Below are 72089 nucleotides of genomic sequence, written 5' to 3'. Positions count from 1 at the left end.
CAGAGTTGTAATTGAGCTATGACGATATAATAAATAACTCGTTTTTTTTTGTCGAAGATATAATAAACAACTCGTTATTCCTTCTGTATTGTTCTTTCTGTTGATTAGATTTGAGTGTGACATCGCAATCCTCTCTTTTCCGGAATTTCTCTCTGTTCTTCTTCTTCTTGCTTCCTTTGTCAATTAGCATCGTCTCTTTTTGAAAAGCTCCTTAATTATTGTGAGATTTTGGAGTAGCTATATTAACCATAACAGTGGTTTCATGCGGATAATATCGGCGGCCAAATCAGACGAAAGATTAAAGATAAAAGAAAAAACATGTGAGCTGCCTCGCAAGCTTCTGGGCATACAGAGATGAATAAGACGACGACGAAGAGAAGGGAACGAAGTCGCGAAGATGAATTGTGCGGACGTGCAGCAGGAGCCGAGTTGCTACTAAAAAATTTATTATTTATTTATTTCTTTTAAAATGTCACACCTTGAGATAAGAATAACAACAAACCCAGAAATGGATCCTTTCAAGCATTACTGGCAATGACGAGTAAGAGTCTAAGAAAGAAGGGAATTACAGAGATAAAGTCATAAAACTCAGAAAGAAAGGCCAGAGGGGGAAGGAGTCACAGAAAGAGAGAGAGAGAGTCCAATCGCAATAACCATGATCTCTCAGTCATTGCATGCAGGCGTCTTCTATTCCTTTAGATCACGTTTACTTGCTAAAATAGAATAGAATAGAATGGATTAAAAAAATAAAAATAAAAATAAGATAATTAAAGAGAATATGTGAGCACATTCATAAAGAAAAAAGGAGATTTAGTTCACAAGATTGTAAATCAAGATTCATGAAATTTTAAAAAATGTAATAATTTTTATTTTTATAATATATGTTAATGAGTTTTATCATGCTTATTGTGAGAGAAAAATAATTTAGTTTATTTTAATTTTATTTTTTTAATTAATTTTATTCTACTACATCCTAATATGCAAAAGTGACTTTATCGCAGCCCCATCAATGACGGATTTAGAAAAATTAATTTATGAGGGCAAAAATTATATATAAAATAAATATTAATATTATCACTAAATTAATTATAATTTTATTAAATCATATTAAATATAAAATTTATTAAAATTAATTTCTATTAAAGAACTATCCATAAAATATAAAATTATAATAACATAAAATTATATCTATTAAAATTTTGCTTTTCATTTTAATTAAAAAACTTAAATCTCTAGAATTTTGATCAATAAAAGTGAGTTCAATGAATAAAGATTTAGTTCATGATCTTTCAAAATCTGTTTCATACATCTAAACTTTTATATGCTAACAAAATTTAATTCTTTTGTGTAGTATACTTTTTTTGTGACAAAATTTTCAATTTAAACATACAATCAGAGAAATTATTTTTAAAATATTGCTCCCTTCTTTTTAAAACTCTTTCTATTTAAGTTTAAAACACATAAATAGGACCTTAATCAAATAAACTTTTTAGGAAATTAGTGAAATTTTTTTATAGGATCACATGAATTTTCTTTTCTTTTTTGAGGGGCAGGGGGCAGCTGAAATTTTTGAATGGGGGCAAATAAAATATTTAGGGTCATCATGTGTTTTTTTTTTTTTTTTTGGGCTTGTGGGGACAATTACCCCCTCTATAATACAAGTAGATCCGTCCCCGCATAAAACTATATATTTTATATTTTGCTGAGTGAATATTGTCTAAAATCCACTTGTTCTGAACTCAGCAGATCGACCAGGAAGTCAGGAACGATGGATGCTGAAAAGAAAAACGATGAGCTCCAACGATCCAAGGTAGAATGAGAATAACCATGGCTTCACCGTATGACTCTTCTCCTTGTCGTCCTTTTGCGTGGCCCATCACTGCTATCATTGACTCTGTTTGATTCCTATTCAAATGAAAGAAATTGGAACTGGAATTGAAAAATTGCAGGCAAGGTGAGAGAGGATGAGGATAATGGGAGGAGAGTGAGGTTGGTAGAGAAGATTTGAATTTGGAATAATGCTATAATGGCAATCCGTGGGAATTTGGAATATACAATCAAGCCTTTTTTTTAAAAAAAAAAAAAAAAGTTGCATGTCTTTTAATAAAATCATATTCTCTATATTTGCAACTGCACCTACTGAATTCTGTAGTTTAAGTATTTTTCTTGTGTAAAAGTACAAGGCTCCTTTGTTGATTCGGTGTGATATTCGAGCTATGGATGATGCAGCTTATGAAATTCTAAGCAACAAGGAAGTTGTTGCAGTAAACCAAGGCATGTACAGAACAAAAACTCTGCAAGATAGCCTTCTATGTAGATGGAAGCATTGCTTATATCTTCCATTAAAAAAAAAAAAATCTAATCCTTGTAATCTTCTGGTAATGCAGATAAACTAGGGGTTCGATCAGGGAAAAAAGGTGAAAAGTAAAAACGATTTGGAGGTAATTTCTTTATTTTCATTGGGAATAAGATTCTCAACATCATCACTTACGTCATACAATGCTATACATATTTCATTGCAAAGCTATCAAACTGATTCCAAAGTCCAACTAAAAATAGAATGATCTTTATTTTTTCTCATGCAGATTATTTGGGATTATAATCATTCTCTTGGATTGATATAGCTCATCAAAGGATAACTATATCTTTATGATGGAGATGGAGTGGTTAGGGACATGCATATTTTTCATGCTTTAAGGCAAACAAGCCTTAATTCATGTGATAAGGTGTATTAGGATAAGAAAACCATTGGTGAACATCCATTCATGTTTTGTGCTTTTGGCTTGAAGTGACCATTATAAAAAATAATGGCATATAAAGAGCATCTCAAGTTAAAACCACTTTTATTTATGCATATATACCAATTTTCCCAGATGGAAACTCCTTAGAAGAAACTGAAAAGTGACAGGTTTGGGCTGGTCCCCTGAGTAATCACAAGGTGGCTGTGATCTTATGGAATAGAAGTTCATCATATGCGACAATCACTGCGTCTTTGTCTGACATAGGCCGAAAACCTGAGACTCTAGTTGATGCGTGAGACTTATGGACTGTGAGTCGCATGCCAATAATGTTCTTCACAATTCATTTCACATAAGGTGGCCATCATTTTGATTACATGTAATGAATTGTGCAGCACTCAACTGTATCATCAGTTTCTGGAGAAATATCTGCTGAATTGGAATCACATGCTTGCAAGATGTATGTTTTGACTCCACACTCCACCACAAGATCCTAGTTCCCAGATGCAGAGAAGAGTAAGCAAGTGGACGCTGCTCCTCAATGTTCCCAAAAGTAATAGAGAAACAAACATGAATTTATTTCAAAAATGATATGTACAACTAGAAGCACAAGCTAGACGTTCAATTTTCTTGCTTAATCCAATATGCTATTTTGTTAAATTTGATCTAGTTGCCAAAGCAGGCATAAACATGGACAGCATACTTAGTCATTGGTGAATCTATTGAAATGGAACAGGCCAAGCACAAATTGATTGGTGAATCAAAGAGACACTAGGTAAATGTTATGAAAGGAACAGAGAATCACTGGAAACAGAGAAAGGGTTAGGGAAAGTGGGGATACAAATTCCTCTTTAGTAAAAGTATCATCACAAAAAAAGCCATTCCTTGCAATTAATATAAGGGGCTTATCTCTATCCTCCAATGGAGGGAATCAACATGTCAAAACCAGCAGAAAGGGACTCTACTAATGAGTCCCAAATTGAGGAAAAATGGACCATATGTAATCATAATTAGATGAACTTAAACATATCTCAACATTCTAGTGACCTGTACAATCAAATCGTCCAAGACTGAGAGGAATGAATAAGGACAGCTTAAGATTTTTCTGGTGTTTGAGATTTGAATGCCTGCTAGGCTGCTGTCATTTCAAATGTTATCATCCAAAATTATGGTACTTTTATGATAAAGTGAACAAATCTTATTTTTGTTTAGGTATCACTGGATGAAGTAAAGACTAGCTCAACTACAGTGAAGCCTGTAGACATAGTCAAGTTGTATTTCTCATCAAAAGTATATAATAAATAACATTGCAAGCTCATCACTTTGCAGAAATTGACATGAATATAGAAATCCAACTTCACCACTTTGCAGCAAAGTCCTAAACTCATTAAGCTACAATAATGAACTCTTCGGATCTATCAGCAAAAGCTGATATTACTTTCTGCTTATCCTTCATCCTACAGTTGAAGAAATTGATCAAAAATGGTTTTTTTTTTTTTTTTGTAATTTTAAAAGGGACAAAAGCGTCTTTTCCACAATTTTGGCTTTTCCCTTCTCATCCGAATTCAATCATACCAAATGCCCACACTTTTCATTCCCTTTTCCTTTTCATTCCCTTTTATGTAAGTGCCTTAACAATGATAATTATATTAATTTTTTTTTTTAAAAAAAGTAATAACTAAAGTAGGGATATAATTATAAAAATTACATAATGTCCTATATCCTTGATTAAAAATAACTTCTAAAAGACTGTCTATATTATAGTTTGAAAAGAGTGCTTTTAATTATATTACATTATATATATATATATATATATATATCCACGCACACTCTCTCCAACTTATTTTATAAGGTATTTTTTGAAATGTTTTGATGTTCTATTATATATTTTGAAAAAAATAATGACAGATATTTCTCCGTGTCTTTTTTGTTCTGTTTTTTAACTGATGGAAGATATTTTTAAAAATTTATATTTTTTTAAAAAAATGAAATTTCAAATTTTATTTAATTGATTTTATTGATATTTGAAGCTTAAAAAACTTTTATTAAATGAGGCGGGGAGAGCATATATCTTTATAGTATTTAACACTATTCTTGTAAGTATAATCATTGTAAAGAAATTTTTTATTTGTTTATCTTTTTGAATTGAAACAAGAAAGAAAGTTCTCGTTTGAACCACTTATTTTTCTGTTGCTGAAAAAACACCTCTTTTTCTCTTCGCCGTCTTCTTCATGAGAACACATGGTCGTGTCAAACGTGCGTAAGCGACCCCAATTGCACAAATTTCAAGCCGCGATAATTGCATGCTTGGAAGACACAACACAAGAAGGATCTTGAATAAATAAGACTACTTTTGTTCAATTCTGAAGATAAAGAAAAGATTAATTTTAGTTTTATAATGAAAAACATTGCAGTATTTTTTATGTTCATCTTTACCTTTATTAAATACAAAAAAAATTATTAAAAATAATTGAAAAAATAATAAATAAAGACCCTCTAAAACATTAATCCCAATTAAGAATCATGAAATATAAAAATCACAAATAAGAACCATTGGGATTTAAAAAAATGTAGATGGTCTTAAATGTCCCTGAGAAAAAAATAATAAAATACTCGTGCGGGCAGCCGCATTTCTTGCTCTGTTTCAGCATTTCCTTCCTTCTTCTTTCATTCTCCTTCATTCTCGTTTTTTGTCGTTCATCGACATGTCCATATTAGCTCCAGTGTTGTGAACACATCATGCTAGATTTGGGATTTGTTGTCGTTCATCTCTGTTAGAGCTTTGTATTCTTTCCTTTCACTTAGCTTCACCCTTCTCAAATGGTAGTGACATTGCTATTGTAGGAGAGAAAATTGATTAACAAAGTTGAAGAAATTGTTGATAATGAGCACACCATCTAGTGAAAGAGTACATTGCTATGAAGAAACTGCTTAAAACAAAAACTTGCAACCCATAAATGGAGAATATAGGATTGGCTATTCCAACAAATAAGGAAGAGAAACTCTCCCTAAAAATTAAAAATGGCGTCTACATATATTGAAATCAATATATTATAATGCTAATATATATTTCAGGTTTAAATATGTGCAAATGTAAATGCTGTCATCACGTAAGATTGCTTAAGTAACTAATGTAGCATAGGAATATTGCTACTGTAACTAGTGAAACATAAAACCTCACTTAGGAATAAATTTTTTCGAAGTATTTTAGACTTTGAAGTGTAAATGTTGTTATAACATAAAAATCACTTTTAAAATGTTCCAAGAATGCTTATGAAAATACAAATATCACTTAAAAAGTCACTAACTTTAGTGAAGAATATGAACACTAACTTGACTTGTTAAATTTCACTAACCTGACTGAATTGGGATCTACTAATGTTATTTAGGAATTCACTAATTTAACTCAGGAAAATGGCTAACGTATATTGTGAAAACACAAAACCCTATTCAGGAATAGATTGTTTAAGAAAAAGTGACTTGTCCAAATTGGGATCCAATAACGTCATTTAGGAATTCACTAACCCAACTTAAAAAAATGCCTCATGTATATTGTGGAAACACGAAACCCCACTTGAGAATAGATTGTTTAACATGGACGTGTATTTTGGTTTACTTAATCTTGAGTTTAATTATACTTTGTTCCTTACTAATTGGATCAAAGTCTAAAAAACTTAGAAATTTTCATGTTCCTTACTAACTATACTCTGTCACTTTTTCTTAAACAATCTATTCTTAAGTGGGGTTTCGTGTTTCTATAATATATGTTTGGTATTTTTTCAAGTTAGGTTAGTGGATTTTCAAATGACGTTACTGGATCCCAATTTGATCAAGTCACTTTTTCTTAAACAATCTATTCCCAAGCTTTGTGTTTTCACAATATATGTTAGCCATTTTCCTGAATTGAGTTAATGAATTTTCAAGTGACATTAGTGGATCCCAATTCAGTCGGGTTAGTGAAATTTAACAAGTCACATTAGTATTCATATTCTTCATTGAAATTAGTGACTTTTTAAGTGATGTTTGTATTTTCATAAGCAGCCTTGGAACATTTTAAAAGTGAGTTTTATGTTGTGACAGTATTTACACTTCAAAGTCCAAAATACTGCGGGAAAAGTTATTCCCAAGTAAGGTTCTATATTTTTACTAGTTACAGTAGCAATATTTCTATGTTATGTTAGTGACTTCAGCAATTTTACGTGATAACAACATTTACACTTACACATATTTAAACTTAAAATAAATATCAGCATTATATTACACTAATTTCAATGCATGTAGACGTCATTTTTATTTTTTAGGGAGAGTTTCTCTTCCTCATTTGTTAGAATAGCTAATCCTACATTCTCCATTTCTGGGTTGCAAGTTTTTGTTCTAAGCAGTTTCTTCACAGTAGTGTATTCTTTCACTCAATGACGTGCTGATCGTAAAAAATTTCTTCAGCTTTGTTAATCAATCTTTTCTCCGACAGTGACAATGTCACTACCATTTGAGAAAGGTGAAGCCAAGCGGGAGGAAAGAGTATGAAGTTTTGACAGAGATGAACGACAACAAATCCCAAATTTAGCATGATGTGTTCACAACACTGGAGCTAATAGGATAATCCAAGGAACGACAAAGAACGAGAACGAAGGAGAATGAAACAATAAAGAAGGAGACGCTGAAACAGAGCAAGAAATGAGGTTGCATGCAAGGGTATTTTGCTATTTTTTTTCAGAGGTATTTAAGACTATCTACATTTTTTTAAATCCCAATGGTCCTTAATTAGAATTTTCACATTTCATGATCCTCAATTGGGATTAATATCCTTAGGAGGTTCTTAATTGTCATTTTTTACTATATTTAAGCCACTTAAAACATTTCCAAACAGGAAAAATGCTGTGACTTCTATTAATTAGTCAACCAATCTACCATTTTTTTCATTCCAATGTTCAGTTTGCTTGGAAACTTGAGGCATTACCTTCATTTAGCCAAACTAATTTAGATCTTTGTTGTATGGGATCCTTCTTACTAATGACAGTCTTTGACATTTTTATTTAACTTAGCTGTATATCTTAGAATTCAAACTTAAAATCATAGGTTAGGTTGATTCTGCTCTTTATTAATTACAATAATTAATAAAAACAGCATATCCATTGACAAATACACACATACATAGATATATACTATAAATCATTACCCTTTACGTTATGTCAACTGCATATTCTTTTAAGGATTAATAACTATAGACATTGATGAGAACTAGAAATATTTAAATTTCACATGTTTAACAAATAATTGCTTAAACTAAAAGGGACTTTGTCTGATTTTGTTGCCTCTTTTCGTAGAACATAGAATAGAAGTTAGGAAAGAAATTGAATCAAGCAACTAGGTATCTTCTGGATCCAATCGATCTTCTATATGTATCTTACAATCTGAGAAAATTATGTTTTTTAAGTAGTTGTTTTCCTTGTTTTCTAAGAAATTGCTAATATGAGATTGAATGTTGCACATCTCGTCTTTAGCTCAAAATATATAAATATTTTTAGGAAAAACATAATTTTTTTTGGTCCTTATAGTTTCAAAGCGCTTTGTTTTTAATTCTTATAATTTTTTTCAGTATTTTTAGTTCCTATAATTTTAAAAAAATTTAGTGATTTTTATTTTTTAGGTTTCTATAATTTTTATTTTTAATGATTTTAGTCCCTATAATGCAGAAAAAAAATATAGAAACTAAAAGTAAAATTTAATGAAACTATATGGATTAAAGGTTATGTTTTTTCATATTTTTATAAGTGCTATAGTTTTAACTGTGAGACCTGCTTTAATCGTAATAAGTCAGGATTCAACTTATGTACACTCTTTCTTCAATTTGTTAAAAAAAAAAATGAATTTGGTTAGTAAAAACAAAAATAATTTTAAATGACAAAAAAAGAGTTTGTTCCCATCATAATGGAAATAACATAAGTATATCACGTTCCATGAGAAGCAAGTATGAGGGCAGTACCTTACATAAAAGGGAAAATGACATATTATAGTATTCTTAAAAATTTCATATGCCCTTCTAAAAAATTATTTGACCCAAAATCTTATCTATGTGTTATAACCTTATAACAATATATAGTTTTAAAATGAAAGAAGTAATAATTAAGAAAATATTTTTAAATTGTTTAAATTAAAAAAATTACCACCAAAAATTTCCCCTACATAAATTGAAAGAGATATATAATTTTATTTAATAAAAAATAAAAATTATGATTCTTATAGATATTCCTTCTGTTTAAAAATGTAAGGCATTTTTAACCAAATTTCACCCCCAATAAAGTAGTTACCTATTTTTAAACTAACTTTATCTTTTCATATTTACCCCTATTAAACACCTAATAATAAATATAAAGTCATTATCAATAGGGACAATTTTGAAAAAAGGTAATGATTATATTTAGAAAGACTAAAAATACCTTAAATTTTTAAATATTTTACTCTTTAAAAAATATCTTATATTTTTGAATAGAAGGAGTAATATTTATATGTTGTATATTACTTTCAATAAAACATCGTACATATTAAGACAGTTTTTTATTTTTATGCTCATATAATTTTTATGTTTTATGTAATGTTTATTTCAATTTAAACTTATTAAATTTTACCTTTAATGTAATTTGATAAAATAAAGTTATATTTTTTAAAAAAGCATTAATAATCATACTCAATACAAATTTCAACTCGCCAGCTAATTGTTTTGGCTCCTCACTCAACAAGACACATTAAAAATTAAACAATACTCACCTAGATTTTTATTTGAAAAATTGTCAATAGCATATCGTCATTATATCCATCTATCATAAATTATCTATAAATAACAATATTTCAATCTAAATTTAAAATTTATAGTAAATGTTGTAAATATAACAAAAATTCTTGTTAAGAGATGTTTACATTGATATAAATCCAAACTAGATTCATCTAAATTGAAGCCAAATATATAACTTCTGAATATTAGTTGGCGAGTTAAAAAAATTTGTAATAATTAATGCTATTTTTAAGCCATCGCCGTCGATACATATGCTGGCGTAGATTGCAATCACCGGCAAAATTAGTACGAAAAAATATTTGTTTTCATCACGCTGACAGGGAAGCATATCTTTTTTCTTTTTTTTTTGTTGGCTGTGGATAGAAGATATTAGATTATTATATATAAGTCGATATTCTTAAATAAGGTTTTAAAACCGAACTAGCCACTGATTCATGATTCATTAATTCAACTATAGTTGAATCGCGGTTGAACCAGTTAACATTAAATTAATATATTTTTAATTTATATATCATATAAATAAAAAATATATGCAAATTTTTATATTTTTCAAAAAATATATTAATAAATGCTTGATAAAATGATATATTATTGGTGAATATATGGTTAATATTAATTATTCTTGGCTATTCTTTGTTTTAATTAATTTTTAAATTAATTTTTTAAATAATTCAAACTGATTTTTAAGGGAATTGATTTTTTTAATTTTTGACCAATTTTTCCTATCGTTGACTTATTCTCTTGTGACCAATTTTAAAAGGTCAATCGAATAGAACCAAGAGCGAGTTCTCAATTCAACAGGTTGAACCAGTCAGTTTTTAAAACACTGTTCTTAAATTTATATAAAAATTTTTAAATATTTTTTATTGTATATAAAATATAAAATCTTCTCTCTCGTTTATGAAAAAAAAAAAAACTTTATAAAATTTACAGATTCTCAATTTCAATTCCCGGTAAACACATAGTATATATGATTAGTCCCTACCCATTTAAGTATTTGATTCTTTGGAAAAACTAGAATCGTTCACTTTTCGTGCTTGGATGGATCATTTTTTAAAGAATGAAATAAATATTTCAAGTGAATTTTCCATAAAATACAAAAAATTGATTATAAAGAACTCCCCACAGTATTAATATTGTTCAATTTTAATTTCTCTACCAACAGTTAATTTTAAATTAATGAGTATCATCCTAAAATAAAATTACGATTAAAACTTTAAGAAATTTTGAAGCGTAATGAATGAATCGCATTGCTTACATTTTGCCAGCAATATTCTTACCGATTTTATAAATACACATAAATATAGATGCAGAGATTTAGAAAATAGTAACTGAGTAGGTTACATACACTTGCACAAAAAGTATGAAATAAATTTCATTATTAATAAATAATAAATAATATAATTTAATGCATTTTTATCATATTGATATGGATATGAATATTTTATAAAAATAAAATAAAAGTAAGAGTAAAGTGGGTAGAAAGTTGTGGAAGGAATGTGATGGCCATTATAACTTGGATGGTCATTTAATTATTTGTCACAACCAAACTTGCCTTTCACTCCACTACCAAATTTTCAAATATACTGTTTTGATCCTCTATAAATTATTTTTATTAATTAAGGCTAAAAAAAGAGGAAAGAACATAAAAGTATATAAAATTTTAAATATGTTTTTATATAACAAAATTAAAAAAAATGATGCATGTTATTCTCTCTCTTATAATTTTAAAATACTTTTTAATATTACTTAAAAAGCCACTTCATAATTTATAAATAGAATTAAATGAATTTTTAAAATGTTTTTATAAATAGAAAAAATGTTCATTCATTCATCATAGCCCTCTTTTCTCATTATTCTATAAACTTCAGATCAATAATTCAATATGACATATTGACATTTACAAACACACATATAAATAAATTTAATTAAAAAATTTAATTAAAAAATCAATTCTATTTTTTTTTTTGGGGTGGTTTTAGATCTACACATATGTGCGATCGTGTCTCAAAAGAATGATTACTTATTGACTATTTAACTATAGAAGACAAAAAAAAAAAACAATTGAATATAAAATATTTTGTCCTGCCATTCTTCAAAGTATGTCTTACTATTTTAAAATATTAATATCAACATGAGATTGTTTTCCTTGTTTTTCAAGAAATTGCTAATATGAGATTGAATGTTACATATCTCATCTTTAGTTCAAAATATATAAACACTTTTAATGAAAACATAATCTTTAATCCTTATAGTTTTAAAGAGTTTTGTTTTTAATTTTTATAATTTTTTTCAACATATTCAGTCCTTATAGTTTTTAAAAAAGATTAGATAATATTTATTTTTTATATTTCTATAATTTTTATTTTTCAATAATTTTAGTCCTTACAACGCTGAAAAAAACTATAAGAACTAAATTTAAAACACTGTTTTTAAAACACTGTTTTTAAGAAATTTTGAAGTGTAATGAATGAATCGCATTGCTTACATTTTGTCAGCAATATTCTTACCGATTTTATAAATAACATAAATATAGATGCAGGGATTTATAAAATAGAGTAACTGAGTAGGTTACATGCACTCGCACAAAAAGTATGAAATAAATTTCATTATTAATAAGTAATAAATAATAAAATTTTATACATTTTTGTCGATAATATTGACATGAATATTTTATAAGAATAAAATAAAAGTAAGAATAAAGTGGATGGAAAGTTGTGGTAGGAATAGGATGGCCATTATAACTTGGATGGCCATTTATTATTCGTCACAACCAACTTGCCTTTCACACCAAATTTCCAAATATACCCTTTTGATTCTTTATAAATTATTTTTATTAATTTCATCAATAGTATGCAAAAAAAAAAGATAAAAGGAATAAAAATGTATAAAATTTTAAATATATTTTAATATAACAAAACTAAAAAAAATGATCATGTTTCTCTCTCTTCATAATTTAAAAATACTTTTTAAATATTATTTAAAAATACGCACCATAATTTATAAATAAAATTAAATAAATTTTTTAAAATATTCCTTATAAATAAGGCGAACATTCATTCATTCATCATAGATATGTATTCTCATTATTCTTTAAACTTCAGATCAATATGGCATTCACAAGCACACATATACAAATAAATTTAATTAAAAAAAATCTATTCTTTTTGTTTTTTTTTTGGGAGGGGGATTTAGATCTATGAGGATATTAATATATTGTGACGATATCTATAAATATATATATATATATATATATAATTAATTCAATATTAGCATTTCTTATGGGGGAAATTATATTGAGTTGTTTTATTTTTGAAAATTTTAAGTTCTTAATTCAATGCAAACATATCCCTCTATGAAAAGATATATTATTCTTGGAAGAGGCAAAGCTCACGTGTGTGATCGTGTCTCAAAAGAATGATTACTTATGACTATTTAACTATAGAGGACACTAAAAAAAAAAATCAATTGAATATAAAACATTTTGTCCTGATATTCTTCAAAGTATGTCTTACTATTTTAACATATTAATATCAACATTATCAATATTCAATATATATTAATTCTATAACGAAAAACTATAAGCTATGGGTAATGATACAATATATCCAGCATCCACATCTGCTGTAACAAATGAGTCTATATATTATGTAGAGTCAAAATAAAAATATTATATTGTATAAAAATAATTAATATTAATACTAACATCATTAATCAATATAGAGTTGTTAATATAAGGTATGAACTGTGTACCATATGTGTGCCCCAATTAAAAGAGAGCAAAAGAGGAAAAATTATTGAGAAAAAGAACCAATTATATAGCAAATATGTGTGAGAGAATGATAGAGAGGTCCCCAATTAATTCAAATGAGGTAATCAAGTGTCAAATTTTAAAAATTTACAAGTTTAACTCTCAACTTTGTAATTTCATTATGATGAATTTTAAAAATTGAATTTCAAATTTTAACATGAAAAAAATTTATTTATTATTCAGCCATTTTAAAATTTAAAAAATAAGCTACAAATTATTACCATAAAATTATAAAATTGAGATATGAACTTGCAAATTTTTAAAATTTAACACTTGAAATTTTATTCAAATTAATTAGTCCTCTTAAGACTCATTTATCATTCTCTCTTATTATATGTATCCTAAAGAGCCAGTAGAAGTAACAATGAAGAGTTGATAAAGTGGGTAATAAGAAAAAGAATATAGGAGGAAGGGAGGATTTTGTGGTCTATAAAAGGAAGTAGATGTGTGAAGGAGAGAAACAGAAATAACAATAATAATGGAGGCTTCTCTTTCACTATGCTGGCTTGTGCTTCTCCTAATTGCTTCGTCTTCTTCTTCCTATGCAGCTCGCTTGTTTGACGCCACCTCACCAGTCTCACCACCACAGCTCGCCAGATACTCCCTCCTCAATGGCCTCGCTCTCACTCCTCCCATGGGGTAATATTCCTCTCTCTCTCTCTCTCTCTCTCTTAACACACACACACACACTAGACATTCTTCTTCTTCTTCTTGTATTCCATTTTCGCTTGGGAAAATCACTCTAGCTAGAGTCCCATACAAGGAATCTTAATACAAAAATGTTCTCTCAAGTACTCCCGTGTCTTTTATTGAAGTTCTTAATTATTTGTTAGATAGTTGTTAGTTATATTATTTTTTAGTTTGTCAATTATCAAAGAGTATTTAGTTCAATTGATTGAGAGAGTTGAATTAATTTATCTTAAAGTTTTCAGTTTAAGTTTTGAGATATATAATTGTTTAAAAAAAAATGTCAAAGGCATGCCCTAAATACCTAGCTATGAGACCACCGTCGATAATAATTGTTTCATATAGCGGGAGGTTTAAATCAGTTTGAGCGGGTAGTGATAACATTTTTGATTTTTCCCAAGATATTACGTGATGGAATGAAAAAAAAAATTAACAACTATCCAGCAATAATAAACAATTTCAATATATTAAATTGAGAAATATACAAAATATATGGGACGACTTCAAAGTATTTTGTGATTCTAGGAGACATTTCTATAACGAGTGATTTCTTGCATAGGACCTTATTGGGTGAGGTTTCCTTTTCATTTATACACACGTTCTTAAATTATAATTATTTAAATAATATCCTTGTAAAACTCCGCATGCTATCGTAATAATATAAAGCCTTTTCTCTTTTTATTTTTTTTAAAAGAAAAACTTATAGAAATTCACTCATCTCAACTTGAGATGATTTTAAGCTATGCATGTCATGAGTCTTTCTCATTTTTATAAATAATTAATTGAATTTATTTCTTGTTGGCATAATAATATATAATATTCAATTGTTTGTCCCCTCACAATTTCAATTATTATATACACGCGCTTTGTGTTTAATTTACCCCATCACAATCTCCTTGTTTTTATCGTCATCACGTGCGTTGCTTCCATGGGGCACTAGGACAACTCATACTCACAGCGAATCTTAATAAATCTCCATTTTGTTTAGAATAAATTATACATAGTTTTTCTTTCTTGATTTCTGAATATGTTTTTTTTTTGCCAATATACTTTAATTTAATTTCAAAAATTTTTGTCAGAACATCCTCAATAAAGCAGAATCCATGTTTTTTAAGGTAAGAAAATAAATGTAAGATATTTTTTAAAAAAATTAATTTTGGTTAAAATTTAAAATATTTTTTCCTTTTTAAAAACAAAAAACAAGTGTAAATTACTCTAATTTATAAAGTGCGGCAAGCAATCACCACTCCATTGGAGGTTCATGCCATGGTGGTGCCTCTTCACTTATAATTTAAGCAACCATGATGAATCTCTTTGGTGGGTTTTTGCCTGATTTTATATATAATTGAAGGATGGGGGTGATAAAGTTACAAGTTTTTTTTTAACATTTTTATGATCAACTTTATTAATAAATTTAATATGCAAAAGTTTTTTTTTTGGGAATAAAATCAATGGGGTAAGGTTTAATTGTAAAAATATTTATTATATTATTGATACATTTATTATTCCTTATTTATTAATTATAAATTAACAAATCATTCTTCTAAAAAAATGGAATAAAATAAAAACTTACTTATAGATTTATTTTTGAGAAAGTGCACGTGAGCTTTATTTTTTCCCCAACTAGGGAGGATCATGATAAAAGAATGGGGAAGAGAAAATGAAAAGCACAAGATTTGGATTTTATTGGGGGGAAAAAGATTCAAGTTTCAACAAACACTAGGTAGGAGCCATCACTTCACCCACAAATCCTCAACTCCACATGTTTACAACTACACTCAGAGTTCTGTCCTCATGTGCCCTTTGAAATCTTAATTATCAATTAGCATCACTTCGTTCCGTGTTTCAATTTTTATGTTTAATTTATTTTTTTATTTTTAAAAAATAAATATTAAAATTGTAGTAATTTTAGTAGGGTCATTCTAACCTTTTTTTTTTAATTAATGAATCAATCCTTAGAATTATGGTTAACTTTAATCAAAGTTATTAGAGACGATGTGTCGTTGATTCAATGATAACATATAGTTGGTATGACAATAAGTTCTCTGTCCTCATGTGCCTGCCCTTTGAGATCTTAATCATCCATAAGCATCACTTCATTCCAGAATGTGTTTCAATTTTTATATTTAATTTATTTTTTATTATTTTTATAAAATCAAGATTAAAATATGACAAGGTTTTTGGCCGCTAAAATTGCAGTCAATTTTCCTGGGGTCATTTTACTTTTTTTTTTATTATCAATGAATCAATCCTTAGAATTATGGTCAACCTTAGTCAAAGTCACTAGAGATAATGTGTTGTTGATTTAATGATAACATTTAGTTGATATAACAATAATATTCGGTAATTGTAAGATTAAAGTTGACTATAAATTTAGGAACTGATTCCTTTATGATAAAACTACAGGGACCTGGACCCAATTGATCAAAATTTTTGGGACTAAAAACTGTTTTCCCTAAAAAGAGTTTAACTTCACATCTTAAAAACAAGTTTGAACTATCACCAAAGAATGAAAAAAATAAAAAATATGTTTTAATACTTTAAAAAATATAGTATAATATAATATAATATTTTTAGATATTTAGCATAATATAGTACTTTTATTAATAATTAGTTTTTGAGTATCAAGAGGGTTCAACATGAAAGTATAATTTTCTCCCCCTCCCCCCTCATAAGGCGTATATATATATGATAATTACTACTTTATTTGGTTCTCTTTAAAAAATAAAATAGTCTCTTTCTCATGATCTGGAAGTCATATTCTATTCTGTTACTAATTTGAACTCATGGGTATATCAATGACTTTTTTTTCAACATTAACTGTTAAACTTGTAAGAGATAACCAGGAGTTTGAACTTTAAGGTTAATAATTGAATTTTTAAATTTTCTATTTTACAATAAAGTTCTGTAATTCATATATTGTAATGAATTGTTTTCTTTTGGCCAGAATTGTAATGAATTAAACTCTTAAATGACGAAGTTTGATAACCAAATTATTAATGATGATCAGATGGAATAGCTGGAACCATTTTGGCTGCAATATTAATGAAGACTTGATTAAACAAACAGGTAATATTTTTATGATCAATCTGAGAATAAAACTAATTAATGTACAAAAATTATATTAATTTATTTGTTTATTTTGCATGAGACACATGTCATTTGACTTTCGATTATGTCATATCTTCTGATTATCATATAGCTGATGCAATGGTGTCAACGGGCCTTTCGTCTTTGGGATACCAATATATCAATATTGGTAAGATAATATTAGGTTAACACAATTATTTATAGCAATAAATAGTTGATTCATTATATTCCTAAGAAAACTATTTTTTTTTAATCATGATTTTCTATGATCTCTAGATGATTGCTGGGGCGAACCTGCTAGAGATTCTCAGGTAATTAATATTCAAAATCAGTTTCAATAATTATCTCATCATCAATAGGCTTACTGTTTCAATAAAATTTTACTCTGATAGAAGATTAAGAGTGAACATATTTAAAAACTTTTTGAGTTATATTCATCCGCTAGAAAAGAATAAGAAAACCTAAGAGAATTCTGACGTGAACTGTGACAGGGAAATTTGGTAGCAAAGGCTTCAACATTTCCTTCAGGAATCAAAACTCTGGCTGATTATGTTCATGCAAAAGGTTTAATGCTAGGGATTTATTCTGATGCTGGGTATCACTTCCACCATTATACCACTCTTTAATCTTCACTGACCGCTCATATATATATAGTATATATTATCCGTGCTTATTCAAACATTTCTCATCTCTCTTAAACTTTCTCTGCAGAACTCAAACTTGCAGTAAAAGGCAGCCTGGTTCACTTGGACATGAAGACCGTGATGCAAAAACATTTGCTTCCTGGGTAATCTAATCTTCATTCTCATTAAATTTTATCATATATATATATATATAACATTTACAGAAGATTTTGATTCAAATGTTACTTTAGGGAGTTGACTACTTGAAGTATGATAATTGTGAGGATACACATAGTCTTAGTCCAAAGGAAAGGTACCATTTTGAAGCATTCAAGTGAACATAAGAAGCAGTTCATGAAAGAGAAAATTTATAATTACATTTTGTGAACACAGGTACCCCATAATGAGTGAAGCTTTATTAAAATCTGGAAGGCCCATCTTATTCTCTCTCTGTGAATGGTGACTATTCCACTTACTCTTTCCCTTAAGGTTTCATACACTGCAAATTTCACAGTCTGAATTTGTTTTTGAACTTAGGGGAGTACAAGACCCTGCAACTTGGGCCTCAAGTGTGGGAAATAGCTGGAGAACAACAGGAGATATTGCAGATAATTGGAACAGGTGACCAAGAATAATATATTTATATATATATATAAGCCTCTGTGTGTGTGTATTTTAATCTGATGCTTAATCAAGAAGTTGAAAGGTGTGCTTTATGTCACCTGTATTTTTTTTTTTTTTTTTACTAATAACGTTCGTTTTTTCTCAGCATGACGTCTCGAGCAGATGAAAATGACAAATGGGCATCCTATGCTGGACCCGGAGGATGGAATGGTAATCAATTTTACTTGATTTTCATGCTATTAAATTTCACAAGATTATAGACAACATGTATTATAATACCAACTCTCACATTTAAGGTTTCATCCTATGCTTATTAAACTTGATTTTCATGCTATTAAACTTCACAAGATTATAGACAACAAGTATTATAATACCAACTCTCACATTTAGGTTTCATCCTATGCTTATTGTTGAACCTGAATTTGATTCTGTTTTCAAACAATGCGAAAGTAAAATCTTGGCAAACAAATAAACACTTGTGACTGTCAAATTACTTTTGCTTCTATTTATTATGTCTTAGAGGAAAATAGATTTCACATTCTCAATACACATGTTTGGCATCAGATCCTGATATGCTTGAAGTGGGAAATGGAGGCATGACAACCGAGGAATATAAAGCTCATTTCAGCATATGGGCATTAGTTAAGGTAGAAGGAAACAAAATACTAACATTGGCATTTATCACATATAGCAAATAGTTCTAGGAAGTGAATTCTGCGGTTTAAGTATAATTTTTCTTGTGTATATGTTCAAGGCTCCTTTGTTAATTGGGTGTGATATCCGAGCTATGGATGATGCAACTTACGGAATTCTAAGCAACAAGGAAGTTATCGCAGTAAACCAAGGCATGTACAGAACAAAAGCTCTGGTACCCAGCCAGCCTTCTAGGCAGATAGAGGCATTGTTGATCTCCTCCATAAAAAAATTCTCTTACTTGTAATCTTCTGGTAATGCAGATAAACTAGGAGGTCAGGGCAAAAGGGTGAAAAGCAAAAACGATTTGGAGGTAATTTCTTTCTTTTCATTGGGAAAACGATTCTCAACATCATCACTAACGTCATTCTATGCTTTACATATTTCTCGGCAAAGCTATCAAACTGATTCCAAAGTCCAACTAAAATTTAACTGATTTTTATATTTTCTCATGCAAATTATTTGGGATCAAATCAAGCTTTGAATTGAAATAGGTCATCAAAAGATAACAAAATCTTTATGATGGAGATGGAGTGATTTTCATGCTTTAAGGCAAACAAGCTTTCATGTGATAAGGTGTATCAGGATAAGAAAACCATTGGTAAACATTCATTCATGTTTTGTGCTTTTGGCTTGAAGTTATCACTATAAAAAATCGTGGCATATAAAGAGCCTCTCAAGTTAAAACCACTTTTAGTTATGCATACCAATTTTCCCAAATGCAAACTACTTAGAAGAAAGTGAAAGTGACAGGTTTGGGCTGGTCCCCTGAGTAATCACAAGGTGGCAGTGATCTTATGGAATAGAAGTTCAACAAATGCGACAGTCACTGCGTCTTGGTCTGACATAGGCCTGAAACCTGGGACTCTAGTTGATGCGAGAGACTTATGGACTGTGAGTTACATACCAAGAATGTCCTCAGTTCATTTCACATAAGATGGCCATCATTTTGATTACATGTAATGAATTGTGCAGCACTCAACTGTATCATCAGTTTCTGGAGAAATATCTGCTGAATTGGAATCACATGCTTGCAAGATGTATGTTTTGACTCCACACTCCACCACAAGATCCTAGTTCCCATATGCAGAGAAGGGTAAGCAAGTGGACACTGCTGCTCAATGTTCCCAGAAGTAATAGAGAAACAGACATGAATTTATTTCAAAAATGATATGTACAACTAGAAGCACAAGCTAGACGTTCAATATTCTGGTTCAATCCAATATGCTATTTTGTTAAATTTGATCTAGTTGCCAAAGCAAGCATAAACATGGACAGCATACTTAGTCATTGGTGAATCTATTGAAATGGAACAGGCCAAGCACAAATTGATTGGTGAATCAAAGAGACACTAGGTAAATGTTATGAAAGGAACAGAGAATCACTGGAAACAGAGAAAGGGTTAGGGAAAGTTGGGATACAAATTCCTCTTTAGTAGAAGTATCATCACAAAAAAAGTCATTCCTTGCAATTAATTTAAGGGGCTTATCTCTATCCTCCAACGGAGGGAATCAACATGTTAAAACCAGCAGAAAGGGACTATACTAATGAGTCCCAAATTTAGGAAAAATGGACCATATGCAATCATAATTAGATGAACTTAAACATATCTCAACATTCCAGTGACCTGTACAATCAAATCGTCCAAGACTGAGAGGAATGAAGAAGGACAGCTTAAGATTTTTCTGGTGTTTGAGATTTGAATAGCTGCTAGGCTGCTATTATTTCAAATGTTATCATCCAAAATTATAGCACTTTTATGATAATGTGAACAAATCATATTTTTTATTAGGTATCACTGGATGAAGTAAAGACTAACTCAACTATAGTGAAGCCTTTAGACATGGTTATGTTGTATTTCTCATCAAAAATATATAATAAATAACATTGCAACTTGCAAGCTCATCACTTTGCAGAAATTGACATGAATATACAAATCCAACTCCATCACTCTGCAGAAAAGTCCTAAACTCGTTAAGCTACAATAATGAACTCATACTTCGGATCTACCAGCAAAGCCGCTATTACTGTTTCTGCTTGTCCTTCATCCTACAGTTGCAGAAATTGATCAAAAATGGGGATTTTTTTTTTAAGTTTTTAACAGGGGACAAGAGCGTCTTTTCTGCACTTTTGGCTTTTCCCTTCTCATCCGAATTCAATCATATCAAATGCCCACAATTTTCATTCCCTTTTCCTTTCCCCTCCACACCAAACAATACTTGGATTCAAAGTCTGTAAAAGTCTACAAGTTATTGAAAAATCAACGATGTTGAATGAAGTAGATGAGCCTTTAGTTGTGGAGAAGAAAAATTAAAGAGGATTGACATCATAATGGAGACAAAGAAAAGTACAAAGAGGTAGAATATTAAATCCAAAAGCATCAACAACAATAATTTATTATATGCGGGCAACCTAATCTGATAGTGTTTGAACTTTTGAAAACCAATCAACAACCGCTAAGTCTCATCACGCCTGCAACTCCACCTTCTCCTATATAAACATAGATAGATATACAAATGACAGCATTATAAGTAGGAGGATTCAAGATCAAGATTGAGGGAGTGTAGTGACAGAGAGAGAGAGAGAGAGAGAGAGATGGGGTATGTGGGAAAAGATGATTCAGGTAAAAGGGGAGGCTTGATGTGGGCGCTTCTGCTGTTAGGTGCAATGACAAGTGCCTCATCTGATACTCTTTCCTTCAACAGAAGCACATCAGATCAGTTTAGAAGATTCTTGCTTGACAATGAACTCGGTCGTACGCCTCCTATGGGGTAACCTCCCTCCCTACTCCGTACCTTTCTCTTTCTCGTCTCTTTTTCATTCTCATGCTCATCATCTTCCACCTTCCTTTTAATACTTTCTTTACACACACAGACACTCTTATCTTATCTGTCTGATCTCTTTTTTTTTCTCTTTTCTTCGTTTTCCTCTGTTTTTTTAGTTTAACTTCCATGTTAGTAGCATCAAATTATCAATAGTTATTACTAGAACAGGAGAGATATCCGTGGGGACGATGAATAATTGGAAGCCATTGATGTCACTGTCACTGGTCAGTTGGAATGTGTGGGGGTCCAGGTCTGAGTTGAATAATGAGATCACCCATTCAATAGAATTGGATTTTTTTAATTGAAAAAAAGACGCAAACCTGATATTTTTTTTAAGAAATAAGGAAAATCACATTAAAGACATGTGAAAAAAATTAGTTGTAAACAAATTTCAATAACAAGTTATTAACGAGTCTACATTTTTATTTTAACAATTTATTTTATAGTAATCCTTATTTTGTGAATAACTTTTTTTCACAGAAGCTCCCCCCACCCGTATATTTTCACATGAAGCCCGGTGGAGGGGGGAAAAAAAAGTATACCTAGAAGAATTTCACAGGTGTCTATTGATTGAAATAATAGAGATTTAAGTTCTTTATAAGGAAGATCTAGACTAAATTTTACAAATGAGAAAGAAATTAAAATAGACGAGGTGATTTTTTTTCCCCATCAACATCCATATTATATTACTTGTGAATATTAACTATTGAGTGATTTAACATATCTAAAAGATATTTTAAATTAACCTATATATATATATATATATATATATATTTTGTTTGAATTACACCTGGGTTCTACAAGAAGCTAAAATACTACAACAATATTAACAAACCTTATCCTATAATTTTATAAAAAGCTATAATAATATTTATAAATAATGAATACTGTGGCTTTCCCTACTCCTGTGTAAAGCATTGTTATATTAAAACCTGTTTCGCTCCTAAAAAGGATAAAAATGACATTGATAAAAAATTAAAATAAAAATAAAATAAATTACCATTCTCTTCTTTATAATTAAGAATGATAAAATTAAATATTATATATTATAAATAAAAAAATCATCACGATCTCTACAAACTTCATAAATTATGACAGTATTATAAACTAAATTATTATTTTTTTTATGAACATGATTGGCTTATCTCATTTCCATATGAATGGGTGAGCATGGGTCCAATGTCTAATTGAGACAAAAAAAAAAATAAAGAAGCACCTGTATATGTGTAAGTAATTGACATTTAGATTAATTAATCAAAAACACCATTGTTTGACTTATCACAGTGTTAGTGGCTGTCTTCTTCAGCGTTGGCTTTTTATAATCGCACTCCAACGGGCCATGCCAGCTTCTCATGTCATTTTCCGGGTCCTTACTTGTCATTATCGTAATGAATAAATAAACAAATAATGGCCTTCCAAGAGTGTCGGCAATAAGATGCTAGTGATCCTCAAACCTTGTTTGGTACGCGAGAAGATGTCGGCGAAAAAGAAAGAAAACTCACAGCTTTCCAGAAAGAAAAATGGATTAATTAAGATTCGTGCTTTTTTCCATTAGATATACCCGTCTTGGTGTTTTGTTTGTGCTGAGTTTAATTTGATTAATGAAAACCACACTTGTGGATTTTAGCACACCTACGAATTAATATTCCACGAAGATTAGGTGATGATGATCCATTTCATGTTTTGTTTGTACCTATCTAATCCCAATTTTTTATTACAGAATAACAATAATAATTAGTTTCTGGGTGCACGTACGTCTTCTTCTCCCACATATATACAGTTGACTTCCCACCTCATCAAGTTTCCAGATTCTTATAATTTCATTCATATTATTTGATGAATATCATTTTCAAACATAATATATGCCTCATGAAATGTTTGTTTAATTAAAAGCTACATTTTGTATATAATTACATATATAAACTTTGGATAGTATATTTGCTGTAAATAACCTCATGACACTTTTCAAACATCATAAGCAGCTGACATAAATTTTTATTTTATGCAAATAAATTTTCAATTGACAACTTAATAAAAGTGATCATTTAGATAGTAAATGTATCTGGATTGTTCATGTTTGATATGAATAACCTAGAGGTTGATTATCAAGGTTTAAGGGTGGAGAAATTATTTACACGTAACCCGAAATTTAAGGAGTTTTATTCATGTATGGGCAAAACAAAAAGTCAAAAATGAGGTTTATTTATGCAACGTGACGATGATTAAATTATTTAATTTCTATATTGAGTAACTTATTTTGAATTTAATGAAAGTTTTGGTAACCAACTATGAATGATGATGATGATGCTCAGATGGAATAGCTGGAACCATTTTGGCTGTCACATTGACGAGAACTTGATTAAACAAACAGGTAATGACTTTTGTTTTTTGTATCAATCTCTGAATAAAACTAATGCATTGTTTTAAATTTAATTTGAGATTTTTTATCAGAAATTCATATATATATATATAAATATATATAAGTTAATATTAACTTAATTATGGATTTCATCTTTTGATTATTTTCCAGCTGATGCAATGGTGTCAACGGGCCTTGCTTCTTTAGGCTACCAATATATTAATATTGGTAAGCTAATCTTAAATTAATTATAGCAAAATAGTGGTTTTATTATTGTACTCTAAAAACTTGTTTTTTATTCATGATCTTCTGTGATTTTTAGATGATTGTTGGGCCGAAGCTACTCGAGACTCTCTGGTAATTTATAGTCAACATTTTTTCCACACATTTAAAAGATTTTTTTTGGACAGACAGCTGATACCAAAAAATTAATTGAATAGTTTCTTAGAAGTAATATTTTCTTGGTCGATTGACCAAAAAAAAAAAAAATCTCTTGGTCGAACTTCGATTTGAATGCCCTTTCCAAATCACAGTTATTTATATTAGCAGTACTAGTAAATTTAGTTTTTTTTTTTTTCTTTTTAAGAAAGCACAAGTTAACACAAATGATTAATAATACAGTTGCTACTATCAAACCAGACGTCTGAACTCTAGTAAAAATTCAGAGTTTACCGTCTGTATTATTATTTTGATTAAAAGATTTAATTTATCTTCTGAAAACTCCTAGTTCAATAAATGAACTCTGTGCACTTGAAATCTAAATGTGGCAGGGAAATTTAGTGGCAAACATTCAACATTTCCTTCAGGTATCAAAGCTCTGGCTGATTATGTTCATGCAAAAGGTCTTAAGCTGGGAATTTATTCTGATGCTGGGTATCACTTCCACCATTAAACCTATCATACATATCCCCACACACACATGCACGCATGCACAAGCTTTTATTGAAGCATTTTTGATATCTCATTTCTCTGCAGAACTCTAACCTGCACTAAGAAGCAGCCTGGATCACTTGGATATGAATACCAAGATGCAAATACATTTGCTTCCTGGGTAATCTCTAATTAACCTGCATTCATATTCACACACATGCACACACACACAAACACACACAATTTTGCAGAAGATTCTGATTGAAGCGTTACTTCAGGGAGTGGACTACTTAAAGTATGATAACTGTGAGGACACACATGGTCTTAGTCCAAAGGAAAGGTATGAATTTAAAGCTTTCAAGTGAACGTAAGAAGCAGTATGTGAATGAAGAAAAAGTTAAGTGTAAGTGTTATGAAACATTGCAGGTACCCCATAATGACTCAAGCTTTGTTGAAAGCTGGAAGGCCAATCTTTCTCTCTCTCTGTGAATGGTAAGTAATTCCATATTACTCCTTTCTCTCTGTTTCTGTAAGTTTACTGAATCTGAATTTGTTTTCCCTTGAGAAAATATGAATTGCTTTTTGAACTCCCAGGGGAAGAGAAGACCCAGCAACTTGGGCCAGAAATGTAGGAAACAGTTGGAGAACAACAGGAGATATTAAAGATAACTGGTTCAGGTGACCAATGATCAAATTATACATATATCAATCTGATGCAGATGCTCAATGTAGAACCATAATCATGTACTTTACGTTAAATTCATTCTGTACTGATAATGTTTACTTGTTTCTCAGTATGACATCTCTTGCTGATCAAAATGATAGATGGGCATCATATGCTGGACCTGGAGGATGGAATGGTAACAAATCTCACATGTTATAAGTGAGAGAGTAGACCTTCAATATAACCCAGAATAGAATTCATTCAATGATAATAATGAAGAGAGACAATCTGTTTGTTCATATCATATTGAGGAAGTGGACTTGACACTGTCGATGTATGTATTTGGAAACAGATCCTGATATGCTTGAAGTGGGAAATGGAGGCATGACAACTGAAGAATACAGAGCTCATTTCAGCATATGGGCGTTAGTCAAGGTAGAATGAAATAAGTAAATATATAGATAAATAATCTTTCTGAGAAAATGAATAGACTTTGCAGTATGAGTATTTGCTTTTGCACGTGTGTGTGCAGGCTCCTTTGCTGATTGGATGTGATGTTAGATCAATGGATGAGACAGCATATGAACTGCTCAGCAACAAAGAAGTTATAGCAGTAAACCAGGGTATGAACTGAACACTGAACAGATCAACAAACTCTAATATCATAGCTTTCTTCATATATAAAAGAAAAGCAATGATATCTTCAATAGAAAAATGCTTTAAAACTTCCTATCTTATTATGGTGATGCAGACAAACTAGGAGTTCAAGGTAAAAAGATGAAAAGTATTTATGGTTTGGAGGTATTATTGTCTCTCTCCTACACTTTTCTCTCACTGTTTATTATGCCACTATATGTTTTGTGTCTTTGTGACATATTTATTGCGACAGATATGGGCTGGTCCCCTGAGTAATAACAAGGTGGCTTTGATCCTATGGAATAGAAGGTCATTAAAAGCAACAGTCACAGCATATTGGTCTGACATAGGCCTCAAACCAGGAACTGTAGTTGATGCAAGAGATTTATGGGCTGTGAGTTTCTTGAAAATTACAAGCATATTGTCTTATTCATTTTCATTATTTAAGATGGCTCTATGTGTTCATAAGTTTATATAATGAATTGTGCAGCACTCAACTAAATCGCCAGTTTCTGGCCAAATCTCAGCAAAATTGGATTCACATGCTTGCAAGATGTATGTTCTCACACCCAAATATCAGTACACTTCCTAGATGTGTTTGTAGTTGTTCAGGATTCCTAGAAGTGTAATGGAAGGAAATAAAAATGATGTGTATTTAGCCAGTTGAGAGGTTGGCTTTAAGTGTTGAGGGAAAGATGAGGTGTCAATAGTGATCAAAATTCAAATATTGGTCACCATTTTAAATAAATGTGGGAAAAAAGAGAGGACTTTAAAATGTAAGCATTTATTTCATTTGATTTGAATTTCAAGTTAATTTAAGCTCCCTTAATTCTAGTACAATAAGATTTTTCAAGCTCTCCAAACTATTGAAATTGATATTTTTATATATAAATAGCTGGGCATTTATACTATTGAGTGAGATTCAAACATTATTAACCCAAGGATAATTCTTTTAATGTGATTTTTCTATAAAATTCAAATACTTAACCTTATTGAAGAAGAATTGAGTTCTTTCTACTCAATGTCTAATTAATCATTGATTGCTATGGCAAAAGTTGTCCATGTGGAACGAGAGCAACGCCACCGGTTAAGCTTTGCCCTGTTTTTTTTTTTTTTTTTGACCAATGGTTGCTCTGGGTTTCAATCCTAATATAGTCAAATGTACACAAATAAACTTCATTTGCACTTGGACTGGCGATGAGCCTATGACCTTCCCCTGGAGAGAAATAGCCCAACTTTTTTGGTATCCCTTTTATATCATCAATAGCTACCGACAAATATTGATTTAGTTTATAATAATCTGATTCATAATCCATAAAGTTGTGGATTTAAATTTCATTATTAATATGAAAAACTAATTAGTAAATAATATATAAATAATAAATGCTCTTTAAATTCAAGACATCTCTTAATTTAAGTGAATTCACTGCACTCCACTTACCTACTTCCTTAAAATAAAGTGAAATTCATAGTCTCAACTTTCTTTGTGCACAATAGAGGCTGCACGAAAGACAGGATCCCTAACATCACAATCAAATTTCAAATGAGCGATACAAATATAACTTTTTTTTTTTTTTGGTATCTGTCAGAATTTCAACCATTAAATATTTAGATGGGAAATTTTTGCAAATGAATGCAAATAATGCAAGATCCCCCCAAATACACTCTAACTTTTCATATAATTAGACTGGGGCTTGTGATTTTATGGAATATCATATACATTGGTATAGATAAAAATATTGAAAAAGCCCTTAAAACTTTTGTCCAGCATAAAGGCCTCAAACCTAGCAATCTCGTATCTGCCCCTTTAAATAACGCTTGATTCAAATTCTCGGACTTTTTCTCTGAACGGAGTTTGCTCCTCAAGGGCTTCGCTTTGAAACTTCAAATATGTTTTTGAGCAAAAAGAATCAAGCACTTTTGTCTCTTGAAGCCCCTTGTAGCGATACAAGTTAATTCTAGAACTGAACAAGGCCTCATCTTCTGTAAAACATGCAATAGAGAAATTCATAGAGCCTGATTTGGTTCATTTTCATCTCCCTGATCCCCTTCCATGAGGTAACAGAGAAGGTAAAGCTATGCCCACAAGTTGAGGAAGTAAATGTCGTTGCGTCTTTCATCGCTTTCCAATTTCAAAAGGCCTCTGTACTTGTGGAACCTAATGATTCGAGATTCCATCAATGATGGGCTATTCTTAGAAACACTAAAGATATACTCTTCCATGGCTCGCTCTGGGGTTCTTGGTAATAGCTTCACTTATCCTCTGGTCCTCAAGGCCTGTGGAAAGATTGCTTCTATTCGAGATGGATCGAAGATTCATAGTCGTATACTGAGACTCGGCTACGGAGAAGACACTTTTGTTGAAACCGCTCTCATTGATATGTACCCTAGATGCTCTCAAATTGCTTATTCACGCCTCGTGTTCGATGAAATGCCTGTGAGAAGCGTCATCTCTTGGAATGCAATGATCTCTGCTTATTGTCGTGGTCCTTGGATGGCCGAAGCATTGATTCTGTTGAAAGAAATGTGGGTTTGTGGTTTCGACCCAAATTCTTCCACATTTGTTTCCATCTTGTCAGGTTATTCCAATCTAGCTACATCCAACAAGTATATTGTTCTGGGTCTATCAATACACTGTTGCTTGATCAAACATGGGCTAGAATTTTCTGAGACTCCATTAACCAATTCGTTGATGAGTATGTATATAAACTTTGGTCAAATGAATGGAGCACGCAAAGTTTTTGACATGATGCGTGATAAGTCATTGATTTCTTGGACAATTATTATTGGTGGTTTTGTGAAAGTTGGAAATACTTCTGAAGCATTCAGAGTATTTCATCAAATGCAATGTCAAAGTACTAACATAGACTCCGTTGTGTTTTGAATCTAGCTTCTGGATGTATACAAGGAGGAAATCTCCGGTTAGCTTCATCTGTTCACTCTCTTGTACTCAAAAGTGGATATGATGAGGAGGAATCCATGGAAAATGCACTTGTAAGTATGTATGCAAAATGCGGAGACCTTGCATCTGCTAGAAGGTTATTTGATCTGGTCAATGAAAAAAGCACTTTATTATGGACAACTATGATTGCGGGTTATGCTTCTTCAGGCCATCCTGTGGAATCATTGGAACTATTTAGAAAGCTACTTAGAGAAGATATTAGACCGAATGAAGTGACCCTTGCAACAGTTCTTTCAGCTTGTGCCGATTTGGGATCTATGAGCATGGGACAAGAGATCGAAGAATACATTTTGCTGCATGGGTTCGATATTGATAAGAGAATCCAAGCATCTCTTATACACATGTACTCAAAATGTGGACTTATCAGAAAAGCAAGAGACGCATTTGAGAGAGTAAATGATAAAGATTTAGTAGTCTGGGCTTCCATGATAAACGGTTATGCCATTCATGGGATGGGGAGAAAGGCTATAAGCCTTTTCCATAAAATGCTAAGGGAAGAAGGTTTAATGCCTGATGCAATTGTTTACACCAGCATTTTACATGCCTGCAGCCATTCAGGATTGGTTGAAGATGGACTGAACTATTTTAAGAACATGCAAGAGGAATTTGGAATAGATCCTACCGTAGAACATTATACTTGCCTGGTTGATCTTCTTGGTCGAGTTGGTCGGCTTGATTTAGCTTTAGATATCATAACAGGGATGCCACGTGAAGTAAAACAACAAGCTTGGACCTCATTTCTTAATGCCTGCAGGATTCATGGCAACATTGAACTGGGAGAGCTTGCAGCTACTAAATTGTTGGAACTAGGTCTAGGAAGATCTGGAAATTATGTGTTAATGGCTAATTTGTATGCATCTTTGGGCAAATGGAAGGAGGGACACATGATGAGAAAATTGATAACTAGTGAAGGATTGGTTAAAGAATGCGGTTGGAGCCAAGTTGAGATCAATGGTAGATTTCATATGTTTTCTGCGGGAAATCATTCTTGCCTCCAGTTAGCAAATATCTACAGGACACTTGAAGAGCTAAATGCTTCTCTTTTAGAAGCTAATTATACAGCAGAAGCAATGACTATAAATAGTGAGATGTAAAAGAAAGCAAGTTGATGTCCGTTAATTTAGTCAACTAATTCTTCCATGACTCAGGCAACCATAATTAAATATATATATATATATATATTTCCATTTTAGAACCAATTTCCAAAACTTGGCCAATGTAAACACGAGTTGACTTTACGAGCTTAGCCAATTTTCCCAGCCTCCATCAAAGCCTATTTAATTTTTCATTAAAAATTAGTAACCACACGAACTAATCTATGAATGTAAGTAGTTTATTGCACGCAAATTCTTCTATCAAGTGTTGGCCAAGTCATTTTAATAATAAGAAAAAAAATCTGTCAAATAACTCAACAACATTTGAAGAGCTAGTATCCAATAATTTTTGGTAATATTAGTTAATATTTGATGTAACCACCTAACTCAGAAAAGAAAGTGAGGGGGAAATCTCTTGGGAAAATCATTCTAAGGTCCCGTGGAAGCAATTAAAATACACTAAAGTTCTATGAATTTATCAAATAGCTATCAGATCCCAAGGGACTTAAGGGTGAATAAGTCTGAAAATAAAATTACTAATTTGTCCTCTACCATTAAAAAGGAAATCTTGCTTGAACGCAGATCTCATGAAATTCATGATCAGCGAGACTGAAGATTGATGCATATCCATGATTATTGATCACGGTAGGATAATTTTCACTTCCCCATATCTATAATTACTGTCGTTGTCTTCATCTAAGCGAGGTGGGAGTGTTCATCCGCGACTGCAGTATTTCATCACGCGACAGAAAACAATACAGTGATTGTTGAGCGAGTAAACAATTTCTCATGCGTTAATGATTTCATTATTGTTTAAGGGTAGTCTAATGTTTTCTGGGTATGCCTACGATCATTTGATTTGCATAGCTAATGGGTACGAATTCATCTGGTGCGACATTGATACGTTGAAAAATATCTGATACGAATAACTCTACATGTTGTTAATAGTGTATTCTTGTGTTGTCAATATGCTATCGATAGTTGTCGATGTACTGTATTGTGCAGGATGACTTGTAAGAATGCTTATACCACCGGAAAACATGTATTATGTTATGTTTTTTTCATATAGAAGACATTTTATATAATATTCTCAAGCATGTGATGCAAGCTTCTTTTGTTAAAAAATCTCTATTATGAAATAACATTGCTTCTTGTCAATAATGGATAAATGAGTTGACATTATGCTGTGTATAGTTACACTGTGTGTGGTGTTGGTTGACCTGTAAGATGGCAAGTTCTTCTGGAGAATATATATTATATTTTTTCCATATAGGGAACATTTTCAAAATTATGACCAAGGAAATATGCAATATGTTGAGGGGAGTGTTAGAACAAGAATAATAAAGGAATAGACAACGTATGAAGAGTTGACAAGAATGATATCATCAAATGAGTAGCACATACATGCTCTTGTTTAACATGGCAAATGAGTGGAATACCTTGTGTGCATGCATGTGCAGCAATCAAGCTAGTTTATGGCAATGTGTATAATTTTGTGGATGAATGTTACAAGTTTACTGCTCAACAAAAGATATATGCCAACAACATGAGGCCGGTAGTCATACATGACTATCCATGTCCATAAGCATTAACGGTGACAAATTTATTAACCCAAACCTGATTGAAGCTACCAATGACTATAAGGCCTTCGAGTAGGCCAAAGCGTAAAGGTAGGGAATCTTAAATCCAAAACAAAAGGATTTATCATTGTGCAAGATGCTATGAAACTGGTCATACCTCCAAGACTTGCAAAAATTTTAATCCATGCTAGAAAATATCAGAGACAAGTATACTTTTTTGTTGATGTATTTGAAATTTATTTTTTTATTTATTGCACCTAATGTATCAGCACTTGTCAATGAAGAATGCATAGCTTGGCAATGAAGTGATAACTTGTAATCAATGGCTAATGGCAAGTAGTCAGTCGGTTCTTGTAACTGGTTAATTTTTAAAGGGAATTATTGCACTTAATGTATCAGCATTTGTCAATGAAAAATGCAAAGCTTGTCAATATAATGATAACTTGTAGTCAATGGCCAACGGCAAATAGTCAACGGGTTCTTGTAACTGGTTAATTTTTAAAGGGAATAACAACACTTAATGTATTAACACTTGTCAATGGTGAATGCATAGTTTGTCAATATAGTGATAACTTGCAGTCAATGGCCAATAGCAAGTGGTCAACAGGTTCTTATAACTAGTTGATTTTTAAAGATGTTTATTGCATATAATGTACCAGCACTTGTCAATGGTGAATGCATAGTTTGTCAATATAGTGATAACCACTTCTCAATTGCCAACAGCAAATAATCAACTTGTAACTTGTTGATTTTTAAAGGGAATAACAGTACCTAAAGTATCAGCACTTGTCAATAGTGAATGCATAGCTTGTCAATATAGTGATAACCACTTGTCAATTGCCAACGGCAAGTAATCAACAAGTTCTTGTAGTTTGTTGATTTTTAAAAAGAATAACAGCACCTAATGTATCAGCAATAGTCAATAGCGAATGCATAGCTTATCAATAAAGTGAAAACCACTTGTCAATCACAGTTGGCCACTTGTCAACATTTAATTAATAAAACAAACTATTTGCCACATTTACAAATTTATAATTACCATTCATAATAACATTGTTTAAGTTAACTACACGAAATAGGCTAACTATATAAAAGGACATGATTATCAATAAAGTTATATCCTAAAGTTCTATCAATAATCTTCTATTTCCTGTTCTTCCTTTCCTATGATCTTTCTAACAAGGGCATGGCTTTGTGCTCCTTCATGTTGTTACAATGACTCAATAGCCACCACAAGAATTCTATCTTCTTCTTATAGAGGTCATCCTGCACCACAAGTCATTCTTATGAGGTGTAACAGAGATTTTGCAATAAAAGAAGCTTGCATCACATGCTTGAGAATATTATATAAAATGTCCTCTATATGAAAAAAAAACATAACATAATACATGTTTTTTGATGGTATAAGCATTCTTACAAGTCATCCTGCACAACACAGTGCATCGACAACTATCGATAGCATATTGACAACACAAGAATACACTATTGACAACATGTAAAGTTGTTCGTATCAGATATTTTTCAACGTATCAATGTCGCACCAGATAAATCCATATCCATTAGCTATGCAAATCAAATGATCGTAGGCATACCTAGAAAGCATTATGCTACCCTTAAACAATAATAAAATCATTAACGTATGAAAATTGTTTACTCGCTCAACAATCACTATATTGTTTTCTGTAGCGCGATGAAATATTGCAGTCGCGGATGAACACTCCCACCTCGCTTAGATGAAGACAATGACAGTAATCATAGATATGGAAAAGTGAAAATTATCCTACCATGATCAACAATCATGGATATGCATCAATCTTCAGTCTCGCTAATCATGAGTTTCGTGAGATCTGCGTTCAAGCAAGATTTCCTTTTTAATGGTAGAGGACAAATTAGTAATTTTATTTTCAGACTTATTCACCTTTAAGTTTCTAGGGATCTGGTAGCTATTTGATGAATTCATGAGACTTTAGTGTATTTTGATTGCTTCCATGGGACCTTAGAATGATTTTTCCAAATCTCTTTACGATCATATCTACGTAGGTTGCTTCGTTTGAGCGCAGTTAATTTCGCTTGCATTTCTTCTCTAAGACTTTGATGGTCACCTACACATTATTGCATAATTCTGTTTCACCTCTACAACCCGCAAGCTACTTGAACATAGATGAAGTTAACTAGCTAACGATGACTTTGATAGAAACTCAAAATAATTAAAATGATATATTATTACTCAAATATAAAAAATCCTTTAGAGCATTTCTAGTAACAATCATTTGGCGCTCAACAACTGAACTCTCTATCGTGCCCAGTGCTGCAGAAATTACAAACTCTCCTGTGGAAGGATCATTAATGCATGCCTTGTGCCATTGAATCCTTCTAAACATCAATAAAGTGCACAACTCATCAGTGAAACAGGTTCTGATGCCTGACATTTTCAGACGTAAGAATGGCATTTTGCTGACATCATCAACAGATCATTTAACATTATGTGCACATATTCTGTCCTTTTGTTCATGATTCTCGAGGTCCTCGCATCCTGTCAACTATGTGCTTGCTCTTCTCTCCAATATGACGCTTCTTTTCCTCAAACTTCTCACTCATCTTCCTCCGCAGATCATGCATCTTTTCCTTTCTCCCCATCTTCTTTGGCCTGGTCACATCCATAGTATCTTGTCTCTCCAACAAATTACCTCTCATCCTGGGTGTTGACGAGGACGAGCTATCCCCCATCTTATGTTCACTACTGTCTTGTGACCTAAAATTCTGTAACAAAGATGGTCTAAGTTCTCCCACGTCCTTAGTTTCTTGAGGTTTAACCTTCTCAATAGAAGGCAAACCCAACTCTTTCAAGTCTCTTGTTTCTTGTGGTTTTTCTTTGTCCTCCAACGATGGTGTTATCAATTCTTCCACACTACCTGGTGTACGGAAGGAACTTGATCGGACTCCACAAGCATCTATTGATTTGTTTGCTGGTTCTTGATTAAATTCAGCATTTTTTGGCTTTTTTTGATCATGCTCCGGATTATCAGTTGAGGTCCTTGCACTAGCTCCAACTGAATTGGAAGTCTCGATTCCAGATGTTTGGTTAGACCATATGAATGGAGCAACATTAAAAGGAACCCAGTCGTCTTGTTCTGCTTGCATGAAAGGGATGCAGATGCATTCACAATTTGGGAGCACTAAATTTTCCCGGATTCCCATCTGCAAGAGTGAAACTAGATTTAGTCTCAGTTAAGGTTTCCCTAATCCTTTCCCGAAAGATAAATTTGAAGCACATTAGTGGACAAGAGATTCAGGATATCAGTCATCCGGAATTTTTAAATGTATACATACAAATATGTACAAAATATAAGGCTTCTGCCAGAGAAAAGGACAGGTTTTAAGGAATAAAATCTCTCTAATATATATTGCATAGCTACCCTTTCCTCTCTGTCATTTTAGAAAATAACATTCTCCTTTTACGTAAAGAAAAGAAAGAAAGAAAAAAGAAAATAACATTCTCCATGTTCTAAATTTCTGATCCTAACATCAGATCTTTCACATCCATATCAGAGTGGAAAAGGCTGCAACTGCCGATCAATTTTTCATGATTATCATAATTTATGTGCACGGCAATGCTATATCTTTTCAAAAATTCTAAATTTTTCCGATGAATATATTCCTCTGAGTGTAATTTTTCCCTCGTTCGTGTACAACAGGAAAAAACAAAGTAAAGAAGTTCAATGGTATGACCTGGTATTAACAAAAACAATAATCTAGAGCCCCATATTGAAAGCAAGGTTAACCTTTCGGAATGTGAGGGAAAAAGCAGAACTTCATTGAAAGGCCAAATAATCCAAAAGCTGGAGCCATTTCAACTTCCTTTCTAAATAACTACATGCATTTACTGATGAAATATATATGAATTATCTGTAACTAAAGTGAAAGGCTATTTGAAACTTGATAATCCTAAACAACCACTGCAAAGAGAGATATTTCGATTATTTTAAATCATACAGAAAAAAATCATATACCTTCAACAGTTTGACCAAGAAAGAAGCAGCATGTCCATTGGTAATCTTGCGATCCCCAATATATGACTCCAGGTTGAAGTCCATATCAGGCATTGATGTGAAACCAAACCACAATTGATCAGATGGAGGTGGCTTTATGTATACACGCAATGTGCCTCTGAGGGATGCTACCCTTACTGCCAAAGAGAGAGGTACCTTTGCAACAAAAAACAGTCAGTTACATCAAGAGTAACAGTTTAAGTTGTTCGCAACTTGATGAGCCGAAGGAACAATAAAACATCTGCAAGATATCAAATATTTGATTTGTGTCTCCATGAACATATATCAACATTTTTTTAATACTCAAGCTTTCTAGTTTGGCCCAAAAAAAAAAAAAAACTTTCCAGTATTGTGCTTGTTGATTTGCTATTGTTACATATAGCCATGGACCCCAAGGTGTAGAAAGACATCATATTCCGTTTATATATATGTAGAGAGAGAGAGAGAGAGAGATCATATTCCAAACATTGTAAGTCTCTTTAAGACTTGATGACATGCAAAATGTGACTACTGTAAATTTATATTATGACAATTTAATGGAAAAGTTTATATTGTGGCTGGGAGAAAAGTATGATATTTGGACTTTAAATTATATTAAGTTATCTTTTCTATCTTTCTTTTTTGTCTACCAGCATTCGAACTTGTGCCCAAGTGCCTCACAGTCGAGCAATGAACCACAAAGCCAAAAGTCAGCTGGTAATATAAGCTTCTAGCAGCTGTTTAGACTGTCAGCCTGCAATTCTCTCGTTTACTATTATTGATTTGTTTTTACTATATTCTCTCAATCATCTTCCATTACACTCCATTAAAACATATACGTTTCCAATCTTGCCCCCATAATCCATCAACAGCTAACAGCCACTGCTATTTCCATTTCACCAGCTGACAATGAAATGAGAGTAAACTTCCAGAAAATTTTACCACACCGTAACCTTTTTTACATGCCAAATACTGAAAAAATCTGCCCAAAATCCTTCAGGACAGTAATTCACAATAGTATGTCAATGACAGCAAATCATAGCCCCAAAATGTTATTGCAAGCAAAGTTAATATTAGAAGTCAGGATTGAGCACCACAATACCTGATAGGACAGAATAAAAAATTGGATGAAACATTATCAAACGATGAGTAGCAGTTCAAGGATTCCAAACATGCTATTCAACTTGGGATAGATGTGATAGGAAATATAGAGGGATCAACCCATTTCAGACAACCAGATCATACCGTTAAAAAAGGATACATCCAATATCAGACAAAAGGCTTCCAAAGCTTTAAAAGGAACAGAAAACTAATTAAAAAGTAAAAGAGGGAATAAAATAAAGAGAGAGGTTAACCTGCGAAACATGTTTGGCAACAGAATTTAACATAGACTTCCATCTGGATCCAGAGCTTGAGGAACATGAAGAGCTCCTAAAGCTCTTAGATAGGTCTGCAATACAAATTAAAGCAAAAATAGCATTGATAACTTCTCAAACGACTACAGGAAGTTACTAACTTTGATCTCTCAGATTCTCTATTCTTTTATTCTTCTTCTATTAACCTATCTCTGGACTCTTCTTTTCACTATCAATGGCAGATAGCAAGTAGCAGCAACTATCCTTGGGCGAATCAGATTGGCATAGAAACAGAAGAATACACAAAGTAATTGGTTTATAAAGCAAAACAGGACTTGTAACTTCTCAACTGACTGTAGGAAGTCACCAGCTAGAATTCCAAAAACAGTCAAAGAAATCGTCAATGTAAGACTCACCCATGTAGTTTCATTAATCCCATTTTTATGAAATAATATTTAACATGGTCTAGTAAGTTGGCAAAGCATCACACAAATAGAACAAGCACAAAACGTTGGATTTGATAAGATTCATATACTAACCAATATTCACATCGCCATCTTCCTTTGGCTCTTGTAAGTCACTGGTACCTTCAGTGAGGTTCAATTGTTTTCCCAAATATTCAAAACCCTCAAGAAAATCTGCAGGGACATCCCCAACATTGCCTGAATCCAGATTTGAGTCCTCTATCTCTTTATGGACATCTAGTTCACCAACTTCTAGCCTTGTTTCAATCTCTAATAGCGCACCACCAGCATATTCAATGTCAACTTCTAAGGTCCATACCTCACTCATTTCCAAAGGAAGAACCCTCACTCCCATGATACAAGGAGGAATATTTCCAGTACTTAATTCTGTCAAGATGACTTCACCAATATAACTGGGAGTTCTCATACTAGACAATTGTTTCTGTCAACAAACAGAAACAACCAGCATTATTTCATAGTATCCATGATAGTGTTAAGTTTACTGTAGGGTGGCAAGCAAATTGAAAAGCACGTTTGCAGAAACAATCTCCAATCCCCCCTTCAAATTCATACAATCTTGACACCAACAACCTGATCATTACCCTTTCCTTGCATTCATCAAGCTTAAAAACATTAAAACTACAATAGTGTCACTTATACCGACCAACCAAGTGGGGTATGCTTCATCTAGTGAAGCAGTCGAACTAACTCCATGGATGTATTTAAAAAATAAAAGTCTTCCATAATTATAATGTAATCAGCTTAACAGATAAAGTTCAGCTTGTATCTATAACCTTAATTTTCTGGACCATCTGAAAAGGCTAAAAAACTCAAACTGGATTACAAGAGGGACATAACAACCTTTATTCAAATTCCAAATTTGAATAAGAATTACACTTCTACTTAGTAACTAGCAAATCAACCCCCTCCCCCCTTACCCCAAAAATAAATATTCTCAAACTCATCAATATCATATGGGAAAACACCTGAATCTTTGCTTGAAAAAATCTCTTCAACTCTGCACTGCCTTTGGCATCAAAAAAGAGACGAGAAATTAACAGGTTCCAACATAATGTTCCCTCATCAATACCAATCTTCTCGACAGAATCAGCAGCAGACAAATGACTCTGGCTTTCTGAACAGGATTGGTTTGAAGATAATGGTGGAGCATTGTCTTCAGTAGAACTCTTACAATGCTTTGCTGAAGCAGTTTTCATCAAGTTAACAGATGCAACTGAATCTTTACAAGCATGAAGCTTCTCACTGTTCTTTTTTTCTTCACAGCCTGACAATGAAGACCAAGTTGATTTATTATCTAGACTAACTCTGGAAGTCTTCCTTGACAATTTCCTCAAAAATTGACGAACTTTTGAGTGACCACTATCAGGCTTAATGACCCTATCTATTGCTTCAACACTTGATCCTGCCGATGGTTTCATAAATGAAGGATATTCAGCATTTAAAGATATCAGATAATATGAAACTCTTCATGCAACTGGGAAAACCATTTTAATTTTTCATTTTGATCACAAGAAGCCAGACGGAGGGCCATACACCAAGATTCTTTCTCCCATGAAGTCTCAAGATATATGTAAAGGATTTTGCTGCCATTGTATATTGCAGAAGAACTTTCAACTTTGATGGGGAGCTTCTTTGCCCTATAAAACCAATCACCATTCAGATAAGAACATGGAAGCACCCATTTTCCTCAATAAATGTGCAAGCAATAAAATTTATCTATCCAGTATTATTTGATCGATTACTCCCATAAACTAACTATGACAAGACAAACTTCTAACAAAAAAGTATGCAAGCACAAAGATATTAAGATTTCTCCATATTAAGTTAAAAAGAAACACATTGTCAACCTTCTTTAAAGGTGAATCGTTTGTTGAATCAAAAAACTACACCTGTCAAACATATCTTCCTCTTAAACTGAATCTACCATAACTAGTCTTTGATCGTGTTTCAATGAATTGTCATTCTTCATGATGATAAGATCAATGGATTCACAAATATTCCATGCTGCCACTCGATTAAACTGTACTTGCCAGACATTAGTTGTAGGTGATGGTATAACATTTAATGTTTGTGAGTTTTTGCAGCTTTCAGAATCCCCAGCCAGTCTTCATTCTATATCACATACTCAAAAGTTGTTGAAAAACCTCCCAGAAGTTGTCTTCTACAGTACAGCACTGAAGTCTTTTAAAAAACAAATTCTGTTTCTACATAATGAAAGACTTAATTGGAAATTAACAAACAGCGAATGTTTGAATGACTAAATATTCCAAAACTGAAGTTCAAGAACTACTGATAGTTTTTGATGTTTCTTTATTAAATATTATGAATTTTTTCTTTAAAAATTACTCATTTATAATCTCTAGATAATTAATTTAGACAGTCCAAAAACATAGTATATGTTCAGATAATCATTCGATTTCTAATACTCTACCTAGCCAAAAGCCATCTTCACATTTGGATGGGTTTGGGACTTTTACTCTGCTAATTCCACTATCTCCCGGTCCATTGGGCGTGCAAAGAAAGTGTGCTCACATTTACATTAAATCTAATGTCAGATGTATTGGGCTAAACAAAGAAAGTAAAAATTTCATTCTTTGAAATAAAATGGTAAAATAAAAAATCCCTGAATCCTGACCACCCTCTTCTTGGATGTTACCAGAGAATTCCAACAAAATAAGAGCAGCCAATAAGGATGAGTTGGAAATCATGTTACCATTTTTTTGAAGAAAGACTTGTAGAAGAAACGGCTTCAACTATGCAGCCCTTTAGCTGAATAGTTGTACACAATCCATCAGTTTCTGTCAGAATAAATGATTGGTCGGTAATTTTTCCATACTTTTTAACAGGAGAAACCACCACAAATTCTTTTTTTCTTTTTTGCTCTCTTGATGTTCTGTCAAGCCAGACTTTTGAGATTTTGTTGTACTCTAGAACCCAAACCACACCCTGAAAGATGAAAAGGAAAGGCAATTCAAAAGAAATCCACAAATACTTTTTGTGTGAACATTTTACAAGCAGAAATAAGGAACATTAGAAAGATCAGTGAAAAATGAGCATTAATGGAACTAAAAAGTGATTAGCGTGATTAATAAAAGGCTGAATGCGGAAGCAGCATGTGTGAGACTTTAAAAATTCAGATATTCTTCCAAATAAAGTTTTCATCGATTGCCAATGCTCTATCTCTATGTAAATTTGTAAGAATGGTTCTTTTCAAGGTATTACATTTGCAACTATGCTACGTGTATTGCTTATCATTACAGCAAGGGATGTCATTGAGCCATGATAATGTATTGCAATTCAGGCATGTCCATCAACATGTTTCTTCTCTTAAGTGAAAACTACAAGATACAGATTACAATTTGACAACTATCTATGCATGGTACAAATTACAATTTGTCAAAAGGGAGCATGCTTCAAAAAATGTCATATCCAAAGAAGTTGAAAATCATAGTGTGCAAATATTGTAGCCTTAATGATAGGTTTATTGGTCACATCAATACAAATACTTATTGATGCTTTAATTTATGATCAAGTTGACAAGAATATCATGCAAAACACTAAATGCAATAAAAACTAGACGTTGAATAGTTGCATAAAAACAGACAAGACCTTACGTCTTCAACTCAAGGCATCTTTAAAGTGAATGTAACAAGTCATGCTCATATATGGTTGCTGCTAAGTCAAACGGAGGAAGTAATCCTAGTCCTCTAGAAACTAGATAGTTTCTCTTTGGTTGTGATTGAAGCGTGTAAAGTATATCCTAAGGAATGGCACCATTTTAATAATTTAACTATGACTATTTGATTTCAAGGGTAAAGTGGAGTAGAAGGAAAATAAAATTGTAACATGATCGTCAGGTTTCGGCAAGAATAACTGACTGACAGCTTGGCGCTCTACCAATCCTTTTTTGTTTTGCCGTTTTAAAAGTTTTGAATATTTTCTGGCATCAAGGTAAAAATATTGCGAAAGCATAAAAGCTCATATTCAATATTAGAAAGGATTATATAACCTGTTCAAAACTGCAGCTTAATAACGCATGCAACGATACAGAATATATCATTCTAAAACAGAAAACAACATAAGAATAAAAGTTCAACCTAGGCAAACAGTAAAGTAGTTTCAAACCGCAATTAAAGCATCATGGTAATCCACGTTTTGAGATAATCTTAGCAAAGGCAACATATAAAAACATAATGTCTTGAGGGAAAAAAAAAATTTCTTTTCTCTTTAACCAAATTCAAGAACTATTAAAGTTTGCTGATTGCTAGAGGTTTTGCTCATGATCAAAAGAATTTTTGTTGGCCACGCCATTTGTTCAAGATTACCTGTTTCTTAAATGCTGAACTAAGAGATTGTTGGGTATCAATTTCCCGGCCCCCCACGAGAAATTTCGATTCGCCACGTTTCTTGATCTGGCTTCCCATCAGTTTCACGATCCATAACACACTAAGAGCTTCAGCAGAAACAACCACCACCACCCCGAGGATAAAACCAATGAGTATCAAACCAAAACCAAAACCATTTCAGCCCCAATGTGGTTTTCAATGGAGCTATCTCTTCGCGATAAATGAGATTCACGAGCTGAGCGAAGATGAGGGATTGGACGAACGACTACAAACCGAAAACAACAACAATGATGCAGCCGTGAGGGAGATCATTGTGAGCAACAGAATAGCATGTGTTCCCAAATAATTAAGGAATCAAGAAACGAAGGTGCCAAAGAATCAGATGCCATCTATGCGTGTTACTTTCTTTTTTCGTCAAGGACACTAAAAAGCTGGCTCACCGAGAAGATGAAGAGAGGAAACGAAGCGTGCTGTGAAAACACAACGATAACGGCTAGGCATCCGGTCATCTTAATTCGATGGATTTTTTTTATTTTAAAAGTTTTTTTTCTAAAGGTTAATATCGACTGTATCATAATATATCTTTATGAATATAATACACACACACTATTTATAAATGATAATTAAATAAGAAAACTTATTTTAGGTTTTTTTAAAAATTGTAAAGTTTACTCTAGTTTGCATATCTATGTTTTAAATTGTGAATGATAAATCCAATAATCATATATAATTTATTTTTTAGACTCTAAATAAATATACCGGCCCATTTATATTAATATTAACTTAAGGGGCTGATATGGAAGGGATGGTGATTTAGTGGTGTCTCTCTTTCTCCCCTTGGTACCTCATTTGCATTTGGGCTGTTATTTTTCGGCTTATTTGGTTTTTTTTAATTAAACATTCAATTTGTAATTAGGTATAATTATCGGTCCTTATAATTTCATTGGCTTTCATTTTTAATCCTTATAATTTTTTTCAATATTTTTATTTCCCATAATTTTAGAAAAATTAATTAATGTTTATTTCTTAAGTTTCTATAGTTTTAATTTTTTAATGTTTTTAATAATTAAATTATGGAGATCAAAAATTATGTTTTCTCCTGTACATAAAACTCCTGTTGTTTACATTATTGTAGTTTTTATTTATAAATATAAATTAGCACTTGTTTTCAACTTCTATCAATATTTAATAATTTAAATTACTTATTTTCAATTACATCATCATCATCGTCATCGTCATCATATATATACACATACATGAATAAGACTTGATGTTTAACATGTGACTCGTGGATGGCCATGTTGGGCTCAGGCCTTGTGACTCTGACGCAGAGCAATAAAGCCACCATCAAAGAAACAGCAAAACGAAAAAACAAAGAACCCTCAAGTATTGTGTTTTCATGATCTAGAAACAGAGCAAAACAGAGGAGTTCTGTAGAAAAGGATAAGTGTTAGTATTTTTAAAAAAATAAAAAAAGGCCACAATGATTACATGCAATGGCACTACCCTCGTCCGTTCACACGACTTGCACCTTGACGCACAAACCCGCCCGGGATGACTGGGATCTCTGTGGGTTCAACTTTCAAGAGTCAGGTTTCGAGCGACCTGAGGCCAACCTCCATCACCTTCGACAAGAGAGACCTCGACTAGCTCAAGAGCATCGCCCTCGACACAAGTCATCATCCACGTCCTTTGACGTCCCTGCCACTTACATGTGGAACACGTTCATGGTGCGGTGTGCCCAGAGCAGAGCGAAGGAGCTTGAGGAGAAGGGAATGAGGTAGGGGTTGGGTCTGGTGAAAAGGGCAAGAGAGCAGAGTTGTATCCGAGAGAGAGGGAATGAAGGCGAGAGAGAGGAGAGAGGGAGGTTGTGACACTGTGAACCATCACTTGACTGACCAGCAACAGAGCAAAGGCCTTACACTATCAATGCATTAGTGTCGTAAATGCAGAAGGTTTTGTCGTCGTACTCATCGAGCTGGATTCTAGCATGTAAAAACGATGAAGAAAAACAGTAGTTAGGTTCCATATCAAGCGCATCAGGACCATAGAGAGGGAGAGAGGATAAAGGAGGCGTACTGTACTGCGACGGCTTTCAGTGCCGACAACAAGAACGAAAGCGATGAGGTGGAGGGAGGCGACGGTGGCTAGAATTGGAACCGAAACGGCCATCATTTTCTCTCGCTTTGTGCCTGCTTCTTCACTCTCTCTCTCTCTCTCTCTCTCTCTCTCTCTCTACAAGTTGCAAAATGAACAAACCACCTCGCTCGCTCGCTCGCTCGCTCCCGCTCCCCCCATGTAAGCTAGCTTAGCAAATTGCGGGCCCCACTAACAATACTGTTAGACAAGTTAACAGCAGATTGACAAAGCAAAAAATCTAAGAATGAAGGATATAAATAAGGGAGAAGGACAGATCTGTCAAAGGATGAATTTTATCCAAAACATTTTAAAATATCATTTAAGTCTCCAAACATTTTAAAATATTATTTAAATCCCATAAGTCTTTAGGAGGCTATATGAGCAATGTTAAAATTGCTTTAAAGCCTGCATTAACCATGTTAGAAGTTTTGGACTTTCCTACCTCATTTTGATATCTGAATTGTCATATGTGTCTTAGATAAAAAAATTTCGCAATCCTATAAACATGAGCATGTAGAGAAGAGAAGAAGCTTGAGAGAAAATTTTATTGTACTCGATCGCACACAAGAAGAGATTAGGGAAGTCATGGATATGGTTAACAAAAGCACAACACCAAACTCTATCACACCTTAAAATATTTTACTAAATTCTAACAATAGTTTGTAAAGTACTGGAAAGAAAAAAATTTATTGAGACTCAACATATCATATCATGTCAGCCTTCATTAGCATTTGTTGACAAAGAACTAGGTATGTGGGCTTTTTTTGACTAGTGTGTTTAGATATGGTTTTTTTTTTTTTTGCAAATTCTTGGAGTCTATTCTCCATTATAGTTTTCTTCTTGCAAAATGACACCCATGAACAAAAAAAAAAGGCTTTTTGCAATTGAATGTAAAAGTTTTTTTTTTTTATTTCACATTTTTAAAGATTTGACATGAAGATTTAACATTTTACAACTGAAAGTGTAAAAATTTATTATCAAGTATCCACATTTTAAGATGGAACATTGTCACTTATGCAAAAATCACTAATGCAAAAAGTAATTTGTTTATGAATCATATATTATAACATTTTATTTTGCTTGTTTTAGGTTGATGTTAATGGATACGATAGAAAATAGTTGTTTAAAGGAAATCTTTTATTATTTTCATTTTGATGGAGATATTGTAAAAGATATACATAAGACAATGCATTATGATAGGAGGAGTTGTAATGGAAGAATAATCAGAGAAGGAATGTCTCTTGAAAAATTAGTTGGATTTCATCATGCTTGAATTGTGATTTAAATGGAATAGAGTTGATGCTTTTATGTATGTAGACAACTGATATCTGGAAAAGCATTAAATGAATTGATACATGTAACTTATATGTACATTTCATATATTCTATGATCATTAAAAGTGTTTTCTTTTAAAATTTTGAATAGAGGTTGCAAAGTATTTATAAAGTAGTTGCAAAATTAGGTATTTCAGTTGCAAATTATTGAAGCGATTCTTTAGAATAATAACTTGGTTTCTTTGCAAGTTCAAGAAGTCAACGTGTTTTCAATTAAAATTGTGAAAATAGTTACAAAGTATTTGTAAGTAAGTTATAAAATTGGATACTTCGATTGCAAATTACTAGATCTATATCTTAGAATATTAACTTGGTTTCTTTGTAAGTTCAAAAATTCAGCAAAGCATTTTTTCAATTAAAATTGCACAAAAGGAGTTGCAAATTTATCCTAAAGAAGTTTTAAAATTGGGTATCTCAATTGCAAATTACTGGTACTATCTCCTAGAATAATAATTTAGTTTATTTACAAGTTCAAAAATTCAATAAAACATTACCAATTAATTTATTCCAAAGAAGTTGCAAAATTAGGTATTTCAATTGTAAATTACTAGAACTATATCCTAGAATAATAATTTGGTCTCTTCACAAGTTCAAAAATTCAATAAAGTGTTACCAATTAAAATTGTTAAAAGGAGTTGCAAATTTATTCCAAAGAAGTACCAAAATTGGGTATTTCAATTGTCAATTACTGAAGTTCTCTCTTAGAATAACAACTTGATTTCTTTGCAGGTTCAAGAATTCAACGTGTTTCCAATTAAAATTGTCAAAAAGTAGTTGCAAAATATTTGTAAGTAAATTACAAGATTGAGTATTTTGGTTGCAAATTACTGGATCTATCTCCTAGAATAATAATTTGGCTGCTTTTCAAGTTCAAAAATGTAACAAAGCATTTCAATTAAAATTGCAAAAAGGAGATACAAATTTATCTCAAAGAAGTTGTAAAATTGGATATTTCAGTTGTAAATTATTAGAGCTATCTCCTAAAATAATAACTTGGTTTCTTACAAGTTTAAAAATTCAATAAAACATTATCAATTAAAATTGCGAAAAGGAGTTGCAAATTTAACCCCAAGAAGTAAAAAATTGGGTATTTGAATTATAAATTACTAGAACTATCTCCTAAAATAACAACTTGATTTCTTTGCAAGTTCAAGAATTCAACGTGTTTCCAATTAAAATTGCAAAAATTTGTTACAAAGTATTTGTAAGTAAGTTGTAAAATTAAGTATTTTGGTTGCAAATTACTGGATCTATCTTCTAGAATAATAACTTGATTGCTTTGCGACTTTAAAAATTTAGTAAAACATTTCTAATTAAAATTGTGAAAAGGAATTCCAAATTTATCCCAAAGAGGTTGCAAAATTGAGTATTTCAGTTATAAATTACTAAAGCTATCTCCTAAAATAATAACTTGGTTTCTTTACAATTTCAAAAATTTAATAAAATGTTTCTACTTCAAATTTTGAAAAGAAGCTGCAAATTATTTATAAAGGAGTTACAAATTTAGGTATCTCAATTGCAAATTACTGAAACTATTTCCTAGAATAACAACTTGATTGCTTTGCAACTTCAAGAATTCAATAAAATATTTCCACTTAAAATTTTGAGAAGAACTTGCAAATTATTGTAAGGGAGTTGCAAATTTAGGTATTTCAATTGCAAATTATTGAAGCTATCTCTTAGAATAACAATTTGGTTGCTTTGCAATTTCAAGAATTTAATAAAGTGTTTTCAATCAAAATTTTGAAAAAGAGTTGTAAATTATTCATAAAGGGGTTATAAACTTAGGTATCTCAATTGTAAATTACTAGATCTATATCCTAAAATAGCAACTTTATTGCTTTACAACTTCAATAATTTAATAAAGTATTTTCACTTAAAATTTTAAAAAAGAGTAGCAAATTATTCGTAAGGGAGTTACAACTTTAGGTATCTCGGTTGTAAATTTTGAGCTTTTAAATAGGGAGTGCTAATTGTAAATCCTTGTGAATAATAAAGTTATTTTTTTATTTCAATCTTCTATATTAAAATTGTGATTCCAAATTAAAAGTGGGAATATTACTTGCAAATTTAGAAACTATTAGTTGCTAATTTGATAGAAGTTATTGCAAACCCTGACCAATTCATTTATCTTAAATTTTTCATGTTAAACTTTTTATTCCAAACAAAAAATGGGAACATCACCTGCAAATTAAGGAACTTTAAGTTGCAAATTCAAGAAAAAGTGTATGCAAATCGTTGGTACGTACGTGGCATCAGTTTGATTAATTACAACACATATAAACATCATTAATCTTCATTTGGATTTTTCCCCCGCCCTCTTCGATCAGTTAATAACTACAATGGATGCAAAAAGTTCATCTGACTTTCTTCCTCTTATGATTAACCAGCTATCATAACACATCTAGTCAAAAACATCATTTTCACATTATTAAAGTTTATCAGCTTCTTCTCCAACTTTTGTTTGATTTACATCTACAAATGATAGATAATGACAGAGACGTAATTTCTCCAATTCCTCCCTTAGTTAAGTGAGGTAGATATAGTTTTCAAGAACATCGATTGATTGCTAAAAGAAAGATGCTAGTTACAACAATCACTCACAACAATTTCAATAAAGAGCACCCTGAAGAAAATCAAATTAATCATTTTCAATAAATATATTCTATTAACTATAATAACTCTAGTTGTAAATGTTACACAAAGTTTTCAATTTACAAAGTAGTAGCTTCAAATTCTTAAAAATGATCCTATAATTTGCAAGATTCAATTTTTCTTAAATTTAGAAAGTTTAGCTAAAAATGTTATCACATGAAATTGCAAATTGTTGAGTATCAGTTACAAATTCCTAAAAATGAGCACGTAATTTGTAAGATTTAATTTTCCTTCTTAAAAATGAAGTATGTATAATTGTCAATATTACTACACAAAATTAAAAATTGCAAAGTAGTAGTTGCAAATTGCAGAGGATGAAGTAATAATATGCAAGATTCAATTTTGTTCTTACGAAAATAGAAACTCCAACTACAAACATTACTAGAACAAAGTTACAAATTACAAAGTAGTAGTTACAATTCCCTTAGAATGATTTGATAATTTACAAGTTAAGATTCAATTTTCATTCTTAAAAACAATAATTTTGATTGCAATTTCTTGGAATTGATCCAATTATTTTAGAGTCAAATCTTTAAAAATTCAAAAACACTAAATAGAAAATGGCTTATATGATTGCAGCTCATATTACGAAAGTCTATTAGTATGCTAGAGAATTTAAAAAAAAAATAAGTCAATGAGAGAAATTTTCTATTAATTTATCAAGGCCAGTAATAAGCTCAATAATAAACAAGAACTTCAAACCTAAAGGAACTCATTGTTGCATTACATTAACCATTTGGCCAAATATATTCTTTCATTAAAAACCCAAGGATGAAGTCAAAAACAAAATAAGCCCGAAAGCAAATTAAACTAATTCCTACTCATTATTTTTGTCTCTTTCCAACACTTTACAAACTATTGTTAGAATTTAGCAAAATACCTTAAGGTATGATAGAGTTTGGTGTTGTGAGCATTTTTTGCTTTTGTCAACAATATCCACGTCTTTCTCAATCTCTCCTTATGCACAGTTGAGTGTGATAAAATTTTCTCTTGATCTTTCTTCTCTTCTCTGCATGTGCATGTTTATGAGATTGTGAAAAAATTCTATCTAGGGAACATATGACGATTTAGATATTGAAATGTGGTGGAAAAGTCTAAAGCTTCTAACATGATTAATGAAGGTTTTTAAGTAATTTTAACATTGCTCATATGGCCTCCTAAGAACCTACGGGATTTAACTAGTATTTTAGACTATCTTGAAACTTATCCTAAATAAAATTGACCCTTTGAGACTTATTTGTCATTCTTACTAAATAACTATAGCTAAGTTTAAAGTTATTTGTAATTTTCATCTTTCATATACAGTGTAAGAATAAAAATAACTCATAATTTTTATGAAAACATTGTAAACCACTTTAGATATTGAGTGAGAAAGGCCTTACGGTTATGGAAGGTGTGAATAAGACAGAAAATCAAGCATTTTTCTAATACTAGCCAAAATCACATTAAATCTCAACTATTCCAAATTGAATTGCATCAAGTGAAATTCTACATTGTTGATCCAGGTGATGCTAACATGCCGCCTAAGATAATGACCTCCCTTCTCTTTAATAAAAGGGGGAAGTACATATAAATTCCAAATTAAAAAAAAATAATTACCGTCAAATTTTAGCTACTTATAAGTATTGAAATTTGTCCTGTAACTAGGAATTGAAGAAATAATCGATTTCCAAATTTAGAATAAATTGCGTATGGACCAAAATAAAAGGGATTGCTCTCTGAATCAAAGATAAAATAGAAATCCGAAACTCTACATCACATTAGTCAACAAGTAAAAAGTCTAGATAAATTTAAGCACCAAAAAGTTAAAATCAAAGGAACCTCCAATCCAAATTCTAAACTCTTGCCCTCGTCAGGGAACTCGCAAAACAACCCAAAAAACAAACTCATTTTAAAAGTCCCACAGCAGCAAATTCTGTAACAGCTTGGACCTTGGGGATATTGACTAGCCTCTCGAGTTTCCGAATGGTACTCATCAGAATATGCTCCTAGTGGAATCTCCCATGCCGGTGTCAAAATGAATTTGGATCCTCCAAAGTAAAGTGCCTCTAGAGTGAGAAAACTGAAAAAGAACACCACACTAAGCAAGTGTTCAGCCACTTGACAAACTTACAACTTCCTCTCTTCCTATTTACTCCCTCTATCCTCTCTTATTTTAGGGACGCTTTACAAACTTACAACTTCAGAAAATCCAAATCCTGTCAAAGCCAAAAAAGGTAAAGCAGAAGGTCGGTGAGGTAGTTATGGAGAAATAAGCAATTCACAGAGAAGAGTGATATGTGAAGAAGTTGAAGTCATGGTGGTGGAAATTGAGCTGCTTCAACCATGAATCTGCAGCACGGTACATATCGGCTAGCCTTTCATGATCAGATGATGAATCTATGTTCAGCCATAGATCGCCCTGCATTTTGTAAGTGGCCAGTCCAAAAGGAGGCAGTGATATAAAGCCAGAGTTCTTAATCTCGCATTTCTCTCCACCAAGACTTCCCATGCTTTCCGAGCAGCATATGTCTTTCCCAATGTTTATGTTATTGTATTCCATTGCACAATCTGCAGATGCACGAGAAACTGTGATCAGAACTCGAATTCAGAGACTCATGCCCAAGTATAATTAAAATTTAAACATCTCATTTTATCCAAAAACCATGTCTCGTCTTTGTTTAGCTTTGTTGAGTTAGATAAAAGAACAAGTTTGTGCTCTCTCTGATAACTTTTTCAATAGCCACAAAGAAAAAATAAATTGCAAATCTTAATTACCATGACATCTTACACCTTAGTATATCTTGTAGTATAGTATTCGAGATACTAAGAGCAGCGAGACAACAACAGTGTACCAAATGGCTATTTACTTCTATTTCTCAGCACCCATTCAATATGTCACAAGTCACAATAGAACTAAAAGATGACATGTGGTTGATTACAAAGTGTTACAAATTGAGTGTCAGTTCCGGTATGCTTACTTAAACGTTATTTTCAATTCCAGAATACCAATTCTGAAACTCTTGAAACGACACTTGAAAACAATTGTGGAAACTGAAGCAAATATTCAGAACCCAGGAAAGATGCTATTGAGGTACATTTTACCTCCAGGTTGACTCAAGGATTACAAATGTGTTAGCTTACTTTGAAGAAAAGTTATCATAGAATATAAAAGGACAAATAAATACACTCAGATACCTTCAAAAGATGATGACAACGTATGGAAAGTGAGGAAGCATGCTGCCAAGTCCCTTTCGTTTTTCTGACTTGGTATGGAATAAATAGGGTACCTATTCAATGATAAAAAATCAAGATAACGAAGTTCAGAAAGAAATAAAAAAATTACGAGTTCAAGAACAATCGTATTTATATATTATAGAGAATGCCAAGGGAAGTAGAAGTTGAGAAAGAGAAGACTCTTCCCTACTTCAATTCTAAATCATCTAGAAACCAATGATAGTATATCGTCTTTAGAAATCAAAATGCAAATCAATTTAATCTTCTAATTGAATTCAAGATTACGACATCAGAGATATAGTTCACAGTAGCCACTTGTTATCAACTATACTTGCAATGTTGAGATGTCAGTATGCAAAAGTCTGATGAAAAGTAATTATAATGCTAATAAAAGAAGTGCTTTATTCTAAGCTCTATCTATGTATTACAAAAACAAGTCATTTAATCAAAAGTATTACAATAAAATCTTGTTTGTCAAGCATGTTAACAAGTGATGAGAACAACTAATCATTCTCAATTTCTCACCAAGCAATTGCCATCCAACTCGCTGGAGAAAGATCCACATTCTTCAGTGTCATTAATGCTGGATAGCTTCTTGCCAATTCAGTTATCTGAGACGAGAGATTATCAGTTATTTGTTTGGTGGGCTGCCACTTAAAGGAGGGCTAATTATACAAAGTGAAAAAAGCTACCTTGTCCATAAGTGGGACCCTCCAGTAAGGAGGAGACATCTCGGTGTACTGCAAGTAAAGGTAACCAAGCCCATCTCTTGGCCATGAACCCTCATGGTCACAGTTGGAATCCTCAGAAACTGCATCCCATGATTTGCTCGAGTTGTTACTCAATGATCGAGAAATGTTATCACTTCCACTATCATCGCTCCATGAATCACTTTCAAATTCGACAATCTCAGTATCCTCTCTCCGGACCCTAGAAAAACAGAAGGCTTACTTCACACTATTGCCACAATTAGTATGAAAAATACATTATATTTTTGTCATGAAAGCTATTTTTGTCATGCATCTTTCATCTCTACTTTAAACTAGTAAATAAAGGTGCAGGAATAGCTTGCATATAATTTCCCAGAAACTTTTTGACATACCTAGAAGCTGCAACAGACTTGTCACTGTAGATTTGGATGGCCGAAAGATACGGGACATAGTATTGCATCACGGTTTCACCATTTTCCAACCCAACAGGCGTGCCAGCACCATATGCACTCCATTCATTAAACCACTCCCAGAGATCTTTCAGTGTGAAGTATTCAGTTGTGTCCTTACCAAGAGGTTGCCACAGGGTATTTATGTCATTTAAGCAACTCTGCAATATATATGGTAAAAGAAAAGGAAAGTAAGGAAACAAATCAGCCAGCAATCAGCTGCCTATCGCTACCTATTTATGTCATATTTGAATTAAAAATAGAAAAATGAAAGAAAAATTAATCATTTAGTTTCTATAGTTTTGACCCTATTATAACTCAATTCCTAAATTTTGCTCAGTTCTTATAGTTTTTTTTGCTCAAAAAAACTTGGTTGTAATTCAGTTCTTGACTTTGCCTCTTGTATTTCAATTCATATAGTTTCAAGCACTTAAATATTAATATCTATATTTTAAAAAATAAAGTTATAAAGATTAAAGATATTTTAAACTTTTAATATTTATAATTAAAAAATTAGTAATAAATTTTAACATAATTTTAATCTTCATAATTTTATGTTTTAAGATGTAAGGACCAATCTTTATATGATTTAAAATATAAAGACTAAGTTACAAAAGTCAATGTTTAGAGATTAAGTTACAATCGAATCAAAACTTTAGAATTAAGTTATAATAAGTCAAAATTTAGAAAATGAATTACAATTGTATTAAAACTACAAAGTCCAAATGATTAATTTTTCGAAACATGAAAAAAGAAGCCTTGTTGGATCACAAATGTTGTATGCATGGCCAGAGACAAAACAAGCTTATCACTATCGCACCAATATTACAATAATAGCCATCCAAGAAATCACTTATATTAGAATTATAACTGATTCTGTGTACTTAAATTCTGGAAAAGAGCTTCGTTCACACCCACACACACACGTATGTGTGTGGGGTTCCGTAACTTGCAAGAGTCCAGACTAAGAGATGAGTCAAAGTTGGAAGCAATTGCCAATTCGGTCATGAACAACTGTAAGCACGAAGAAGCACAAGTTGCAAACCAGTGACTCACTCTCTAGAAGAACACAGACAAAATGGTCCCATCGAACTGTGAAACTTAGAATGTTCAAAGGAGAAATTCCCATGAAAACAAAAACCTTTTTCAGATGATGGGTGTCCACTCACATAAAGATAATTACTATTTTTTTAAAAGAAAATAAGTTTAGGTAGATAGAACCAATCTATATAAAACAAAAAGATTTACGTTCATCATAATGAGGCATACTGCATATCCATTATTTTAAGTCAACCAATCTATATAAAAATACAAAGACTTCCACCGATTTTTATAGAAATTTCTTGGACATCTCATTTATTTTCAAAACTTTCGATGAAACAAGAACAAATTATACAGAACTCTTTTTAATGATCAGGGAAGGAAGGAAGGTCTATCTATATTTTAAAAACAAAAGAAAGGCCCGTAGAATTCAAGAGAGATATGCACACTTAAATTCTGTTTTAGGGGGTTTTCAACAAAGAATCAATGGAGATTTGCATTGATTTTGAACACAGAAGCTTTTTTTTTAGAATTTCTACAAAATTATAGGGAGATAATGAGTATTTTTTAGTGTAATTTTAAAATTGAAAGCGTAATTTTCCCTTTTATATACGAAACTTCTGCACAAAACAATCATAATCATAACTAGTAACCAAAGTGTTCCCACGGACGGACCAAACCAATTCCTCTTTCAACATCAGAAGTGAGAAATGTGGAGCCGAAGAAACACGAAGCACTTATCTCATTAAAGCCATTATGAAATTATCTTTAGGTTAGGCGACTGCCCTGACCCACAATGCCAAAGGATCAAAATAATGGTTATGAAATCAAATCAAAATGTCAAAAGATTTCCCCAAAGAATCACTTTTGACCCAGTAAAAACTTTATATGCTTTCACAAAAAAAAAAAAAAAAAAAAAAGAATTCTTCTCAAATCTGGAAACCACAACGTTTTGTTTTCCTTTTTAGCCCCTTCAGCTTACCCGGGTGATTGAGAATAATCAGATCATCTTTAAATTTGTTTTATAGAACAGGCACGCAATTTGAGAATAAATAATATCACATTAATTATTTCGTTTATTTTGAGTTTATCTGTGTGAGATTTTTTTTACCTTATGCAGGCCAAATAGTGAGAGAAAATCAAGGGCATCTAAAGAGATATTCTCGATCTAAAGAGAGCCAGAGAAGAGGGGGGCCAGGAAAGGACAAAGGTTTATATATTGGGCCCAGTAATACGACTTCGTTTTAGACAGGCCCACTTCACATTATCCCATGTGCGTAGATTATTTAATATTTCCTACATCGTCAGGAATGTCTGACAAACAGCCTAACCCGAAGGATAAGTGCAAATATATACATATATATATAAACCCACCATATATGTTAGCAGGGAATGATATTTATATATTATAACCAAATTATAAATTTAAATTTAAATTTGTCTAAAAAAAAACACTTAACAATTTGGATGGAATTTATATCATTTAAATTTTGAACCATATTTTTGTTATATAATGACCATCCAGAATTAACTTAAGAATCCTAATAACTGATTTTCTTTGGCCTGAAAGTAACTGATTCAATATTAAATATACTCGTGAAAAGCATGATTACTTATTACTTATTCCTGGTGTCATTAGTTTTAATGTTAAATTAACTTCAGTAGCAATCTGTCAAATATCATAAAGATTACAAGAATCAACATTATAGTAGTGAAATAGTATCCCTTTAATCAGCCAATCAAGTTTATTGCAAAATCTTCTCCCTCTTTTTTCCAACAATTTTATTGGCAAAATCTAAAACAACCAAACAATAAAGTCTGTGAGAAGATTTTATCCCCACAAAATCTGGACTTAGTTTCCCTCCTCTCATTCTTCTCTCGTCTTACCCGCTTCTCACTTTCTCATCCGTTCAGATTTAATACTTTTGTATTTTATTTTATTTTTTATTTATTAAAATAAAAATATAAAAAATTAATAAATCTGTTCACACAATTTAAATTTAATATTATAATCGAAATTTACTATTAAAAATTTAACTAAACTATCCAAATATATGATATGATATAACATTTTTTCATTTAAAATGTAAAATATTTTTGAAAGAATTGAATATTAAAATATATAAAATATTTTTAATCTTTTAAAATATAATTATTTTTTTAAATATTTTATTAATAATGATTTTATATTTATTATAAAATGTTTAATAAAAATAAATATAAAATATAAAATTAATTAAAAAGTAAATAATCATGAGATATGAAATTTGATTAAAAATATTTTAAGAATGGTTTAAGAGAGTATAAATTTACTTTGAAAAGTAAAATCAACTTATTAAAAATTTGTAATATTAAATTTGAATTATTATTTATATTAAATCTGAATAAGTAAATTTATTAAATTTTTCTATAATTATATATATATATATATATTTTAATAAATATAAAATAATAAATAATATAATAAATTTGGACAGTTTAGTGCGGTGAGGTGGGATCTCGGCATTTTGCAGAGGAGGAAAGCCGAGTCGCAACATCTTAAAACATTTCTGGACATAATATAAAAAATAACAAATATAATAACACCAACAACAACAAAAATAGTAATAATTTCGCAGGCTTACAATCATATTTCCCCAATTCTGACTCTGCAAAGCAAGAAAAAGTTTTTTCTTTTTCAAAAACTTTCACTCTTTTGACAGCTGTGCCCAAAAAAAAACAAACAAACAATTTGAGGCAGAACGAGAGGGAAGAAAGATAAAATTAACTGAAAATAAATAAATCAGAGGGAAAAAGGGGAGGGAGGGAAAATACCTGAGGAAGAATTCTGGAAGCAACCGTCGGAGTGACAAAATGAAGAAAGCGCTCCAAATTAGAGAGAGAAGTCGCAGAACAACAAACGGAGTCGAGCGACGAGAAAGGAGAAGACATAATCGATCTGAGAAAGCAGAAGAAAATCCTCGCAGTCACAGAGCCGATCGCTGAAAATCGAACATCGGAACAATAGAAGGAGTCTTTCCGCAAGATATACGAGGATAACCGATGGTCTCAGGCATTGATTATGCAAATGCAAAATGAAGACTCAGTCAGGAAAATTGACGAAGTTTCCCCTTCAGTTGTTGTTTCCGAAAGAGGATAATCCAATCCAAAGGGAATGAATAGAATAAATAAGAAAAGCCCTCTCAGTTTCCGTTTCGAGAGAGATTGCAGCTCATTACAGAGTCGTTTTCCAAAAGAGGATTGCGCAGAGCTAGAGGGGGAGGAGGAAGAGGGAAAACGAAACGCTGTGTAGTTTCTGTTTGAGGAAGATGAAAGAGATGGAGTAAATGCAGGCAAGAATGAAACGGACTTTGGGGGGAGAGAGAGGGAGGGAGGGGGGAAGGAGAAAGAAGAGATGTGAGTGTTGTTAGTGGTGGTGTTGTTGGACTTGGAAGTGATGTTGGAGGCGAGGCGACGGTGCGTGAGTCTGTCTGTGAGAGTTCGCTTCGCCGCGTGTTATAAAAGGGTGAGTGTCAGTGTACGTTCGCCTGGCCTTGTTTGCTTCTTCTGGGTCTTTCTCCTCTCCCTCCTGCCTTTCGATGTTTTGGCTTCGATGTCCACCACGTGGCCTTTTCATGCTGCGTCACTCTTATTTTTCTTCGTTTCTTTTTTTTTAATATTATTTTTTTCTAATCTTTTCTACTTTATTTGATTGATTGCCGTTATTTATAAATTATTTTTAATGTATTTTTTATTTAAAATAAAACCGTGTGTGTTGGGTTTTCGAGGTTGGCCCAAGAACAAGTTGGATCTTCGAGGCATTTTTAATATATTTTATTAAAAAAATTTTAATTTTATTATTTTTATTTAAAAATTTAATAAATTTGTAATTTTATCCATATTAAAAACACGTACTTTAAAAATAAATGAAGAATGAAACTTTTAACCTTCGAAATTTACTTCACTAATTAATTGGGTCCATCAAATTTAATTTTTATTAATTTTATCTATTATATTTTTATAAATTATCATAGTACTATTTTATATTTTAAAATATTAATTGATATTGAAATTAATTTAATGTGTAAAGTATGTTGATAACTTAACATGTAAGAGGAATTAAATAAAATCAAATTAGCTCTTAGACTAATTTATTTTTTATCAATTCATTCTCTTATGTTGCATTTTGTTATTACGTTTTTTTAAAATTTTTTAATACTTTTTCAAACTTTATAATGTGTAAAGTATGTTGTTTAAAGTTTTTTAAGCATTTATTTTAATTAATTTCTACAATTATCATCAATATTATGTTATTATGTTAACAAATTTTAATAATACCTCCTAATAATGAAAATTAAATTGATAATTGAGATAAACTTGAGGGATCAAGTAGATAAAAATTAAAGTTGAAGGAAATCAATAACTAAGATAAATTTGAGGAATCAAAAGTTTTATCATCCCAAAAATAAAATACTTCATCATTTAATAACCTTCTAAGCCTTTAATAAGGATAGAATGATAAGGATGGATGCAAAAATCATATAAATGTCTTATAAATAAAACTAAAATAAATACTCTTTTTTTACATTATAAATAAGACTAAGGGGAAGAGGGAGAGTGTGTGTGTATTGGTGGGGGGGCATTCATCCTCAAAAAAATTAATATTTTTGTTTATATCCTCTCCGTATAATATTATAAGACTTTTTTTAAAAATATCATGTTAAATGATATAAAAAAGTTTGGATCTTTCAACATATAATTAATAAAGTTTTTTTATTTATAAAGTTTTCTAATTAAAACACCTATTAAATAACAATAAAGGTGACAAGAGTATATAATTTTAAATATAATTAATGTGTAGTGCAATTAGAAGTAACTTGTAATATTTAATGGAAAAATTGGAGAGTGTTTCACTTATTTAATTACTACTTTTTGACACTTGATTTCACTGAGATAATTAAAGTAACTTGAATATATGACTTGAAAGAGTACGAAATATTATTGAATAAGTAACAGCAGTAGCAGTAATAAATTTTTTTATATGTTAGCTCTTTAAGAAGTAAGAGTGATTGAAAAGACTCACAATAATTATGCCTCCGTGGAGGAAAGATCAAGTTTGGGTGTCCAATCCATTCTTTTCACCCCTCTCAGCAGTTTTCTTTTCTCACATTATGCTACATTTACTATGTGGAAGGAGGCACATAGTTCAAATTCATGCGTCAAAATAGATATTATTAAGTCCCAAAAAATTTTAACTTGTCATATATAAAAAAAACTAATATATATATATATATATATAATTTATGATAGATGTCATTGTTCTTTCAAATTCTCATACCTAAAGTTTATATTTTCTGTTTGTATTTATTATTTTTATTTAACTCTTTCCGTTTAAAAATTTTAATCCCATTTACAATAACTCATTAATTTTATCGTAGATGATTGTTATTTTTCCATTTGATCCCTTATAGAATTGATTCGTAAATTTAGTGTATAATGAAGAAAATAAGAAATAATTATTTTTAAACTTATTTTTTTATTTTACTCTTTCAGTGCAAAAAAATTTAATCCCACTTACAATAACTTATTAATTTTATCGCAGATGATTGTTATTTTTCCATTTGATCCCTTATAGAATTTATTCTCAAATTTAGTGTACAATGAAGAAAATAAGAAATAATTACTTTGTAGATTTTATTTTATTTTTACTTTATTAATGCAGCCTCTTCTCGTCACGTGCTACTCACGTGTTCCCCATTTTTCTTCCTCCTTTTTATGACTTCTTTAGATCATAATAACAATTGTCAATAGCCATCGTTAATTGTCAAAGTGTGCTTTTGCTTGGTGTTCCTTTCTCTTGTAAGAAAAACATTTTAATTTTTTTCTCATAGATAACTTGTTTAAAATATGGGATTTAAATTCCTTAGAAATGATCATTAATACCGTTTTTAAGCTTTTAGTGCAGTGCTAAACTACCATGTCAGAGTTTATTATAATGTGCATAGGTAATTGGTAGTGGGGAAAATTAATCAATTACTTCTACACTCTCCACAAAGTTAAAATTTAGTTTCTAAAGTATAAACTATGCTTCAGTATAATTCAATTATTATAATTTTAATTTGATTCAAATTTAATGGCATAACATTAATTAAATATAACTCAACTCTTATAATTTTAACCATTTAAAATAGTAATTCTTACATTTTTAAAATATAAAATTAAAGAGAATATTATTATTTCTTGAAATTTAGAGACTATTGTTTTTTATGGCTAGAATTATAAAACTTGAGTCACACTGAATCAAAATTCAAAAATTAAGTTTTAACAAAGTCAAAAGTATAAAAATGGCTTAAGTTGCTCCCGAGAGGAATTCTTAGCTTTGTCGTCGTTTTCCTCAATCTACTCACACTTTTGATACAGGTCCATATATCGAATGTAGGACTTGCCAAAAGAAGGGATATATTGCTACAAACTATCCTTCTTTGACTTGTTGTTATTGTAAGAAGCTTAGGCATCTCATTAATTAATGTCCTACTTGACCTCCCAAACCTAATCAGGGGAGGTCATTTAGGTTTGGTTCCTCGTCATCCAAGCCTACTCTATCTATTACTAATGAGCCAACTATTATTGTTGCTTCTACTTTGGGATCCTCTACCACTATTGAACTTGAGCTTTTACTCTGCAAGATTATCTCTAATTCTTTCAATCCACCCGCTGCCTTAACCACACCTTCAGATATATCTTATTGGTATTTTGATTTCGCCTATTGTAATCACATGACCAATTAGAAACACTTCTTCTTCTCTATGTTACCTAATACCACTGCTCACCCTATATACACTGCTAATAACTTTCAAATGCCCATTAGTCATATTGGTACTGTTTCTCGCCTTCTCTGTCCATTCATGATACTTATTTAGTCCCTAACATTAGTTTTAATATCCTATTTATTGGACAATTAGTTAATATGGGCTATGATATTTTATTTAACAAATGTGGTTATGTTGTTTCTGTTTCTCAAACAGGACAGGTTATTGAAACTAGGCATGAGGTTGGTCAAATATTTGAGCTCAATTCCCTGCATCTTCCTGAGGTCACTTCTTCTAGGTTGTGTGCTGCCTCCACCTCTACTTCCCTTGATTTATGGTATCGTAGTCTCACTCATCTGCCTTTAACTGCTTCACAGCCTTTACTTTCTAATAGTCTTTTGGGACAAGTGATGTTGAGTCTTTGTATTGTATGTCTTGTCAAACTGCTAAACATCCTGCTTTATCATTTAATAAAAATGACTCTATTGCTAATAAGCCTTCTGATCTAGTCCATTTTGATGTTTGGGGCCCAACACTCACTCCCTCTATTGGAGACTCATGATATTGTCTGATTTTTTGTTAATGATTTCTCCCGTTATACTTGGATTTACATGATGAAAAGTTGATCTAACTTGCCTGATATCTACGTTAAATTTTCTATTATGGTTTGCACTCAGTTCTCTAAAGTTATAAAAGTTCTTCGTCTTGATAATGCCTTGGAATATTGTGATTCTAAATTGCTCAAATTTCTTGATGCTTAAGGGATAGTCTCTCAAAACTCGTGTCCCTACACCTCTCAGTAAAATAGTCGACCTGAATGAAAACATTGTCATATTCTTGATTTAGTTCGAGCCATCCTCATTTCTTCTTCTTATCCTAAACGCTTCTATGGGAAAGCTGCCTTAATAGCTGTCTATTGCATAAATAAAGTTCCTACCACTATTCTTGGTAATATTTTTCCTTTTGAGCGCCTTCATGGTATTCCTCTTAATTATAATCTTTTGATAGTTTTTACCTGTGTCTATCTTATTCCTCTCCTTCCACATTAAAATACCAAATTGCAAGCCCATGCCCATGCTCGTGTCTATGTTTTCTTGGTTATAACCCTGAGCATAAGTGTTATCGTTGCTAGGATCCCATATCTCTTTACATTCAAATCTCTCGTCATGTTGTTTTCTAGGAACATATGATGCTTTCATTCTTAACTAAATGCTCCTCTGTTTCTCCTTCTTCACCTTCTATTATCATAGATCTTTTGGCTGATCTATTTCCAAGTGACTGTGATGCAGTTTCCCTTATAAAGCTCACTATCGACTCTGCGCTTGCTCTTGATATGCCTACTGTCACACCTCAAGATGTTTTCACACAAGTCATGTCTCTTGAACCCTATCATTTGATGATACTTGACCCTACCGTGTAAGAAACCGCCCTCTTACTATAGTGATTACCATTATTTTTCTACTATTCTCCAATTACAGGAAAACAAATCCTTTAAGGTAGCCTCTTATGATCCCTTATGGCAGCAAGCTGTGAATGAAGAATTACAAACTTAGAGAAATGCACACTTGACATCTTGTTGATCTTCCTTTTGGTAAAACTATAGTTGGCTGCTAATGGGTGTATAAAAACAAGATTTATTTGGATGGCTCTTTAAAACAACATAAGACATGCTTGGTGATCCAAAAGTTTATACAGGAATATGGTATTGATTATGAGAAGACTGTTGTACCTATTGCACGCATGACTTATGTTTACAGTCTTCTAGCCATTACTGTTGTTGAGCACTGGTCACTTCATCAGATGGATGTTAAAAATGCTTCTTTGAATAGAGATTTAAAGGAAAAAGTGTATATGAAGACTCCAACCAAGTATCAACATCCAAAAGATATTATTTGTTGTTTTCATTGAGTTCTATATAGGCTCAAGCAAGCTCCTCATGCATGGTTTGCTAAGTTCAGTAATATTATTATTTAACTTGGCTTCACTTATAGTCCTTACAACTTAGCTTTTTTTGCTCGATCTACTGCTTGTGTTATTGTCATGTTGTTGTTGTATGTTCATGACATAGTTATCACAGGCAATGATGATACAGAAGTCCAATAGCTCAAGACATACTTGGGTTAATAATTTAAAATGAAGGATCTTGATAGCCTGAACTATTTTCTTAGGTTTAAGGTCCATCATTGGATAAAAATGAAAGATCTTAGTAGCCTGAATTATTAAGTTTCGATCAATGGCTCTCTAACGGAACCAATTTTCCCAAACAGAGGTTTCAGACAAGGAGACCAATTGTCTCCATATTCATTCTTAATATATGTTATGTAACATTCTAAAATTCTTGATACGAAAATAGAAGGGAATTTTTGTTCTTTTGAAAAATAGTTTAAAAAAAAATGTCTCATGTAACAGTACGGAGCCACCCCTTGGGCCTCGACTCGGTACTGGACTCTGGCCCATCACTGGACCAAAGCCGACTTTCCCACAGGTGGTACTGTGGTTATTCCTCACCACTGCCTCTCCAGGGTCTTTTGGAACCTCCCCAGACTCGAACCTCCAACCTCTACCACCTTAACGAAGTTGAGGCGAAGTCTGGTACCATTGAGTCAACTTGACTCAATGGTACCAGACTTCGCCTCAACTTCGTTAAGGTGGTAGAGGTTGGAGGTTCGAGTCTGGGGAGGTTCCAAAAGACCCTGGAGAGGCAGTGGTGAGGAATAACCACAGTACCACCTGTGGGAAAGTCGGCTTTGGTCCAGTGATGGGCCAGAGTCCAGTACCGAGTCGAGGCCCAAGGGGTGGCTCCGTACTGTTACATAAAAGAATACAAGAATAAAAATGTACTTTAATCTTGTGTGTGTGACACTGTGTGTATATATATAAGTTGCCTCATTTATGCTCGATTATTGCATTTGAATATCGCCCCTCGAAGTGTAATTTTAATTACAGTTCCTATAACCTCCTATAAAAAATTATTGATATTGAGATTAATACTAGTTATATGTTGACAATGGATCAAATGTTAGAAACTAGTCACACTCAAAAATTGAATCGATGTGAATGGTACGAGACAAAATGACACATCATTGCCATAGTCTATTGCTATATATCCTTAGAAATTAAATTACATGCAAGAATTGTTATATCGTCGGTATCAGGTTATATATTTAACTAAAAATAGTGGCAAGTGAATATTAAAAATATATGTTTGTCATATTTTAGTTTATGACAATCCTGTTTGTAATTGGATATGAATTGGCGATATAAGCATATGTTATTTGCTTAGTATTATATTCTTGGGGTTGCTTATTTTATATTTAACCCAGCATTCAGCTAATTTAGCTTGATTCGATCAATCCATTAGAGCTGAACTTTAAAAAAAAATTATTTTTTTTTAAAACCCTAAACCAATTTGCACTTGCCCTGCCATGTGCTATATGAAAAATATATAACCCTACTCTATTATATAATAATTAGTATGAGGTCACATGTGCATCATAGAACTTAAAAAATAAATTATACTTTTGAATATTATTAGTTAAGATGTTATATTATACATAGAATACAGATATACTACATAAAAAAATCTTAACATTGTAAATGCACAAGAAAGAATCATATGTGAGACAGTGATAGTATCTTCTATTTTAAGGTGGAAAAAAAACAGTATCTTCTGTTTATTGAATAAAAAATAGTTATAGTGCATTAAAAATAATAATTAATAAATAGATCAAAATTTTCAATAGTTATTTAAATGTCAGTTAAAATGAGATGTTATATTTATTAACATTAGCGTCATTATTGAAATATAAGGCATTTTTATTCACAATAATCTGATTTTTTATTTTTAACTCCCTTTCTCATGGACCCTGATTTTTGCAACACGTGATTACTTCATCCTGTTCTTATGTTTTGGCTGGCACATTTTTGAACCCACCTATCTTTTTAAAATATATTTTTATTGCGCGATATTTTCATTTTTTTTAGAATTCCACATAAAAGAGCAAAAAATCTGATTCGTTAATTAATATTTAATACTCCTTCCATCAAATTTATGAAATGTTTTTTTAAAATTACACAAATCAATAAAATTTATTAAATACAATTTACAATTTTAATGTTTATGGAAACATTAAAAATACTCTTCATTAATAAAAGAGAGAGAATAAAATATATTTAAGGAGTGAAATAATGAGGGGCAATATTGATGATCATAATTAATAAAGCCTTATTAGTTTTTAAATTATTTTACACTTTGAGAAAACAAATTACCTCAAAAATGTTTTATAAAATAAGATGATGGAGTGTATTATACTGTAAAATTAGTAATCAAAAATATTTATTTTAAATAAAATAGTTTCTTTTATATTGTTTATATAAGTTAATCAATATTAAATACATACATGATCAATGATAGTCCAGATCAGTGTCTCTAAACAAAAATAAGATTATCATCCATAAATAATATCAATCAGTAAACGATATAAAATATAAAAGTCATTGAAGCACGGCTTCAGTTTTTACCCCCGATAAAATGGTTTTAGTTATATTTGTGCTTTAAAAAACTCTGCATATTTTGCTTCTTCTTTTTTCCCCCCGACAGACAGACAGGCATATTTTTGGTATCTCCTGAAAGAAGAGAGAAGTTTACCTTCGTAAAATAATAATAATAATAACAATAATAATAATAATAATAATAATATGACATTTTGCAAAGGTGAATGTTCAAAAATACAAAATATTTTTAATTTTTAATATATAATTAATGAGTTTTAAAAATATTTTTAATAAATAAATTACTTTAACATTCACTTTTAAGTAAGACATCCTATTAAATAAAAATAAATATAAAAAATGTTATTGGTTTAAAGATAATTAACTAATTTATGTGTAATTCAGTTAAAAATAATTCATATTTTTCAAAGAGGAGTAAGCATTATGAAATTTTAGCTAACGTAAAATTGTGAGCAATACCCTCCATTTGGGTTAATAGATTATTGTGAAAATTATAATAATTGATTTTTATAATTTTATTGAGTTTTATATTTAGTCTTTCTAGTTTTTTTTTCCACCATTTTAATCCTTTCATTTTCAGCAAGATTAAGTGATATTTATTTCTCATAACTCTAATGATATTAACTTACAGGAATTATAAGGATTAAAAATAAAATTTAATAAAATTATAAAAATTAATGATTATATTTTTTTTTAGATTATTAATGTTCATGTTTCAATTATTTTTTTCTTGTCTTAGAAACATCGACAGCTTTTCATTTCACTTATAGCATGAATCTCATGTATCATTTTTGATATATTTTATATTATTATTATCATTATCATTATTTAATTTTAAGAAAAATTATTTGATTAATTTTATTGCATAATGTCACTATAAATGTCAGCATCAGCTAAATAAGGGAGGAGAGAGGATGAGAAGAAGTTGCAGTTTGAAGTTCAGGAAGAGATGGGCAATTTTTGTTTTTTGAAATCCCATGAGTAATCTTTTTATATTTTGGTCAAAACATAATCTTGGAATTGATAAAATAGGTAGGGATAATTTAGTCATTGTCAAAATGGGTTTTTTCCTTCAATTCATTGAGAGGTTTCAATCAGTTTATTTTAAAGTCTCGAGTCTTCAAATACTCATAAATGAAGCTGCTATTAATAATAACATCCCACATGACCACAAAGTAGGAATTTAAATTAATCTAAATAGATGATGATAATATTTTTTTTTAACATACTGAGTGATGAAATATAAAAAAAGTTTTCTCCCATTACAGGAAAAAGATAATTTTGGTTAATCTATAAATGGATTCCTTATATTAGATAAATGTCAAAAACAATAATTTCACATAAATAAAAATAATCTTAGTAACAAACTGATGTTGTCGTGATGAAACAGGTCATGACTACTTAAATATAAGGTCTCAGATTCAAACTATTCTTAATTTAGCTTAATAATATTTAAATATAATACAGTTAAATATTCCTGTAAAAAAAAATAATAGTAGGAGATGATATGCATAAATTTCAAGATAATTTTCCTTTTAGTCACATCAACGATGTTTGAATGAGCTACTGACATTATCCACAACTCATTCTATTATGATCACCAAGCTAATCTCTTGTAGCTTATAATAAAATTCGATTAAATTATATTTATGAATTTGTTGTTAAAAGAATATTACTTAATTTTTTTCTTCCCTGATTTTTCTACGATGAGACGTTTTGGCCGGACTCTTTTTTGGTTTAGAATGCTCAACGAGGGACCACTTATCCTAACAATGTCACTCAATGTTGACATCCTGTACTCATCTTTGATCTGGACCGGGATCTCCTCAGCGGCCGAAACCTCAGCGTCTCTCGATGGCTCAATCTAATCCATTCAAATAGTCAAAATGTCACCAATACACTCATCGAGTGGCTGTTAAAAATACATGTAAATAATTTATTTGTAAATAATAAAAAATATATAGAAATATCAAATAGGACTGAAAATAGGTTAGGTTTAAACCAAATTTTGACTAAACAAATTTTCCCTCTTTATGTAAATGTGCTTAATTATAAATTTAAGTATGATATTTTTGTTAAATAGACTAGACCAAAATTTAAATAAGACAGACTATATGACTCTAGCAGGCAAAGCCAGACCTATTTTAAAAAAAAAATTGATTATATTAAAATAATTAAATAAGCTTGTAGAGATATACAATCTATATTGCTTAAATTTTGACCTAATCTGTTTAATAAAAAATTATGCTTAAATTTATAATTAAGTCTAGTTGAAATTTTCCTTTAATCTGATCTATTTATATCCTTACATGACATTTCAAAATATATTTTTTTAGTATTTAAAAATAAATTATTTACATTTATTTGTAATAGCTACATGTGTATTAATGGAATTTTGATCATTTGAATGGATTAGATTTGGTGGCTGAGGGACGCTGAGAATTTGGCTGCTGAGAGGATCCTGATCTAACCTTTCGTCTATGATTAAGAAATTTTATGCAAAAAATTATTTGTTAAGCATTAAAATTAAAAATATACATTTATATTATATATATATATATATATATTATAACTTATGAGATTCGTTACACATTTTTGTCGTATTACCAAATTAACCCCACATTTTATGCAATTATGAATTTAAAGTGACAAAAATTGCTCTCAGTGGAAACAACGTAATATTATGAGACGACACAAACAATAATGAGAAAACAACACACAAAAAAAACCTTGTCTTAAACAGAAAAATAATTAAATTCTTAATTAACACGATGTGTACTGTATAAGCGAGTATTATTCAATATATAATTAAAAAAAAGGTAAGATCGTAATAAGCACACCACAACTGGACCACATGTGAGCACACGTTTTCCTCGTTTGTTGCAACACCTCTTTAAGTACTTAGATATATTATTTTATTGACCTAAAAAATTATATATTTCGATCTTATCAGTTTTTTTTTTTTTTTGCCAACGCATATTTCGATCTTATCAACATGCTTGTTTCTTTTATGAATATTTAACTTTTAACACCTTTATTTAATAAAAAAAAAACTTTACCATGTTTAGTTTCATGTCGTCGCATTTTATTTTGGAAGCACCTTGTACGAGGATAACTGGATATGTTTTCTTATTGCCGAGCATGCGATTAATCAATGTGCACACATTTTCTTTTCAATTTTTTAACGTGAAAAGTTTAAGGCTTGGGCTAAAAAGTTGTGGCATGAACTATGTGATTTATATTTTATAGTAATACCATTTGCTATAAAAAAAAAAAAAGGATAACATTACCAATGCACGATGGCTTAGATGAAAATGGGCTGACCCTCAACCACCAGCTTATCCTTGAAGCAATGAGAATGGAAACTGTATGTTTAAGTGGTTATTTTCTGTTTGGAGCTTGACTTGGCTTAAATTTGAATTTGTCATTGACGATATATTTGGGAGAGTTATCCCATGTTTGGAGTTTGACCCAATTTAAATCTGAATTAGTCGTTGATGATATGTTTGGGAGAGTTTATCTTCTGTTTGGAGCCTAATTTGGCTCGAATACGAATTAGTTGGAGCCACCAGCTTTGGATAATTGATGAGCTAATACAAAAAAAAAAAAAAAAAACAACAACAACAACAAAAGATCACATTGTCAGACCAAGAACAACGATAAAATCCTAGGAATAGGAACCAAATTATATATATATAAAGATCTAAGTCTTTCTTTGGAAAAGATGTGTCTTGACCAAAATACCCTTCAATGTTTAATAGTTTTACAAGGAGAATTTATAATTAGGATAAACATAACTTTTTATTCATATACTTTACTCGCATTTTATTTTTAATTTTTATATTTTTTTTAGTATTTTAAGTTTTTATACTTTTGTTTTTTATTATTTTTGGTCTCTCAAAGAGCAAAGTATAAGGTCTTTAGAAGGACTTAAAATAATAAAAAATAAAAATGTAGAGAATTAAAATACAAAAAAAATAAGAATCAAAATAAAATGCGAGTAAAATATAGGGTTCAAAAATTATGTTTACTGTTATAATTATTACTCCTAAATATACATCTAAATTTCATGATTTTTTTTTTTGGAGCAATTCCATTTGAAATATGTAAGACACTAAATGTAAGTATCCCTTTTGTGAGAATTCAAACATTAATTTATTACTTTATGAAGAATTAATCCTTTATACTAAATTCAATCAATTTCAGGATGCATCAGTCCAACAACTTACATCAGACTGAGTCCCTGCTTGGAATTCTATCACATTTAATACAGAGTCCATGGTTGAAGCAAAAATGGGCCAATATATCTTTGTCCGCCTAAAAAGGGCCAATATGGCATGAGATATGAATGGGAACCATTTTAAGACCCAACAAACGTAGATCTCTAAGCCCTACCAAATGTGGGCCATAAGGGGAAACCTATAGCATGAGGCCAACCTTTTAGATTTTTAATTATTGCTAAATAAATTTTATTTTATAAAAACTCAATATTTCAAGATATTTTATTTTTCATCATAAAATTTAATTATTATGCCAAATTTTATTTTTTTGTCACTCCACTATCTTAAATTTTTGACTTAGACTAATTCGATTGGCAACTTGTGGATATCTCTTTAGAGTATTACCTATTATCAATTTAAATGATACTGCATGATTAGTATTTGAATTCAAAACTTTATTAAGCTGGATTAACTCTCTAACGAGTTGATTCAAATGTCCGGTGATAAATTTTAATCTTCAATAACAAGAAATCCCTAGCTTTTCTAAGAAAATCCTATTAGCGTTGTACAATTGTAACTTGTGCTCATTAAGCTAAGGTTTTTCTAGTCTTCTATTATATTGAACACAATTTAATGGGACAAATAATAAAAAATAATAAATCAAAAATAAATTTATATTCTTACAGAGAAATGATACAAAACAAGTAACATAAAAACAAGAAATTAAAAAAATTTATATTTATATAAATTAATTTTTTATATAAGTGTAAATTTTTTTTTCTTCTCATGCATTTGCATAGTGGTAGGTAAATTAGAAGTATTGTTTATAATTTATGAACAGTATACTTCATTAGAAACTTTACAATTTATATTAACATATATTAATTCACGTTTGCATTCGTTAAAAAATATAAGATATTTTTTTAAGAGTTATATGTTAAAAAATATAAGACATTTTTTGACTTTTGAGCTGTAATCATTGCCTTTTTTTAAAAGTGTCTCCATTGATAATGACTTTATATTTATTATAAAATTTTTAATAGGATTAAATATAAAAAGATAGGATTAATTGAAAAGTAAGTAACTACTTTATTGAGAGTAAAATTTAATTAAAAATACCTCACATTTTTAAACGAAAGGAGTATAAAGTTTTATCTTAGTCCTATAGTTTTAAAATAATATCTTTTTGATCCTTTAATTCTAACATCGTTAGTTTTAAATGATTATTTTTAAACTAATCAATGTTATTTTAGAAAAATTAATTTTAATATATCAACATTTGATAATATTTTATCAATATTTAAAAGTTTAATATATAATTTTTTTTATAAAATTAATAATGTTAGGGTTAAATGATTGAAATTTTTTTATAAAATTAAAAAATTAAACTGAAATATTGTATAAAATTAAAGAATTAAAGGTATAATTTAATTTGAAAAAAACCTTTAGAGTTTTTTTTTTTTTTTTTTAACTATGCTAACTAACCATTTCTCATAGGGAGGGGGTCCTCACACACGCAACCACACATAAGCACACAAGTCACGAGCCCCCGCGCGCCCCTATTTAAAGGCTCACATGAAAATTGTATAAGAGACCATTTCAGGGCCAAACAATTTAAAAAAAAAAAACCGGGAGAGGGATCATAAATTATTATACATGTTTTTTTTTTACCAACTATTATATATGTTACTTTATTTATTTTTGAAAGCTGTTGTGATTCACTGATTCATGACGTACGAGATCCTTGCAGAACTAGCTTTCAAGTACGAAGTAGATCATCTGCGTTTGTATATGATATATATATATATTCTTTGTAATGTTGTGAATTGAAGAGAAATCGCAGCGGTATCAATTATAGTAGGCCACCCCTGACCAAAAAAAAAAAGAAAATTTTGTAGTAGGCCCCCAATTTTAAAATTAAAAAGCCATGCAATTAGTTTTAAACTTAATGACATGGCTAACTTAATGGTGACTTTTTGTTGCTGTAGTGGCAACATGTAAATCAATATCTTGGTTATAGATCTAATAGAAGAGTTAGGTAGTAAAGAGTGTGCTAGTTGTAGGTGTATTCACCTGGACCCTTCAGCCAAACTCTAAACTACGCACAACTCAACCATTCCAAGCCAATATACCCTGCATGGTATCATCATCAATCAATCACCAATATCATCATCAATATCAATAATAATATCTTTAAATCTTGTGAGTGTATTTTATATCTTCAAATCTTAGTCATGACATATGTTTACCTTATTATTATTATTATTTATGTTATATATTATGTTTTTATTCTTATTTCTATCTTTTATCCATCTGTTTAAATTTAGATTAGATAGATAGCATTAGATTGGGTTAGATTACATAGATTAAATACATAGTAGATTTATACTTATATTTTTTGGCCGGCCAAATCATTTATTATTGCCCATGTTTTGGTAAGTCTTAAAGGTTCTTTTGTTTCTCTCTCTCCTTCATCAAACCTTATACCCTATGATTTACGAGGCCCTGTGTTTTTTTGTTGTTGTGATTTTAATGGTTATTATTATAATTCCGAGCCTCTTCTTTTCCAAATTTATCTCACCATTTAACTTATCAATGTTGATAACTTTTTCTCACCAATTATATTTAATTTTCTCTTAACCTTCCCAATTCCCAATTTTTCCTTTACAAATTACTCGATTACAATTTACATTCACAATTTGTAAAGATATACGAATCAAGGACTCTTATGTAATTACAATTTATATCACTTGGAATATAAT

The 72089-nt window shown here is 31.1% G+C and overlaps 4 protein-coding genes and 2 pseudogenes across 5 annotated transcripts; 4 read left to right on the top strand and 2 right to left on the bottom strand.

Moving 5' to 3' along the window:
• The window catches only part of LOC129292414 (alpha-galactosidase-like), a 19082-nt pseudogene extending 15591 nt beyond the window's left edge, over positions 1 to 3491 (top strand).
• A 10324-nt stretch (positions 3492 to 13815) lies between these two features.
• Positions 13816 to 20299, top strand: LOC129292215 (alpha-galactosidase-like). The gene is made up of 15 exons (XM_054929777.1): positions 13816 to 13981; positions 17040 to 17098; positions 17232 to 17288; positions 17396 to 17430; positions 17611 to 17714; positions 17831 to 17906; positions 17994 to 18055; positions 18136 to 18201; positions 18280 to 18363; positions 18512 to 18576; positions 18931 to 19013; positions 19121 to 19211; positions 19323 to 19372; positions 19813 to 19953; positions 20035 to 20299. The coding sequence occupies exons 1-15, from the start codon at positions 13821 to 13823 to the stop codon at positions 20134 to 20136; spliced, it is 1236 nt and encodes a 411-aa protein (XP_054785752.1). The 5' UTR covers positions 13816 to 13820; the 3' UTR covers positions 20137 to 20299.
• Positions 20300 to 21512: 1213 nt separating this feature from the next.
• LOC129292214 (alpha-galactosidase-like) lies at positions 21513 to 27256 on the top strand (annotated as a pseudogene).
• A 1258-nt stretch (positions 27257 to 28514) lies between these two features.
• LOC129292413 (putative pentatricopeptide repeat-containing protein At3g11460, mitochondrial) lies at positions 28515 to 30469 on the top strand. The gene is made up of 2 exons (XM_054929968.1): positions 28515 to 29109; positions 29304 to 30469. Exons 1-2 carry the CDS (start codon positions 28515 to 28517, stop codon positions 30467 to 30469), a joined length of 1761 nt encoding a protein of 586 aa, XP_054785943.1.
• Positions 30470 to 34260: 3791 nt separating this feature from the next.
• On the bottom strand, positions 34261 to 42413 carry LOC129292411 (uncharacterized; the record flags this gene model as incomplete). The annotated part of the gene is given in 8 exon segments (XM_054929967.1): positions 34261 to 35247; positions 36060 to 36254; positions 37433 to 37527; positions 37972 to 38338; positions 38883 to 39373; positions 39376 to 39554; positions 40631 to 40863; positions 42243 to 42413. Coding segments are annotated over 8 exon segments (2421 nt in total), but the record flags the coding sequence as incomplete, so codon positions are not given.
• Positions 42414 to 50083: 7670 nt separating this feature from the next.
• LOC129293902 (uncharacterized) lies at positions 50084 to 57347 on the bottom strand. Of its 2 annotated transcripts, XM_054932027.1 has the most exons (7): positions 56622 to 56686; positions 56432 to 56509; positions 52710 to 52927; positions 52300 to 52537; positions 52133 to 52218; positions 51569 to 51660; positions 50084 to 50941 (listed from the first exon to the last, which is right to left on the bottom strand). In XM_054932027.1, exons 2-7 carry the CDS (start codon positions 56435 to 56437, stop codon positions 50652 to 50654), a joined length of 930 nt encoding a protein of 309 aa, XP_054788002.1. In that variant the 5' UTR covers positions 56438 to 56509; positions 56622 to 56686; the 3' UTR covers positions 50084 to 50651. The 2 variants fall into 2 exon arrangements, with proteins under 2 accessions (XP_054788002.1, XP_054788001.1); XM_054932026.1 differs by lacking the exon at positions 56432 to 56509 and having other exon boundaries at positions 56622 to 57347.
• Positions 57348 to 72089: the final 14742 nt, after the last annotated feature.

Source organism: Prosopis cineraria, unplaced genomic scaffold (genome assembly GCF_029017545.1).
Source record: "Prosopis cineraria cultivar Desert tree isolate PC_DT_omini unplaced genomic scaffold, ASM2901754v1 PC14, whole genome shotgun sequence".
In the NCBI taxonomy this organism is placed as follows: Eukaryota; Viridiplantae; Streptophyta; class Magnoliopsida; order Fabales; family Fabaceae; genus Prosopis; species Prosopis cineraria.
Note: the sequence above shows the minus strand (reverse complement) of the source record. Positions and strands in the feature narration are given on the sequence as shown.

Excerpts from the sequence above, each read along its gene's own strand:
- LOC129293902 (XM_054932026.1), bottom strand. The coding sequence starts at position 56,738 with ATGTCTTCTCCTTTCTCGTCGCTCGACTCCGTTTGTTGTTCTGCGACT. Across the intron at positions 52,538-52,709 it reads AAGTCTGTTGCAGCTTCTAG|GGTCCGGAGAGAGGATACTG; the intron begins GTATGTCAAAAA and ends CTGTTTTTCTAG. Across the intron at positions 52,219-52,299 it reads GGGTCCCACTTATGGACAAG|ATAACTGAATTGGCAAGAAG; the intron begins GTAGCTTTTTTC and ends CTCTCGTCTCAG.
- LOC129292215 (XM_054929777.1), top strand. The coding sequence starts at position 13,821 with ATGGAGGCTTCTCTTTCACTATGCTGGCTTGTGCTTCTCCTAATTGCT. Across the intron at positions 17,289-17,395 it reads ATACCAATATATCAATATTG|ATGATTGCTGGGGCGAACCT; the intron begins GTAAGATAATAT and ends TATGATCTCTAG. Across the intron at positions 18,202-18,279 it reads TTATTCTCTCTCTGTGAATG|GGGAGTACAAGACCCTGCAA; the intron begins GTGACTATTCCA and ends TTTTGAACTTAG.
- LOC129292413 (XM_054929968.1), top strand. The coding sequence starts at position 28,515 with ATGTCGTTGCGTCTTTCATCGCTTTCCAATTTCAAAAGGCCTCTGTAC. Across the intron at positions 29,110-29,303 it reads ATTAACCAATTCGTTGATGA|CTTCTGGATGTATACAAGGA; the intron begins GTATGTATATAA and ends TTTTGAATCTAG.